Genomic DNA, 72,089 nt, shown 5'->3' with positions numbered 1-72,089 from the left:
TCTTTCCCCAACCTATTGTATCTCCCTGGGCTTGGAAAACTCATTCCTCCCCAACCCATTTCCTCATCCCTTGGGCTTCCCTCCTGTACATCTTTATATCTTTTCCAGGACACATCCCTCTGGGCCGTGAAGTGCTTGGTTTTTCAGCTCCCATCCACTGTTCTATTCCCCCCAGGGGTGTCTCACCTGCTTCCATCACCTGCCACCCTCACCTGGACCCTCATCCTGATGTGCTGACAATGCTCATTCATAGTGACTCTGCTTCCTGACTTCCTCTTTCCGGCGTCCATCTTGCCATCCTCTTATCCCTGGCCCCCTCTAGGCTCAGTCAACTCTGCCACACTTTGTTTCCCTTACTGCTTTCTTGCCACCAAGAAGTGGTGTCTCTCTTAGATACCTCATTCATTCAAATCCCTCATAAAATACTTCTGAAGTGCCTGTTAGGCCACAGGCATGGTGCACCCACTCTGCACCCAGGGAATTCAGGTTCTAAATCGCCTTTGTTGACTGGTCTCGGGAGAGAAGGGCTATTTCAGAAAGCTGCCAGGCAATGAGCTCGCCACCCCTCCAGTAAATGCACACTGAGTCTGACTGCTTGATAGGCTTGCAGGGTTTATTATTTTATTATTATTATTATTATTATTTTGAGATGGAGTCTTCCTCTGTCAACAGGCTGGAATGCAGGGGCGCAATCTCGGCTCACTGCAACATCCGCCTCCTGGGTTGAAGCGATTCTCTTACCTCAGTCTCCCTAGTAGTTGGGATTGCAGGCGTGCACCACCAGGCCCAGCTAATTTTTTTTTTCATTTTTTGGTAGAGACAGGGTTTCACCATGTTAGACAGGCTGGTCTCAAACTCCTGACCTTAGATGATCCTCCTGCTTTTGCCTCCCAAAGTGCTGGGATTACAGGAGTGAGCCACCGCGCCTGGCCGGCTTGCTGGTTTTGATTCCAGCAGGCGTATAGTGTGGGCAGTGTGTGTGTTATGGAGGGAGAGGAAGGTGCAGGGGGAAGGGATGTGCACACCATGAACCTATGACTTCAGTTCTCAGCTTAGATTCTACCTAGAGCTGAAGCACTGGGGACAGAGCAGAGCCCACTGCTCTGCTGCTCTGACTTTGCTACCTTTTAGTCCCAAAGTGGAATTCCAGCACGTTCTGCCATTGCATGTCATTCCTTTCTTTTCACTCCATTCATTTCCCATCTTGTGGGCTGTCTACAAACCCTTTGTGGCAAGTCAGCAAGTTCTTTGGCTGTGTTTGTGCCCCTTCACTACATCTAATTCCTCTTCACCCCAGGATGGGGGCGAGGGCCATGGAGGGAGAGCATGTCATAAATCATTTCAGTCACTGCCACTCTTAGCCCACTGCCAGTCCTGAGGCAAGTCAAATATCCTTTCTTAGACAATGGACTTTGCCTGGCAAACATCTTCCATCTATTTGGGATTGTGGGCCCGGGAGATGGGGAAGCTGGAGTTGTGCTACCACAGAGAGAGGGAGAGGTGGGGCAAAGTGCTAAGTAGAAAACAGTTGGGCTCTGATTGCACCCATTGCACCATGGCTCAGAGCCTGGGAGCAGCGGGGACTCCTCTGGAAATCTACTTTCATATCTCATGCGGCTGGAGCAGCCCCTGACAAAGACAGCAAATGTGAGATTTCCCTTCACCAGGGAATCTTGAGAATCAGCCTTGATTGCTCATTCCCTTCCCAATCAAGTCAGTCTTACTGGATGAGAGATGGAGGCTAGCCCTTATCATGAATGATTATGGTAATTGCAGCACATAAAAGCAGACTCGTGTGTCCTTGGACAAGTTACTAAGCTTCTCCATACCTCAGTGTTCTCATCTGTAGGTTGGGGAGAATAATCATATTTGCCCCACATGGTTGTTTTCAGGGATAAAATAATTTAATTACAATAACTACTTCAAGAAGTGCCTATAATTTGTCATCTGTTTAAATTACAAGATGTGAAATTCACAATGTCATTGGCAAGTATCTCGAAGATTGAGGTTCAGAGAAGTTAAATTACTCATGCAGGCTGGGCGCCATGGCTCATACCTGTAATCCTAGCACTTTGGGAGGCCGAGGCAGGGGAATCACCTCAGGTCAGGAGTTTGAGACCAGCCTGGCCAAGAAGGCAAAACCTCGTCTCTACTAAAAATACAAAAAATAGCTGGGCATGTGGCGCGTGCATGTGATTCCAACTACTTGGGAGGCTGAGGTAGGAGAATCGCTTGAACCCAGGAGGCGGAGGTTGCAGTGAGTCGAGACTGCGCCACTGCACTCTAGCCTGAGTGACAGAGAACCTGTCTCAAAATAAATAAATACATAAATAAATAAAAATAAATAAATTACTCATGCAGCTGTGAAGGAGTGCAGGTAGGGTGTGGACTGGGTTCTTCTAATATCTAAGCCTCTGCTCTTTCAACTTTGCTGCACATCTACACTGTCTGATTCTGGTGACTTCTGATGTGTTTCTTAGCCTCTGGGAAGCCTGAAACCGCCTTTCTGAAAGTTGTGGTCAGGCCAGCAGCAGGAATGTGTGAGAGGAGACTTAGCATGCTGGTTTTTCTTTCTTACCTTAACAATGTGGCTCTTTCTGGCAGCTTTCCTCTGCAGAGGAAGGGAGGTACCCGACAATTAGGTGTGAGTTTTCTGTAAGGCCAGGGCTCTTGGAAGCAACTACTGTTTTAGCCGCCACCACCACAGTAGCAAAAAAGAACAGTACATCAACTGTGCATGCAAGGAGGGCACAGCGCATGCAAAGCAGGTAGGACCCGGCGGAGATGCATAACCTTGAAAATACGTAGTTCCGTTTCCCTAGTCCTCACAGGCTAATGTGCTGTAATACTAGTTGAACGGCCACTAATTTGATTCATATAAGAGATTTGACCTTATTCCACCAAGCTTTCTCCAACCTGAATTTCTCTTATGTATAGAGAGTATACAGAGCCTTTTGCATTTTTTTTCTGCTCTTTGGGAACTCAGATTTCTCTATTCCACTTGGTCTCTGGTGATCAAGGTCCCAATGGCAAAGATTTTTCCTCCCACGGTGCTGCCTCATCTATTAGTGTGCTAGTGCCGGCAGGAGATGAGGGGGCAGGGGGTCGCTTATTTGATTGTCGTATCATTTATGTGGCTGTGACTTCCAATGCTATTATCTTTGTTTAGCACAAACGGAGAGCAGTTAGTGCTCCTGGTAATCTATCTCGGAATCAAAAAGCTATGGCGACAGAGACAGCCTCTTCTCCCAGCCTTTATCTCTTACCACCATCATTTTCTCAGCTGGGAGCAGGCGACGACCCTGCTTCCAATATGCTGCTCAATGATTTTAGATGATTGATCTTTCTAAAGTGCTTTTCCGTTTCTTGCCACACAGACATGGATAGATTAAGCAATTATGGATTATTTCAACATCAGATGGCCCAAGACAATTAGTCAGAGGAGAAGCAAAGAAGTGGCCCTGCTGGCTTTTGGTGAAGGGGAATTTTCAGGCGGAGGTAAAGGTGGAAGCAAGGATGGGTTTGCTCACTGGGATGGACAGGCAGGGGAGAAGTTCTAGTTGATCTGTGGGGTTGGGAGGGAATATACATATTTATACAGTGGGAACAGTTAGGATTTTTTTTTAATGGGACTATGGCATAAAGAACTCTCACTATCTTTGAATTAAGGTAGCACTTTCTAATAGCATTCTTTTAAGGGAGATGAGATTGATGATGCTTCTTGGAGGAAAAAAAAAGTTGCAAGAAGGAGAGAGAGAGACTGAGTAGTGCATATAATAAAAGACAATAGATTAGATAGTCTCAGAATGGATCCGGGGCCCTAAATCACTCCCAGGCCTGGCTGCCAGGGCACAGACTTCCCGAGCGGGCCCTTCATGTTTTATGGTGGCGGTGGCCCTCCGGGGAGTGAGTTACAACCTTGCCGTCAGTGGGCGGCTATCTGTTATCCTACATGTAAACAGGTATTCAAATCCTGACTCCGGAACCTTCGCCTTGGCGTTTAATCATCCTGGTAATCTAACCCCCGTCCCCCGCCAAGGTCGCTGTTTTGGATTGCGTGACTTTCAGACTCTTCTCTGGCACTGAAGGCAGGCGCAGCCGGGCTGACAGCCGCCCAACTCATCAACTGGGCTGACAGGCCCAAAAATTAACTTTGATATTTTGTGTGGAATAATTCAGTGGCAATTGGGCCAGATGATGTTCTGTAACCTAAATTGAATTTCCATCACAGGGAAGCATCAGAGAGCTAGTCACCCACTTGCCAAGAGCACCTAGCAATCTAAGGGGTATGCATGCATGTGCGTGCGTGCATGTGTTTGCGTGCGTGTGTGTGTGTGTGTGTGTGTAGATTTGTATATATATAGATATACACACACATTGTGCATCAATCATTTCTATTAATATGTGATAGATTAATATGTACTTGTGGATGCAGTCATCGATTATTTGGGGGACGATTATGCAGGGTCCTGTCCTTTCTTTCCTGCCTCACTGCCTGTGTTTAATTCTCTGCTTTTCTGTGGCGAGGGGCAGACAGGAGGGGAGGAGTGTTGGAGTGGGAGGGGAAGTGTAAAACACTCCATTATGCTTCTTAGCAGTTTCCCAAAACGCCTGGGGATGAAGGGAGGCTTTGCTCTAATGCTAAATCTGAGACCGGCTGATACTTCAGTGTGATGTGTGTCAGCTGTGTCTCTCGGGCAGGGTAGCTCAGTGGGCAGCCTGCCACCCACAGAGACGAGGAATTGAGAGTCAAATCCTGGCTGTGTCTCTTTCCAGATGTGTGGCCTCACTGCCTCACTTCATCTCTTGAAGCCTCAGTTTCTCTGTTTGTAAAATGGAGAAAACCATTCTCTTGGTGCCTGGTGCCCAGAGTAAGTGTTCAATAAATGGCAGCTATTGCTAGTCATGAGCAGCGAGAACATGTTGAATCCTGATTTCTTCCACACCTTGGCCCTTTGGAAAGCCTCTCCCTGTTGATATACCATTTGAGAGGCAGGGACCACCTCATTGCCAGAGCCCAGAGCTCAGAGCCTCTCCTAAAGGGGGACGTGGTGGCCTTGGAGAGGGACTTCTCCCAAATTAGTCACACATCCTGGATAGCAAGACTAATGGGAGCTTGGAGATCAGCCACTCTCATGGGGGCATTTACCAGAACAAGATGCTGAGGTCCAGACAGTGCAAGTGAACTGCTCAATATCTCAGAGTGGCAGACACCAAGCATTGATCACATATCCTCTTGCTCAGATTCTCAGCACAGAGCAACTGCCCCTACTCGCTTCCTGTGAGGGCGTTAGAGACTTGATGTTGGGGCCAGGCCACAGGACTGACCGTGGAATTGCTAACTCATGAGGTCCTCCTGGAGGAGGTCTAAGCAAGACACTTTCTGCCAAATTCTGCTCATGATAATGTGGTGCCCCCGTGGGCTTTTGTGGCAATACCCCCATCACCGTTGGCATAGGCAGCAAGGGTAGAGAATGTAATGTCTTGCTTTGGAGATGGGTGAGGTGGGGGAGAGAGGCGTGGTTCTAGAAGAAGAAAAGGAAAGAGAGAACAAATGTAAGAAACCGTTTGCCGTTATCAGCGCACACAGCGTCCCACACGACCTCATGTTGGCTCTTTGGTTGGTATCACTATCCTATTTGCATAAAAAACCTAAGACTCTGAGAAGAGTAAGTACTTGCTGGAAGCCACAGCTAAGAAATGGCAGAGGTGGGCTTTAAATGCAGTGCCTGAGTTCAGCTCAAGTGCTCTAGTCTGTGACATCTTGTGGCCACCAAAGGCAGACTTTGACCAGATTTATGTTCATGGTCCTAAGCCTGGGTCACCAATTAATGTCTTTTTCTGGTGAAGTCTAAAATCTCAATATTGTGAACCCCACAGGCCTTGGCAGTGCATGGAGGGGTGTTTGCCAAATGTCAGAGTCTTATTTGTTCCTTCAGGTCTCTCCAGGAAATGCTTTTGTTCATTTCCATACAGACATGGCTCCCTTCATTGGGGACTGTGTATTTTTTCTTTGACTAGAAACACCATGTGTGTAATGTTTTCTTTGAAAAGGAAAGCCCCAGGATCATCTGCATCAGGTTATAAAATGATCCCAAGGTCTATTTCTGGCTCTAGGCAAGTTGAGTATACATCACCTCGTTTAATTCAGCAATATCATCAATGTCAGTGTGTATCCACCGGCTGTTGGCTATTGGTCATCCGGACCTGACACAAACTCAATAAATACTCCATAACCCCTGACAGCCGCTAGCAGATTAGCCTGAAATGAGCGATGGCCCAGCCAACACCTGCTGAACCAAATCAGCCCCATGACGGATGGGCCTGTACTAAGCTCTGGCCATGAGTGAGATCAGTGAAAGAATGATTTTATACTTTAAGAAAAGAATTAGAGATGGTGGTGGCTGGAATGATTGGAAAGCTTTCAGAGGGGGCCGTTTTTCTTCTCTTTCTTCCTCTTCCCCAGACAGATTCCCTACTGCCACTCTCTTCCCACATCTGAGCCCATGACACATTCTGAGTTCCTGGGCCCACAGGGGGAACAAGGATCAGGGAGTGAGAGGCAGTTGAGGTCAATGCTGGGGGCCACTTTCAGGCACATATAGAGTGTAGAATGTGCCACGGCAGGGGAAGGCAGGATGCCACCCCAGAACCACGGGGCAGGGCTGTCTACCTGACTCCATGGTGAAGTGCAATCGTGGAACAGCAGTTCAGGGATGGGATTGGAGAGGGGATGGGGTGCACCACCTAACTAAAGGGTAGGCTGAGGTTAAGGTCCCAGGGAGGTGTTGGCTGGGTATAAACTTTTAGGCTTCTTGTGATCTTGTAGCAATCATCAACAAAGACTTCTAATCCCAATAAACTGCCTCCTACTGTATCGTCTAGATGAGAACACAGGCTTGGTGAAAAAAACCAAAGTACAGGCAAAAACCCCTTCATCTGCTTTCTTACTCTTTTCTTTATTGGGAGACACAGACATATGAACCATCTGGACAATGTTTTGAGCTTCAGTTTTCTAACATGTAAAACTAAGATCATCCAGTCCAGCCATTCTACTTTCTCCAAAATCTACTTTTTAATTAAGCCAGACTTTGGTACTTAGAACATTTGTGCTTGGCTCCTGTAGAATTTATTTTTTAATAATTGGCCAACAATTCGATATTATGACATCAGTCTACACTGAGAGATGTTTTTAAAAACAGACCTGTGAAACTCATTGCCATGTTTATAAAAAGGCTGCTTTGAGGATGTTATAGTCACTACATCATAGAGTCCCTTCCGCGGGAATCTAGGGGAGGCATTTCTGCCTGGTTTCAGTTCCAGGAACGGTTATGTTTATCTTGAATGACTGTTAGATTTAATGCTGTGGACACTGAATTGTGTACATGATCCCATTTCCTTATTTGCATTTGGTGATTAGAAAACACTGAACCAAATTTGTGCCCCATCCCTGAGGGTGTATTGAATTCCAAGAAGTGTCTATGTTTGGTACTAATCTCACTCACTGCTCATATTTTCTTTTTGCCTCAGTTTTCTTATTTTAAGTTAATTTTATCTTGTGGAATGAGGTGTAAGCCATTTGTTGATAGGAGATAGGAGTGAAAATAAATCAAGAAGACTGGGTGGGGCTACGAGACACCCTGGACTTGGATACCAGGGTGCTGGGGCAGGTAGGTCTGAGCACGGAGGCCGTCAGTTCCATCTAGGATGAGAGCAGAGCTTTCTGCTATATGAGCTTTTGAAAAAGTACCCTTATACCTACAAAGTCCCTGTTAAGTAAAAGGCAAATGATTCACACAAGGCCAGGCCTACCTGACACCAGTCACCTATCCAGTAACCAGAGGGAGCCCCTGGGAGTCTCAGCCCATCTCACTCACACCACTTGACCTGGCCTGGTCAACCTGATCCAGGTAACATAGATGGCAAGGTCTTACTTGGTGGTTTATACTGCTTCCTTCCCTTGCAGGGAAGGCATGACAAGTTCAGCTTCTGAGCCTACCAGCCTGGTGGTGTCCATGACGCCATGTCCTCCCGCTCATGTTTGCCTGGTTTTGCAAAGGCAGCTGCTCTTAGTGACTCTTGCTGAACCTTCTTCTCCCCAAACCCCACCTCCAAATAGTCTCTCTCTCTATTTTTTTTTTTTTTTTTTTTTTTTTTTTTTTTTTTTTAGTAGAGACAGGTTCTTGTTATGTTGGCCAGGCTGGTCTTGAACTCCTGGCCTCAAACAATCCTCCTCCTGGGCCTCCCATAGTACTAGGTTATAGGCGTGAGCCACTGTGCCAGGCCAATTCTTTTTTGATGGATCATTTATCTACAGGTTTCCCTTGCACTACGGTTCCTGCTTTCCAGAGCCTCAACTCCCCTTCCCATACACCAAGCCCACTTTTCTTCCCCTCTTTACCCTCTTCTTCTCAGTATCTAATTTTTTTTTTTTTGTAGAGTTGGGTTTTCACCATGTTGCCCAGACTGCTCTCGAACTCCTGGGCTCAAGTGATCTGCCCACCTGGGCCTCCAAAGTGCTAGCATCACAGGTGTGAGCCACTGTGCCCAGCCAGTATATGAATTTTAAAGGCCTTTATGTAGCTCAACAGAGCCAGCCTCCACCTCAGTTGCGGTCCCACGTGGCAGACACATCAGGGCATAGAGGCCTTTCTTGGAGGGCCCAGATCACATCTGTTCCTATCTGGCTCCAGTGTAGGCTGGTGGTTCTCAACCCTGGCTGCATGTTTGAATCATGGGGGAGCTTTTCAAAAAGACGAATGCTAGGGCCACCCCAAATCAACTGGAGCTGATTCTTGAGTAGCGGTGGTGGGTTGGGAAGCACTCTCCAGGTGGATCTGATATGTAAGCTAACATTGAGAACAACCACGATCATAAAGAGACCAGCCTAGGTCAGTGTCCTTAAAATAGCTCCTGGCCACCGCTGGAGCTTGAATGGGGGGCTGTGGCTCTATAAGGGGAGTGGTGTGAGCAGGGTGTGTTTGGGTTAAACCTCTGAGAATTTGGAGAACCGCTGCCTCATGAGTGAATGCTGAGGGTCTGCTGATGGTCGATAGCTGTCAGCAACATGGACACTCCAGCTTTGGGGGCACTGTGCTGAAGGAGGTGAAAGGCTGAAGAACAGAAGAGGAGAAGCAGAAGCCACATGCCCGGCAAGGTATCTCATGACATCTGTTCCCACGGGGCCTGGCACGTCTCTGTGCCAGGTAGGCATTAAAGGAGAGGCTCCTGCCTTACTCTTCAATGCACACACAGCAACTCCTCCAGCAGGGCACAGGCCAGCCTGCCGTTGGGAGGATATGGGGAAATTTCAGAACATTATGAGCTGCTGAAAAGGTTACAGGGGTCTATTTTACTTCCCCAGCCCATCGTGGCGGCCTTTGCAGGTACAGAGCTGCCTCATTTATCTTCCACTGTCAGGGGAGTACTGTGTTCCACTTAAGTGAATTTCCCTGAAATCCCAAGCTTGTTCTTTCTAAAGCCAAAATTTCATTTATTTTATCCATTCTGAACGGAAGACTTTCTAAAATGCATTCTACACCTCCTCACCTTCTTAGATACACACCAGAATTGAACTCTTTCTACACGACCTTGACTAATTTTTATGACCGCCCAGCACCCACAATGCCTCTCCTCACTTAACTTGTTTATTTCCTCTGCTATCGGGCTGTCAGCTGTCAATTCTCATTGCTGTTATTGAGCTTTATCTAAAGCTTTCCTCTTCCTCCTCCTGTAGGTCTTATACATGCAACATCCAATTTGCTGTGACTAGGAAATCAAATATGTGAGACTGTTAAACTTTTATGTTAAGCAAGAGTGAGGAGGCCTTGAATGAGTTTCTTGGTTCTTCTTCCAAGCAACGCAGTCCATGAATTTGGTGTAGGATCATGCAATAGTTATTTCAGGTGTCCAGGGCTTTCTTTGCTTGCACATCCTGGAAGTTATTAGAAGTCAAGTTTCAAAATCAGTGGGGCTGATGCTGTAGTGGGCTGGAAGAGCAGTATAAGTATTTTTCCAACTGTTCATTTTCAGGAATGTCATGTGTCTTATCCAACTAGCCGGGTGCCTGCAGAGGAAGTGTTACTGTCTTCACCTGCCAGACTACCTGTCACCAGGTTTTTTGTCTGCAGGTTTCATGAGTCTGGACTTTGTTTGACAAAGGACCCTCCCACATGGAAAGAAATGAAGATCAAAAGCCCCTTCAGGAATATGTCCAGGTCTTCAAACTCTGAGACATGGCCCTGGTTTGAAGACCTGTCAGATTCAGACAGATGCAGTGACATTTGGAAAGTAATTTGAATTACCAGAGGACCAGAGTTATCGGATGGCCAGCAAAAATGTCTCCTCACACCTGCTGTCAACACTGATCAACCACCAGTATAGCATTCTCCTGAGAGGAGCATTGCCCTCACCTACGTTTTGGTGTCTTGTGAAGTCACAGCATTTGGGCTGGCAGCCTGAGTATGTTGCTGGGAAGACTAATAGCCTGCAATTAAGATCATCTGCAGGGAAAATTCCAGGGTTTAGAGAATCCAGCTCTGGGATGTTTAGTTTCCCAGCAAAGCTTGGGGCATGAGTATCATCACCATCATGAGGAATTACCCATCGTCACACTATGTTGGCACTGTTCTACGAGGAGGGTATGATAAGTTCTGTTTTAAAGATTGAAAACTGAGCTTACAGATAAGGCATCTTTCCTGAGGTCAGGCAACTGGAAACTGATGGAGCTGAGATTAGAACTCAGGACTATGGACAAACTCATCAAATTTGCTTCCTCTCTGATCACGGCCTGGCTACAGCTCTCTGTATCCTCAGTCTACTCAAATGCTCTTGCCTCCTAAACTTTTCTCAGGAATCACAGGGAGACGGGAGTTTGGAGCTTGTTAGGATGATGGCAGGCCCTGGAGAACAGAGATCAAAGCCAGCTTTTTATATAGATGGGGCAGGCAGCCACCTCTGTGTTGTGCAGGGAGACTGACGTGTCACTCGTGCCCTGGAGGTACTACTGCTTATATCATCTGAGATGCCTGAAATCCTCAAATTAGAGTTGGAATCCTTTGGCTTTGAGGTTTTTTTTGAGGTAAAAAGATATAAATAACCCTGGAAAGGTGCTACTTTAAGCTATAATACTTCCTCTTATGTGCATCTTAGAGTAAACAAGTTTCAAATCTTTTCTTGAGAGCAGATTTTCCTGGAGCACAGGGAAAGTGTGAGTACTATGTGTTCACACTGTCCACTGTGGGACTAAAAGGGGCACAGAGCAGCAGGCCGGAGGCACCAAGTCCAAGTTTATTCCCTTGCAGCTTCATCTGGAATCTGTTTGGGGACAACGATGAAGTTAGAGATCAAAAGATACACTAGAAAGTGCGTACTTCATACGTCTCATCGGAAGCTAAGAAGACAGTGCAGTAGATGTGTGGTTGGGATCCAAGCACTGGATTGACACTTTGTGAGCCATAAACAGAAATCTTGCCCATGCCATCTTGCTTAGCCTCCTATTTCCTGGGCCAGTTACGATCTTTTTGAAACTTAAATAAATCTTCCAGTACTTGACAGCACCTGAGATAAAGTAAGGGCTCAATAAATGCTCATTCAGTATTAACCTTTCCATCCCAATACATGTTCACACGGGTGGATGAATGGAAACTCTTGAGGGACACGTGTGACCCTGTGTGCATTCAAGCAAATGCCCAGCACACAGGGCTGGGAGGAGGAAAATGCCCTATCTTGACACTCACATCCTTGTCAGCCAATGCAGAGTCAGAAGATAGAACCACCTGACCCCATAGGCAGAGCTAAGTAGACTTCTCTGGCATTCTTCCAGTTTCAAGTCAAGAAAGACCACCTCTACCCACCTGGTAAATAAGAAGAAACTGAATGACTGGAAGGCCTCAAGAAATCGTGTTCTCCAAAAATATAGACCTTCTGTGTTACCACCTTGCCATGCCATGACCCTATACCCACACTCCTCCTCCAGACATCTCAGCCCCTTTCCCAATCATGTCTCCACCCATCTTTCCAGCCTCATCCCCACTTCTCGGCACTGGGCCCCTCAGTACTAGCCACACTGGTCTCCTAATTAGCTCTGAACATACAGAAGAATTTGCACCTCTTCATCTTTGCCAAAGCAGTCCTTTCTGCCTGGGAAACCGTTTATCCTGGCTGAGCCACACCCTTGTATGGGTCTCAGCCTACAGTGGTGTTTACTTTCTGAAATCCTGTGGCACTCGTGGTCTGTACCAGTCACCTAATAAGGTAATGTGATGGATAATGATGTTTGACTCAGCAACCAGCTGCATATACTATGGTGATCCTATAAGATTATGATACTGTATTTTTATTGTGCTGTTTAAATGTTTAGATATGCTTAGATATACAAATACTTACCATGGGGTTACCATTGCCTACAGTACTCAGTACAATGACAACCCATACAGTGCTGTACAGGTTTGCAGGCTAGGAGCACTAGGCTATTCCACATAGTCTAGGTGTGTAGTAGGCTAGACCATCCAGGTTTGTGTAAGCCCACTCTGTGATGTTCCCACAATGATGAAATCACCTAATGAAGCATTTCCCAGAACATAGCCTGTTCTTACGCAACGCATGACTGTGCTTGAGATTTGCCACCTTGATTTGGTTACTTTGAGGAAAAGGTCTATATCTTACATGTCTCATCTGATGCACTTAGCATGTTTCCCACGCCCAGAAATTGCACTATAATGATATTATGATAATGTTTTCAAGTCAGTGAAACCTTAGTATTCCAGGAGGTTTTAATATGTGTTTTACGAAACACAGGTTCTCTGGCAAAATATGTTAGGAAAGCACTAATTTAGATTAAATATGTTTCTTTTCTGCAGGACTTCTCAGAGTCTACATAACATGCAGAATTTCCTACTTGTTCATTTGACCATGAGGTCCTTCCTGTGGCCCTGTTCACCTCTGTGCACACTGTCAGTGGTGGGTTGGAGACAGCTGGCGCCAGCTTGTGTGAGTCAAAATTTTCAGGAACTTTGCAAGCCAGTAGATGTCATGTTGGTACCTTGAAATTGGCCCATAGTGGAAGTATTTACACCAAATAAATTGCTAAATGCGTCACTTTCTTTGTTATTTTTACTGCTGGTGTCCCAAGGAAAGCAGACAAATCCTGGTTCTTCACCCCAAAAAGCCAGTCATTAAACATTTATCACTACGTTACTGACACTAGATTTCTGAGAAGCACAGCTTGTGAAATGATGGGAACTAAGGAGAAGGTGGCGAATGTGTGAGAGAAAAAGGAAGAGAAAGGAATAACTCCTCTGACAGCCAAAAGATCACAGGATCCTTCTAAGAGATTTCCCTAGGGAAGATGGGCACAGCGTGGCTGATGGCCTTGCAGGCGGTAATGAAGATGATCAGACCAAACAAATGCATGCTTCTTGCTCCAACTTAATTTGTCCCTTACCACCTTACAGAGCCTGTCGCCAATTAAGCAATTAGTAGCTAATTTAATTTCCTCATCAGGGTCGAAGTAGCAGGTTTTCTGATTTGAGTGTGAGGCATGCCAGAGCAGGTGCAGGCATGCTTATGTGTGTGTTAGTGACAACCTGGCCTCCCTGGGGGCCGCACATCTTCAGGAAGATAGAAGCCAGGCTGTTCACTACAAATCTGTCACCATCTGGCTGAGTGACCTTGGACAAGTTACTTATCTTCTCTGGGCTGAGTTCCTCATCTGCAAAATGACAACCCCATAGGTCCATTTCTGTTTCAGGGCTTTCCGAGTCATGCCCCTTCACTTTCTCTGTTATTCTTACTGCTGGAGTCTTAAGGGACAGAGGCCAGTCCCCAGCCTGGTTTCCTGAGATGTCAGCTTCCACTGGGCACACAAACAGCTCAGTTACAATAACCAGAGTTTCTCCTACAGGCAGGTGCCCACCCTGAGCACCACCTGCTTGTCCTACAGCAACTGAGAAAACACAACACTCAGTGCATCGCTTTCCCCCTCCGAAATGGGGGAAATACTGGGATCTCTTGGCTAAAGATAAGATTTCTTTTAAAGCAACCCTGATTGATAGATTAAAAACTAACTACACTGGGAATTGGTTATCTACTTTACAAACGGATCATCTATTCTGGAAAATGACGCTTGAAAAAGACATCTTCTTTAATGAAATTAAAGTATGAGGCAATTTGGAATTACCAGCAACCAGTCACCAATGGGGCCTGCATTCTTTCTCTTCTGACTCCTCCCCTCAGGCTGTGCCTTCATCACTGCGCTCCTGTGCCAGTCCTACTTTCCCACTGGTTGCTTCGCAGCCACCCCTCACACCCTGTTCACCTTCCCCAGGGCCTCCTGTTATGTTTATCTTCAGGAACACCCAGGTCACATCCCCCTGTGCCCTCATTCCTCTGCCAACCCCAGGAGCCTCTCTAGATCCCAATCTGAGTGTTGGAAAAGTTCTGGATCGGGAAATTGAACCATTCAACATGGAGCTCTTGTAGTACAGTGGGAGGACTTTCAGAAGAGGCAGAAGCAGTCGTCTGTGAATTAAGGTCTTGGGCTGGAGGACAGTGGCCTAACTGGTGTCCACCTGCACATAGGTATGCAAAGGTAGAGAACATTACTTTACTGTGAATGTTTTTGTAGAGTAGAAAAACTCTTTTTCATAGAAAAAAAATCACACCCTAATAAACTGCATTGGAAATCAGATTTTCTGAAAGCCTAGGCACCCAAGTTCCCTTTTCCCCTTATCAATTTATGGACCCTTTTTACATATTGTTTTGGTGGGCATTTATCTTATAACAGCTTTTTGATATGTACTTCACATTTCATAAAATTCACCCATTTAAAGTGTACACAGTGGTTTATAGTATATTCAGAGAGTTGTAAAATGATGACAGCAATCAAATTTAGAACATTTCATCACCCTGCAAAAGAAATCTACAACCCATAAGCAATTACTCCCTATTCCATCCCTACTCCATCAGCCCTAGACAGCCACTAATCTGTCTCTTCTCTATAGATGTGCCATTTCTGGACATTTTCTATAAATGGAACCAGAGAGTATGTGGTCTTTTGTGATTGGCTTCTTTCACTTAGCATAATATTTCCAAGATTCATCTATGTTGTAGAATGGATTATTCCTTTCTTTTTACTGTTGAATACATTATTCTGTTGTATCTATATACCACTCTTTGTTTATCCATTAATCAGTTGAGGGACATTGGGGAATAATGCTGCTTATAACATTTATGTAGAATCTTTGTGCAGACATATGTTCTCATTTCTCTTGGGTATATATGTAGAAGTAGAATTGCTGAGTCATATAGTAATTATGTTTAATGCATTCAGGAAGTGCCAAACTGTTTTCCAAGGTGTTGCATCACTTTATATACCCACTAGCAATGTATGGAGGTTCTGATTTCTCTACATCACCAACACTTGTTATTATCTGTCTTTTGATTATAGTGATTCTAGTGAGAGCGAAGTGGTATATCATTGTGCTTTTGATGTGCATCTCTCTAAACTAATAACGTTGAACATCTTTTTATGTGTTTATTGACTATTTGCATATCTTTGAGAAATGTTTATTCAAATCACTTGCTCATTTGAAATTGTGTTATTTATTTAATATGAAGTTGTGACAGTTCTTTATATATTCTGCATACAATTCCCTTATCAGATGTATGATTTACAAATATTTTCTCTCATTGTGTAGATTTTTTTTGTTACTTCCTTGATGGTTTCAATTCATAGAACAAAAAAATCTTTAATTTTTGTGAAATCCAACTTATCTACTTTTTCTCTTGTTGCTTGTGTTTTGCTGTCATATCCAAGAAACTATTGCCTGATTCAAGATCATCAAGATTTATTCCTATATTTTCTTTCAAGAGTTTTATACTTTCAAGTCTTACATTTAGATTCATAATCCATTTTGAGTTAATTTTTTTTTCAAGATGGTTTTGGCTATTTTGTGTCCATTGAAATTTTATATAAATATAAGGATCAGCTTGTCAATTTCCACAAAAAAGGCTGAGATTTTCATAGGGATTGCACTGAACCTACAGCTCAATATGCAGAATAATGCCATGTTAACAATAGTCTTTTTCCTACCCATAAAAATAGGATCTCTTTCCATTAACTTGGAGCTTCTTTAATTTATTTCAAATTTTTTGTAGTTTCAGTATATGTCTAGAAGTTCTTTTCTTAAATTCATTTCTAGGAATTTTATTTTTGAATGTCTAAACTATTGTCAGATGTAATTTTTCCTTCCTTCCTTCCTTCCTTCCTTCCTTCCTTCCTTCCTTCCTTCCTTCCTTCCTTCCTCTTTCTCTTTCTTTCTTTCTCTTTCTTTTCTTTCTTTCTTTCTTTCTTTCTTTCTTTCTTTCTTTCTTTCTTTCTTTCTTTCTTCTTTCTTTCTTTCTTTCTTTCTTTCTTTCTTTCTTTCTTTCTTTCTTTCTTTCTTTCTTTCTTTCTTTTTCTTCCCTTCCTTCCTTCCTTCTCTTTCTCTTTCTTTCCTTTGTGTGTGTGTGTGTGTTTTTTTTTTTTTTTTGAGACAGGGTTTTGCTGTCTCACCCAGGCTGGAGTACAGTGGAATTACAATAGTTTATAGCAGCCTTGATTTCCCCTGCTCAAAGGATTCTCCCACCACAGCCTCCTGAGTAGCTGGGACTACAGGCATGCTTAATTTCATTTTGTGATTGTTCATTGTGAGTATATAGAAATAAAATAATTTTTGTGTGTTGATCTTGTATTCTGCAATGTTGCTGAAGTCATTTACCAATTCTGATAGTTTTTTAGTGAATTCCAAAGAACTTTCTATATACAAGACTATGTGATATGCAAATAAAAATAATTTTATTTCTTTCTTTAAAAACTGAATGGCATTTATTTCATTTCCTTGCTAATTACCCTGGCTAGAGCCTCCAGAACAACGTTGAATAGAAATTGCAAGAGCTGACACAGTCATCTGATTTCTGTTCTTAGGGAGAAAGTATTCAGTTTTTTGTCATTAATATGATGTTAGCTGATGGTTTTTGGTAGATGCCCTTTTTCACATAGAGAATACGTTTATTCCTAGTTTGTTGAGTCCTTTTTATCATAAAAGGATATTGGAATTTGTCAAATAGTTTTTCTATTTATTGATGTGATAATGTGGTTTTTGTTCTTTATTCTATTAATATCGTGTTTTACATTGTTTGATTTTCAGATGCAAAACCAACCTTGTATTCCTGAAATAAATGACACTTGACTATGGTGTACAGTCTTTATTATATATTATTGTGTTTGACGAGAATTTTTTCTATTTATTTTCATAAGGAATACTGGCCTGTAATTTTCTTTTCTCATGACATCTTTGCCTGGTTTTGGTATCAGGGGTTAATACAATACAATACATATACTTAGGGTTAATACAAACTTAATTTCAACAGTATAGGGAAGGTTTGCTTCAATATAGCTTCATTGTTGCCCTCTTCCTTTGTGCTATTACTGTAATACAAATTACCATCATCAGCCAATCAATGTATTTTTGTAATTGTTGTGTTATGCCATGGTAGAGTGTTATAAAAATACATTTACACTTTATTTTTATATTTACCTATGAAGTTACATTTACTGGTGCTCTTTATGTTTTTATTTGGACTTGAGTTTCCATCTCAAGTGTCCTTCATTTTAGCTTGAGGGAATCCCTTTAATATTTCTCGTAGGGTAGATCTGCAGCTGACCAATTTTCTCATGTTTTATATGAGGATCTCTTAATTTTTCAATTTATTTTGAATAATAGTTTTGCTGGATATAGAATTCTTGGTTAATGGCTCTTTCTTTCAGCACTTTCAATATGTCCTCACTGGCTTTGACCTTTTGACTTCAACATCCACAGTGAGAACAAACTGTTAATGTAACTGAGGATTCCTTGTATATGAGGAGTCATTTTTCTCTTGGTGCTTTCAAGATCCTCTCTTTGTCTCTATCTCAGAACAGTTTGACTATCATATGCCTATGTGTGAATCTCTTCCAGCTTATCCAATTCAGACTTTATTGAGCTTCTCAGTGTGTAGATTGGTTTTCATTACATTTTGTAAGCTTTTAGGCATTATTTCTTCTGACTGTTTTTTGTTTGTTTGTTTGACTCTCTCTTTCCCTCCTCTGCTTCTGTGCTCCTGTTATGCACATACCCATGTGCTCTGCAGTATCCTACATGTCTCTGAGGTCCTGTTTACGGTTTTTCATTTTGTTTTTGTTTTATTCTTTTTTCTTAGCAGACTGAATAATTTTATTTTATCTCTCTTCAAGTTTGCTGCATATTTCTTCTGTGAGTTTAAAGTTACTGTTGAGCTCCTCTAGTGAATTTCGAATTTTACTTGTACTTTTCAACCATGGAATTTCTTTTTTTTTTTTTTTTTTTTTTTTTTTTTTTATTATACTTTAGGGTTTTAGGGTACATGTGCACAATGTGCAGGTTTGTTACATATGTATCCATGTGCCATGTTGATTTCCTGCACCCATTAATTCGTCATTTAGCATTAGGTGTATCTCCTAATGCTGTCCCTCCCCCTTCCCCCCACCCCACAACAGTCCCCGGAGCGTGATGTTCCCCTTCCTGTGTCCATGAGTTCTCATTTCAACCATGGAATTTCTATTTGGTTCTTTGTTTTTGGTCATCTAAATTTCTTTATTGATATATCCTCTCTGGTATGACAGTATTGTCAAACTTTACTTCCCTAAATGATTTCATTTATTCTTTTGAACATACGTATATTAGCTGATTTAGAGCCATTGTCGACTGCTGCTCACCCATCAGGGATAGTTTCTTTTTTTTTTTTTTTTTTTTGAGAAGGACTCTCGCTCTGTCGCCCAGGCTGGAGTGCAGTGGCCCAATCTCTGCCCACTGCAAGCTCCGCCTCCCGGGTTCATGCCATTCTCCTGCCTCAGCCTCCCTAGTAGCTGGGACTACAGGCGCCCGCCAACAAGCCCGGCTAATTTTTTGTATTTTTAGTAGAGAGGGGGTTTCACCGTGTTAGCCAGGATGGTCTCGATCTCCTGACCTCGTGATCCGCCCGCCTCGGCCTCCCAAAGTGCTGGGATTACAGGCTTGAGCCACCGCACCCGGCAGAGGTATAGTTTCTATTGACTGCTTTTTTTTTTTTTTTTTTTTAACTATCTATGGGTTTTTTGTTTCTTTGCATGTCTTATAATTTTCTTTTCTCATAAACTAGAAATTTTACATAATATAATGTGCCAATTCTGGAAATCAGATCTCACCCCATCGGTGTTTGTTTTTCTTACTGATTTTGTTTTTGTTGTTGCTGCTGTTTGTTAAATGACTTTTCTAGACTAATTATGTGAAGTATATATTCTGTATGGTATAAGGCCACTAAAATTTCTGTTAGCATATCTTAGTGGTCAACTAATGATTGGCCACAGATTTCCTTAAATGCTTTGAACCAATATGTCCCTTATCCTTGCTGAATATCTCTTTGTGTTTGGGACATGCCCTAAATACTCACGGAGCTTACAACTTTACCTTAACCTTAATTTCCTTCTTCCTATCTTTTCAGAGGGGAGATTGGAGACCTCGTATATCTTTTCTGGGCATATGCAAAACCCAGCACTTGGCATTGTAGATCCCCAAGAGTATGTCAGCACTTTTCAAAGAACACTGTGGACATCTCATTTCCAAAATATTCCTTTTAAATTTTGGGCCAGGCTCTTGTTTTCCCCAACTTGTATTGCACCCCAAAGCAGCTGCAAATGCTGAACAATTGCTTCTTTTTTTTCCCCCACAAACACTTTGGGGAAAGTGCTTTTCTGTAGCGTGAGTTCTGAGTCAGGGCAAATAAAAATGCATTGTGAATGGGACTTTTCCAGGGAGCTGATAGACAGGTAAAATAATGACAATGCTCTGGGAATGGGACTTGTTGAAGAGCTCCAAACCCAGTCTCCACCTCTGGGTGGTAACAGGGCAGCTAGTTTTCAAAACCAATATAGAGTGTGAAAGAGAGAGATAAAAGCAGGTCAAGTTACAATGCCCAAATTCCTACTCTTCTGATGGTCTTTCCGCCCATGTCATCCCATTTTATCCCTGATATTGTGCCTTTCAAGTGTTAAAATATGGATTAAATAAACTAAACAAGCAGAGGATTTACAATAAATACAAGCAAAAAGGTGTTTTGGTAGTGAGTGGTGAATAAGCTCTAGGCATTTTGCATCAGAGGCGTATTGTAATCAGAACCACTTTGGGCACGAGCTTTTTTTTATTGTTTACTCCTATATTTGTCAGTTCTCTAAGAATTACAGCTTTAAAAAGCTATATTATTTCTACAGTACTTTACATATGCTTTTATATCCATTACCTCGTCAAACCTACAGCAACCTGTGATCTGAGAGGAGGAAACGTCGCCATCTAGATGTTAGGGAGCATTCTTAAGGTTTTGCAACTAGACTCTGACACAGTCACAGTAGGAGCCAGCTCTGAGGCTTCTGATTCAGGCTCCTGACTCTTTCCACAACATGGCTGTCTTTGTTGAAAAAGGAATAAAATGCAAATGCATCATCTTATGCCATTAGGAGAGCTGCTAAACATGTTTGGTGTGGAAGAAGTTGAAATGAATGGGTTAAGCGAGGTTTTTCTTCACCATCTGTGGTTTCCTTAGCTTCATGATAAGAAACTCTCCTGGATCATCCACTACTCTTGGACGCCCCTGCTGGCTCCTCCTCTAGTCGATGTTTATGTGTGTTGCTCCTCAGCCCGTAGCTCCATCCTTTTCTGTCATTAACCTTCTTTCCCAGAGAATGAATCTCCCTCTGGATTCTCAGGGTTACCTGTAACACTTCCAATCACACGTCTAGTCTTAGGGTGTCTCTTGAGTTCAGTCCTGAAGGACTTCTTGGTTGCTGGGCATTTTCACTTGGAAACCCATTCTTACGGGGAGACGCTACAGTTCAGCTCTGTCCCTGAACCCAGTAATTCCAAGTCACTGAGTATGATTGTTCTCATCCAGAATTTGGTCCTCGCAGGAGCATGTCTTCTTATTCTCAGCAGGGGCTGTTCATATTCTTTCCACTCCAGTAAACTTCAACAATTGACAGCTTTATAGATTCTTGGCCTTCCAGAGTTCTGAATTACTTTACTTATTTTCTTTATACAGTTCTGGGTTGGCTGTCTCCTAGAGGATTTAGCAAAGCTCAATGGGTTGTTTGGGTTTCACCTGCCTGTTGAGGAGGGAGATGATTCCTCCCTGACTCTGCCGTGTCCACTGAGGTTCTCCATGTTCCCTTCATGTTGGCACCTGGAAATCTAGGAGCACAATGCAGAAATATCTTAAAGACTGGAAATTGGAAGCTGGATATTGATGATACCTCCGAAGACTTCCAGTAGTGAAGTTCCTTAGATGTAGCTTGTTAGTAGTTAAATCTATACAGGTATGAAATACACTTTGTGTGGAAAAACCTCATGAATATCGCTTATATAGTTTATTTTCTCATTTATGTTTGAACAACGTGTTCATGGTGCTGAATGCCTGTCAACATCATCAAAGATAACTGAAACTGGGTCTCCCTAGTACCCAGCATTTCTTGCCCCCGACCCTCCACGGGCTGTTATATTCTGCATCAAGCCTTAGAAGAGGAAACAAAGGCAGGTTCCGGGACCAAAAGTATTCATGATACTTGACAAACTAGATTGAAACATTATAAACATATATATGTGTGTGTGTGTGTAATTATGTATCTTTAAAATTATGAGATGAAACTTTTATATGACATGTATACTTACATATAAAATTACTATAAAATTTGAAAAAAAAATTTGACTCTTCACAAATCAAACCACCTAATGGACCTAACGGACTGACTGCCCATCCCCATCTAATAAAATGAATCCTCAGAACGAATGCTTTTTCGTTTTATTGCTGTGATGTTATTCACATTTAAGTCTCCAAGGATTTTGCCCAATTTGGGCTTCTTAGTCTGTGAGGTCCCAGGAGTCAGGGACAAAGGTAGCCAACAAATATTTGCTGAATTAATTAATTAATGCTCTAGGCTCATTTTGCACAGAAAAGTACATAGACACATGCCACCTGTCAATATCATTTAATAAATGATTTTCTGACTGTCACAGTGGTCAAGATAAACAGACTTTGGATGTAGGGGCCTATATGGAGAATTCACAGTGGTAGAGATAACATAAGATTTTGAAAAAGAAGACTTGTCCAAGTCCTGCCTCATTGGGTGTGGTTAGAATTCACTTTTCCGATATTCGTTTTCTCTAATGTAAAAACAGAAATTGACAAGAGGATCCCCAAACCCTGTGGTTCTCGTACTTTATATGAATAAAGAAAGATGGAAGAGGGAAGATAACTCTTCCACATGAAGCCACAACCTGGGGACGGAGAAAGACACTACACTGATCCAAGTTGGGACTGATTATCTGGCAGGGGCATAAAGTTTAAACAATGTTAGTTGAGAAAACTGCGAAGTCAGAAACATCTGTTTCCAGCCAGCCTCACATTTTCTTTCAGTGCCTTTTTCTTCTGCTGGCTGGCTCCACTCAAGTACTGGGTGCCAAGCATCATCCTTGCTATGAGGGCCTCAGGGTTCTGTGAAAAGATATGTTTTTTTCCCACTAATGCTCATGAATAAAGGCTCAACATGTTAACCCTTCTCAAGGAGTTATTTCATGTAAGAGGTAACCTCTTATAAATGAGAAGCCTCCTGGACCTGAAAGAATAGTCCACCAGAACTCAAATGCATTGATTGGACATGACGATTTTGAGAGGGAGAGCCCTCCCAACTCTTCTCCAATCAAGTCACCTAACAGACTGAATGCCCATCCAGCCTGTTCCCGAGGACCACCCTAGGTGAGCACAAGACATGTGAGTGAAGGAATGACATCATTACTTCTGGACTCCCGTCCTTGAAGTTAATCACATTCATTGTTCCGCAGCTCAGCACCCTGAGCCTCACTTGTCTTTCTTTTCCTCTTGCTTCTTGTCCAACTTTGCCCCCAAAACAGTCTGATGCTCATCCAGGGTGCAGAGAGCACTTGGTGCTGCTGCCACTGGTCCCTGTCACTCCTTGTCAACTCCAGTCACCCTCATTTTACTTCCTCTCCACAGTCCATTAACAGCAGCTCTCAGAATCCTGCGTGGTTACCTGCAGTCCCTGACCCTTGGCCTCAGGTGTCATGTAGCAAGAAAGTGACTCTTGATGGAAAAGAATGAGCAAACCTCAGCTTCTCTTCATGACCTTTCACCTTCTAAGGAGATGATTCTCGAAAGGGTGGAAAATCCTGAGAAATTTTATACATATATATTTTAAGTTAATTCTGCAGACTGCTGTGTTGGTGACATTTCCTTCAAACTGCAATAACTAACCTGTCACAGCCCTACAAATGCTGACAATACAGCACCATGTGGGGTTGACTTAATAAACCTCATTTACATTCATTTTGATTCACTCAGGCGTTGAAAAACATTTCACAGGAAAAACTAGGAACCTTTCCAAGACGACATGATGTTTGCTGATATGATATGAACAGACTTAATAGGCAGCATATATGAAAACATGCATTTCTTAGATTATTAGCAAACTCAGTACTTTATTTTTTTAAAGCATTTAAAAATTATTCCTTCAAATAATTTGGGCTTCTAAGCCGTGAAATGTGTCAACTTTTACAGAGTCTGTCTGTTGAGTAGGTAGAGAAGAACATACTCAACTCTATTCTTTGAGCTGTGAACTTGGGAAAATGTTTAAGCTCTCTGTATCTCAGTTGCTTCAGCTTAAAAATACCTGTTTACTTAAGTGTATCATCATTGCAATGGTGCTGCATGATAAACATTCCCCTAACAGTGGCTTACACTTAGAGGCATTTATTTATCATTTACACATACTTGTGGCTCTACTGGGCTTGGATACGATCAGCCACATGTAGTTCCAGGCTGTGAGTTTGATTTAAGTCTGTTCTACACATCTTCTCATTCTCCTTGGATCGGCAGCTACATGGAGCATGTTCCTCTGAAGGTGGATGGAGAAAGCAGGAGAGCCAAAACAAATCACAAACGCACATAGAGGTGCCTCTGCTCATGTCATGTTTGTTTACATTGCATTGATCAAAATAAGTCACATGGCTAAACCCAAAGTCAGTGGGCATGAGGATGAATTCTCCCTCTACTCTAATGGAAAGCACTTTGAGGTCACAAGAAAAAAGGAAGGAATAAAGAATTGGTAATACCTACCATACCACCTCACATATACATTTTTTAAAAAGGAGATGATGGCTGGGCATTACTGGCTCATGCCTGTAATCCCAGCACTTTGGGAGGCTCAAGTGGGTGGATCACCTGAGGTCAGGAGTTCAAGACCAGTCTGGTTAACATGGTGAAACCCTATCTCTACAAAAATTCAAGAATTAGCCGGGCATGATGGCGGGTGCCTATAATCCCAGCTACTCGGGAGGCTGAGGCAGGAGAATTGCTTGAACCCAGGAGGTGGAGATTGCAATGAGCCGAGATAGCACCATTGCACTCCAGCCTGGGTGACGGCGTGAGACTCTGTCTCAAAAAAAAAAAAAAAAAAAGGAGATGTATTTCAGAGCTCTGTAAATTGCAAAGCATTATGCAAATATTAGGTCTTGTGTGAAAGTTCTACATAGGAACGCTTTCTCCTAATGCGATTATTCTCTGGTTACCTGATGTCTGTCTGTATGCATGCCATCTTCCTAGCCACCCAGACTTGACACTGTGTCACCCTATTTCATCCTTCCTTTCCGTCATCTGCCATGTTATATCAAAACTGGGGAGTCTATCCAGAGATGATACCTTATCAGCCTTCTCCCCTTCATTTTTTCTGCTTCTTACCTCTCATCTCCTCTGTCTTCCCTTACCCCAAAGTCTCCTTGCTTTAATCAGTTCTCAATACCACTATTAGGGTCATTTCCTTATGTGGCTTTCATTGTGCCATGTCTCTGCCTCAGGTTGGGTTTCCTAGAGGCAGAAGTTGAGACAGCGATTCTTGTACAAGTGCTTTACTGAGGAAGTGCTCTCAGGAGAAGCCTCTCAGGGAATGAGGGAAGTAGGCGATCACAGGGGGAAGAAGGTAGGCACAGAAGTGGCTGCAGGAAGAGTCTAGCCTCAGCCTAATTGCATAGGGAGCTCTGGCGCATTAATTGCACCAAAGAGGTTGTTCCATCCAGAGGCAGGAAGACAGCCTATTTATTACTTCTTTCAATCCATCACTGTTCACAAGCCTTCCCTTCCAGAAGCACAGGAAGTCCTCTGCAGGAGATCCCGGTATAAGCCATCGGCAGTCATTATCTGCATCACCTCAGGGAAGGGTGCACTGGCCTGGTAAAGGGGCTTCCTGTGAGGCACCAACAGCATCTGCTACCCTCTCCTATTGAAAGTGTTTAACAATTCCTACTTGTCCTCAGATTAAAGTTTCAGTTCTTTGCTTTGTCATTTAAGTCCCTCTGTAATGTTACTTTTTTTTTTTTTTTTTTTTTTTTTTTTTTTTTGAGATGGAGTCTCACTCTGTCACCCAGGCTGGAGTGCAATGACGTGATCTTGGCTCACTGCAATCTCCACCTCCTGGGTTTAAGCAATTCTCCTGTCTCAACCTCCCATTTTAAAGCTACTTCTTTATCTTAACTTTTACTGCTGTATTCCATGGAGCTTCAGTTCTAGCTAAACCCAATCTCTCACTGTTCTGGCCTCTGAGCCTTTAATTATGCTATTTCCCCACCTGAAATGCACTTTCCACTCCTTCCTATACTTCCTCATTTTTGACATCTCACCAGGACTGCCACCTTCTGTAAGAAGTTCAGGAAGAGAAAATAAAAAATGAGGAGAGAGACATCATTAAAGAAATAATACAAGAGAAGTTCCCAGGAAGGAAGCATGTGCCATTCCAGAGTGTAAGGATCTACCAAGTGCTCAATTATATCTAATGTGGTAAAATGTTAGAACACTTGGAATGAAGAGAAGCTCCCAAGCTAGAGAGGTTGTACACAAAGATTTGGAAGTCAGAAAGTAGGAAACAGCAATAGCAAAATGTCTTAACAATTATGAAATTAAATACCCAACACAAATATCAACTCTGAGACATTCACATTCTAAAAAACAAATAAACAACAACCTCCAAATGAACAAATAAAAAATCCAGTTTCACAGAAGGCCACAAGAAGATGCAACCGACAAAAAACAAGGAAATAGAAGAAATAGCATCTAGTAAACTGGGAATCCAGCAGAGTATAGGAACAAATAGAATTCACAGACTGATGTCAAGGGGATGTCTGGCTTACTACTGGCCTACACATGTGAGGAATAAAACGATTCAATGCAGGGAGAACAGCCCTGATAGAGCAGGCAGAACAATTTCTGGAACCCACACAGGGCTAGAAATAACTTAAACCCCTCCAGCCATTTTCTATATTGTTGCATTTTGGTTCTACTTTCTGGGAAGTTTTCTCAAGTTTTGTTTCAATGCTTTGGTTAATTTTTAAAATTTCTACAATTATATTTTAAATGTATAAAATCTCTTTGTTGTTCTCTAAATATTCCCTTTCATGTCTTCTCTCTCTCTGTCTTAATTAATCTTGTCTAAGATTTCTATATTGTTTAATCTTTTCAAACAGTCATCTTTTGGTTTGTTAGTTTTCTCTTTTTCTTTATTACTTACTTTCCTTATCTGGCAGTTCAAGTTCAAACTTGAACACTTGGACAAAGCCCCCTTGGATGGCCTGCTTGTGATACTGGAGCGTTTCCTTCTTGCTGGCGGACACGACGGCAAGCTTTGTCAGTGGAGAGTGCCAAAGAGACACTGCAGGAGGAAGGGGCTTCTCTCCTGGTTCCAGGGTAAGTTTCTTCCCGCTGGCTTCTGCGTCACTCAGCTGTTGTACAGGACACTCAGTGAAGCTCACCCCCAGCAAGTTTTGGTGGCACTTCTGTAGGCACTTTACCTGTGAGTTGTATAGATACTCCTTTCTTCCTTCCTTCTATGTGATGAGTTCAGCAGCAGCCCCCACAGGTGGCTTTCAGGACACTATTGAGAACATTCCAGTGAGAAGACTCTCGCCTACCGTGCGTGGCCACTGGCACTCTGGTGTGAGTTTTCTTGCTTGCCACTTCTCTCCTGCACATCCCTGACCACCAATTTGCCCAATAACTCTGGACCCACTTCTGTCTCAGGGAAACCCAGCAAACTTTGCCACAGTCTAGTGGGTTGTACTCACAATCTCTTTAACAAGGTCTGAATTTCACATCTGAGATCTTGGGTGATAGCTAATTGATTGAGATGTTCTGAGGAATGAAATCAATGGGCAGCCGCCTAAAATATTTTTTTAATCTATATAGCAGAAAATTTTGGCTGAAATTTGACTCAAATCACCAGTTTCCAGACCTAAGTCAATGCACAGACCCAGGGCCTCTTGAGTGAAGGGCGCACTTGAGAAGGACCCTGCTGCATTTTCACAGGTAGGTGCTGTAAATCTTCTTCCAAGCCTAATCCAAAAGGACCTAGGGCCATTGGCTAGAGTGACTATGCATTGGGAAAAAGGCATTACACAAACTTTTAGAGGTTATTAGACACTGGCTATAAATGGAAACAAATTCTTGGGCACCCAAAATGTGACTGTAACCCACCAGTCAAAGTGGGGCCATGGTAATCAGGTAATAGATGGAGCTTTAGCTAAAGCTTGACTCACAGTGGGCCTAGTTCATCTACAGACCCACCTGGTGGGTTATTTCCCCAGGTGTTAAATGCATAACTGTAATACGTATATGACTATATATATATATATATATATATATATATATATATATGTAGTCATTGTTCAGTATCTATGAAGGACTTTTTCCAGGACCCCTTGGGGATACCAAAATCCACAGAAGCTCAAGTCCCTGATATAAACTGATGTAGCATTTGCAAGTAACCTATACAGATCCTCCCATATACTTTAAACCATCTCTAGATTACTTATAATACCTAATACTATGCAAAATCTATGTAAATAGTTGCTATACTGTATGTCTAGGGAATAATGACAAGAGGAAAAGTCTGTTTATGTTCAGCACAATTTTTTTTTTCTGAATATTTTTGATCTGTGGTTGGTTGAATACATGGATGCAGAACCCATGGATGGTGAGGACTGACTGTACTCAGAAACTGGAAGTATCCTCATGTTGGCTCTTGGACCCATCAGATGAGGGCCATCATGGTTGGAAGGGCTAAATGAAAAACCCATGGAACTTCTCCTCCATACCAAGGTAATAAATCAGAGGCAATATTGCATCTTTAGGGGACATTTCAGAGATTTATACCGTCATCCAGGCACTGAAAGAAACAGGAGTGGTGGTACCTATTGCATTCCTATTTAATTCACCTGTTTGGCCCATGCAGCAGTTGGATGGGTTTTGGAGAATGTGGACTGTCATAAACTGGTTCAGGTGGCCCAAATGCAGCTGTTGGCTCTGTTGTGTCTTTACTGGAGCAAATCAGCAAAACTGCTGGCATTTGGTATGTAGTAATTGATGTGGCTCATGCTATTTTTTCTCCATACCAATTTGAAGGGACCACCAGTCACAGTTTGCTTTTACCCAGCAGTGCCAATAGTATATCTTCACAGTGTGGCCTCAGAGCTGTGTCAATTCTCCTGCTCTCTGCCACAGATAGTCTGCAGAGTTCTTGATTATCTTGGCATTCCACAAAACGTCACATTATTCACTGATGGCAGTATGCTGACTAGATCTTGGGCAAGAAAGTAGAAAGTATTTTATTTTTAAAATTCATTTAGTATTTGTTTAAAATTCTTTTTAAAATATTAATTTTAATTTTAGATTCAGGGAGTACATGTGCATGTTTGTTTCAAGGGTATATTGTGTGGTGCTGAGGTTTGAGCCTCTGCTGATCTTGTCACCCAGATAGTGAACATAGTACTCAAGAGGAATTTTTTCAGCCCTTGCCGTCCACTCTCCCTCCCTCCATTTTGAGTCCCCACTGTCTGTTGTTTCCATCTTTATGTCTGTGTGTACCCAGGGTTTAGCTCCCACTTATAAGTGGGACTATTTATATCTGGTTTTTGTTGTTGTTGTTGTTGTTGTTACTGGATTAATTCACTTAGGTGAATTAATGAGAACCTAAGTGAAGAAGTGAGAACATTTGTATCTGCTTTTTGTTGTTGTTGTTGTTGTTACTGGATTAATTCACTTAGGATAGTGTTCTCCAGCTACTTCCATGTAGCCTCAAAGGACATGATTTCGTTCTCTTTTATGGCTGCATAGTATTCCATCACGTATATGTACCCCATTTTCTTTATTCAACCTACGGTTGGTGGGTACCAAGTATTTTAGATGCCTCAGCAAGTCACATGCAAACTATAGGCTGGTTTAGCAGCATGCTCACAGGCAGCATCTTTGCATGTTTTGTTGTTATCTCAGTGGCCAGTTTCCTGCCAGCCAGCCTCAGTTTTCTTGCCCCCTCATGAGGAATTTCCTGCTTTACAATCTGGACCCGTGATTCTGTGCCTGACAACTCTGGCCTGCCAGATTGGGACAAGCTCTGGTCTAGGGAAACCCAGAGAACTCTGGTGTCTAGTGGACTGCTATCTCCCCACTCTAAGGAGGTCTGAATCCCAGCCTTGTGGAGGAGCCCCTTCCATTTCTGTTGCTTCCTTGGGTACTCTCCCTCAGACCTGGAGCATTCTTTAGAGGTCTCCTTATCCCCACCACAATAGGTAATTCCTTGCAAAAAGCTAATAATTACTTTTAGTAAACATCTCTTGTTCGAACTACTCAGTTTTCTGTTTCTCCTGACTAGACCATGACTAATACACTTACTTTTATTACTTTCTTTCTTGTTTTTCTTTGGATTTAATCCACTCCTTATTTCTAATTAGTTTTTAATCCTTGGCTTATTTGTTTTTGATCCTTCTTGTTTCCTAATAAATGTATTCAAATTTATAAATTTCCTTCCCAAAACAATTAGTTTTGTATCATAAATTTGACATAGTTTTCTTATTATTTAGCTCTAAATAGATACCAATTTTTAACTCAATAATTATTTAGTAATATACTACTTCATTTCCAAGCATTTGAAAGTTTTAAGAAAGATTGCTTGGTCATTGATATCAAATTTTACTGCACGATGGTTTAAAAGCTTAGTTGATATAAGACTGATTTTACAAAATTGATTAGGTTTCTTTTATGACCCAGTATACGATTTAGATTTACAAATGTTTTGGGTGCACTTGCAGAGTTCTGTAAGTGCTGAAACACTGTTTTGTTGTTCAGATCTTTTACCATTCATTTATTTTGTCTCCTTGATCTATTTGTTTCTGGGAAGGATCTGTTGAAATCTTCAATTGGTATTTTTGATTTACCTTTTTCTCTCTCTAATTTATGTCAGTTGTTGCTTAGGTCAATATTTGGAGACTGTATTGTTAGGAGTGTTTATGTTCAAAATGGTTAGCATATGATATCTTACTTTAACCCTTAGGATTTTCTGTTTCAATATTAAATTCAACTTCTTCTGGTATTAACAGTGTTAACTCACTTTTTTGGGGGGGGCTTATATTTTTGGAGTTTTTTTTTCAGTTTTTACATTTTTAACCTTTCCATTCTTTTGGTTCTAAGTATATTTCTTGTAGACATTATGTTGCTAGATCTCTTTTAAAACACAATCTGAAATTTAATATTTAGACTGGTGAGTTTGATTAACCCATTTACACTTACAGTAGTGCCTATTATATTAGGATTTATCACATCTTATTTCATATTTCCCATTTGCTCTGCTGAACACTTCCACCACTTCTGCTTTCAATTCAATGTCTTTCATCTTTCTTTAATTTTAGAAAATGTATCTTTATTATTTTTAATTTTTTATTATAAAATATAGTATACATAGGTATGAGTTTATGAAAAACATTTACGCACAGTTTGAATACAATTTTTTTAAAAATCACCCAGAGACCCACTGCCAGGATCGCAAAATAGAATGTCACCAACTACTCAGAAGCACCCTGGCTGCATTTGCCTGTCACATCCCACTCGCTCTCCTCCTGCAAATGAGCATTGTCTTGAATTTTGTTTTTTAGTTTTAGTTTTTTACCACCTAATAGGTGTTCCTCAACAATACATTATTTAGTTTTGTTTGATTTTGATCTTGATATGAGTGGAATAGTCTTTTCTTCAAAATATCTGTGTATTTAGAGCACTATGTGTTTGAGGTCTATCCATGTCAATAATTAAATCTATAATTCATTTATTTTCATTGCTGTATATGCGAGTGTATGATTATACCACAATTTATTTATTCATTGTACTGTCTATAGATATTTGGTTCCTGGATTTTTCATGTGAAAGATAGTGCTGCCACAAGCATTCTTTTACATATCTTTTGGTGCATGTGTTTGAGAATTTTTCTAAGGTAAATGCCTAGTGGTGGAATTGCTAGGATGTAGATTATGTGTGCATTTAACTTTAGTTTGGCATGTTTAATGTCAAAGTATTTCCCCCAGGTTGAACCCGGTTATATCTCACCAGCAGTTTTTATTGCTTTGAGTTTCTATTGCTTTGCATTGTCGGTAAGACTTGACATTTTGAGAATACTAAATTTGGTTCACATCTTTATTATTGCTTCAAAAATGTATTTTCTAGCCGGGTGCGGTGGCTCATGCCTATAATCTCAGCACTTTGGAGGCCAAGGCAGGCAGATCACGAGGTCAGGAGTTTGAGACCAGCCTGGCCAACATGGTGAAATCCCATCTCTACTAAAAATACAAAATTACCTGGATGTGGTGGCACACACCTGTAGTCCCAGCTGCTTGGGAGGCTGAGGCAGGAGAATCACTTGTACCCGGGACATGGAGCTTGCAGTGAGCTGAGATCATGACATTGCACTACAGCCTGGGTGACAGAGTGAAACTCCGTCTCAAAAAAAAAAAAAGAAAAAAGAGAGAATTCTAAAATTTGTTTATCTATTTTCTTCCTGTGTTATCCCCTCATTCTTATTTACAGTTATTGACCCTTCTTTTAGACAAGTTTCTTAACTTTAAAAAATTGTTTTCCATCTCCTGCTCCTTTCAGGAAAAGCTCTTCTGTTACATCTTACAACTCCTTAATACTTTTTCTTTTTTTTTTTTTTGCTCTATCCATCATGCAAATTGCTGCATATATTTGATTCTTTATTTCCATTATCATCTATAATATTTCCACTTGGTTCTTTCTTTAAAATTTCTTGGTCTTGTTTCACAATGCTTATATCATCCCTTATATCTTTAAGTATATTTGGTAAGCCTATTTAAAATTATTGATCTGCTTACTCTAATCATTTGGCTTTAGATGGTAGACATTTTTTATTTAGTTGCCTTTCTTTTGAGTGGTCGTACTCCTTGAGTGGTTATTCTGGCATGTAGGCTCAAGTTCCTTTGGGGATATTTCCCTTTGGGGAAGAACTGATGTCATGTAGACTGTGTTTTACTCACAGGGCTTAAAGAGATGGTAGATGATGAACCCCAGGTGGTAAAGACAGTTAAACCCTACAGAATTATTGCTGGTCACTCAAAATTGCCCCCACTCTTATTAGGTACTTTCTCTGACCAGGGTTTTGCTTTAAATTCTCAGAACAAGGAATTCCTGGGCAGAGAGTAAATACCCAAAATAGTTGTTTGGTCAACCCCTATTTTCCTCACTCCTCACCCCAACAACATACCCCAACAACACTTTCGCACTTTCCTGATATTCTCCTGCTGATGGAGGGTGAGACCCAGCAACCTTTGCTTAACAAGCCTTCCAGGTAATTCCCACGCATGTGAAGTAAGGAGAACCACTGGGTTTTTCATTTCTCAGGTTGATATTGACGGGAGGAACCAACAGCCTGAGCTGGTTTGCTGTGTGGTCAAGATCTGAGGACTGATTTCAACATCCCTTTTTTGAAGAGTTCCCTGAACCTGTTTCATGAAGGCAACATCTTCTTTTATCCTTTTGAAATGATTAACCAGAGTTTAAATTTTCTTTTCAAATTTTCTCCTCTTGTCTACATTGCCTTCATTTATAACAAGTTTCTTGTTTCTGTTTTGCTTGCTTTTTTGTTTTAGTCTTGTTCTTTCATGTGTTAGGAGTTCCCCACAGGTCTAGTAATCATTGCATGTCAGTTTGTAATGAAGGCAGGGTTGCTTGGAAGCTTTGTTTCCCAGAAGGAGGCCTCTTGGTTTGGGGCTTTGCTTGTAGGCTGATTGGGCTAGGACCCAGTCATTTCATTTGGGGATCCCCTCCCCTCCCTTAATGTCACTAACCACAGATATTTTCTTTTAGGCCTATCAGTTTCCCAGGGGAGAATCCTTAAGTATCCTGCCTCAGGTATGTCAGCTTAGCTGTTGTCATAAATGTGTTTAATGTAGTTGCTGCTTCTGCACCCATTTCTAGGCTGACATACGTTATCTGAAACCCATTTCTACCCTGCCACCTTTGGCCTAGTTAAAGCTTCCCCTCCCTGTATGGTTGTTTGTGATATAATCCTCTTGTTCTTCATCTCATTGACCCCAAACCCAACACACCCTTCAGCTGCTGATCACAATAAAACCTAATGATCAACACCAGATCATGTAAATAAGTTTCTCCCCTCTGGAGTGTTTTCCATAAACTAGTCAATGGGCAGCCCCCTTAGGGAAGCCTGAAGGGTGATACCCACGGGCTTTGATGAAGGCGGCCCCTACAGGCTCACTGACTTACTCAATGGGTGATCTCCCTGCTGTCTCCAGACTTCACATTGGCCTGCCTTCGGCACCAAGTCTCTCTGACCTGTGAATAATACATTTCTTCTGTTTCATGCATTTTAGTTTCACCTCCTTATTGTGTCGTACCTGATACATACATAAACCTAACTTTCCCCTCTGTCAGCACTCTCCTGCAGAGTGGCTATCTTGGCTTATGGCCACTCTTAAGAGAGAGACACCTCAAGACAAATTAGAAGAAACCATAACCATAGAAATCACAACAGCCGTGAACATTTTGGGAGCTGAGAAGATGTGCACTGGAGGGCTTAGTGTTCTGTGTGTCAATTTCCCCTCTCTTTAATAATTGGTTCACCATGTTTTCAGCAACTGCTGTTGTCCTTGGTGTCAGACCCTGTCTGGCTCAATCTCTACTTACAGCAGTAGTTCCCAGACTTTAGCTTGCATCAGAATCATCTAGAAGGGCTTATTGAAACACAGATTGGTGAGCCCCACTTCAGAGTGTCTGATTCAGCAGGTCTGGGGTGAGGCCTGAAAATGTTCCTTTCTAGCCAATTCCCAGGTGATACTAATCCTGCTGGTCTCAGGTCCACACTTCGAAAACCACTGCTGTGGAGTAATCCTTTAAACTCCTGCTGGAGCAAAGAAGGGCCACTTGGCTACATGGGTAGAAGAGGGCGTCTGTGAGCCTGACTGCTTCTTTTGAAGACTTTTAACCGGTCCTTATATGGCTAGCCCTGCCCTGCACCCTTGCTGCAGAGGCATTTGGTACCTCCAATTCCTGAGACTTCTGGGACTATGCTGTGAAGTGGCTGGTTCTTGAGGCTCTCCCCTTGCTGCCAGTGTAGTTTAGCTTTTTCTTGTCTGCTATTTCTATTGTCATTTACCTGTTTACTAACTGCTTCCAAAATTTCATTGATATTTCTTGTTAGCTGTGACCTCTTCACCAGCTCTCTGTGGATCTGCTGAATTGTTTTGCCTTTTTTTGGCTGTTATTTTAGAGTCATTATTCAGAATCATGCATGTATTCAACTGGCTCTTCCTCTACCTTACTTTTAAGCCACCACCATCTCTCACCTGGCAGTAAATGTCTTTTGAAATGATGAATGAATGACCTTTGACACACAGAGCCATGAGGGAATGAGATGTGATGCTGCTCAATCTCATTGAAATGCATCTCCATCTTGTTCCTATAACATCTCTTAAAGTTTCAGACATAGATGCTGAATTATTGCTTTAAGCAACTTTCAGGGTGTAATTAAAGTACAAGGTCTGACTACCAGGACTTGAGATAAATTTCGGTGTCTCAGAGGCAGTGAGATGTGGCTTTGAATTAAGGGGCTGAAACGATTCTCCCAGAAGTAATATATGAGGTCACAAAAGAGCTCCATTCAGGAAGGAAAGGATGGACAAAGATGGAAGCTAAACTGTGGCATGTTGGTTATTCTTTGTGTGTGGGTATCTCCCATTTAAAAAGTTGAAAGGCTTTATAAGGACTTTGATCATGGGTAAGTGGCTGCTAAACTGATTTTTGTCATTTTGTTGACTATTTCATTACTTGAAAGAAGAATATTCAGTATCTAGAATTATCTATCATGCCTAGAACTAGGTAAACCAAAGAACGGTTAGAAAGTTTCATGCTGATGAACACTGGGCATTTTCATGAAAATCAATTATCTGTAAATGCAGTAATTTAATTTGAATTAAGTCAGTTCATGGTTGAAACTGATAGAATGAACAATCCTTTAATAATGTGAAAATACTAAAAACTCTGGGTCACAGAATGGACAAAAATAATAATTAATCTCTCTGCCATCTCTCCCCAGCCTCACATAAAATATTGCTTTAACACATTGAGATAGTTTGCTAGGGCTGCCATAAAATAATATCACAGACAGGTGGTTTCACCAAGATAAATTTATTTTCCCAAAGTTCTGGAGGCTAGAAGTCCAAGGTCAAGGTGTCAGTGGATTTGATTTCTTCTGAATCCCTTCTCCTTGGCTTGCCTATGGTCATCTTCTTGCTGTGTCCCTGTATTAGTCTGTTTTCACAGTGCTGATAACAATATACCCGAGACTGGGTAATTATAAAGAAAAAGAGGTTTAATGGACTCACAGTTTCATGTAGCTGGGGAGGCCTCACAATCATGGTGGAAGGTGAAAGGCACTTCTTACACGGTGGTGGCAACAGAGAACGAGAACCAATGGAAAGGGATTTCCCCTTATAAAACCATCAGATCTTGTGAGACTTATTCACTACCACGAGAATAGTATGGGGGAAACCACTCCCACGATGGTTCCCTCCCACAACACGTGGGAATTATGGGAGCTACAATTCAAGATGAGATTTGGGTGGGGATGCAGCCAAACCACAGCAGTCCCCACATGGTGTGTTCACTGCACACACATCCCTGGTGTCTCCTTGCATATCCAAATTTCCTCTTAAAGGACACTGGTCAGAGTGGATCACGGCCCATGCTAATGGCCTCATTTTAACTTTCATTTTAAAGGTCCTATTTTCTTCTTCTTTTTTTTAAATTATACTTTAAGTTTTAGGGTACATGTGCACAACGTGCAGGTTTGTTACATATGTATACATGTGCCATGCTGTTGTGCTGCACCCATTAACTCGTTATTTAACATTAGGTATATCTCCTAATGCTATCTTTCCCCCCTCCCCCCACCCCACAACAGGCCCTGGTGTGTGATGTTCCCCTTCCTGTGGCCATGTGTTCTCATTGTTCAATTCCCACCTATGAGTGTGAACATGTGGTGTTTGGTTTTTTGTCCTTGCAATAGTTTGCTGAGAATGATGGTTTCCAGCTTCATCCATGTCCCTACAAAGGACATGAACTCATCATTTTTTATGGCTGCATAGTATTCCATGGTGTATATGTGCCACATTTTCTTAATCCAGTCTATCATTGTTGGACATTTGGGTTGGTTCCAAGTCTTTGCTATTGTGAATAGTGCTGCAATAAACATATGTGTGCATGTGTCTTTATAACAGCATGATTTATAATCCTTTGGGTATATACCCAGCAGTGGGATGGCTGGGTCAAATGGTATTTCTAGTTCTAGATCCCTGAGGAATTGCCACACTGACTCCCACAATGGTTGAACTCAAAACCACAATGAGATACCATCTCACACCAGTTAGAATGACGATCATTAAAAAGTCAGGAAACAACAGGTGCTGGAGAGGATGTGGAGAAATAGGAACACTTTTACACTGTTGGTGGGACTGTAAAGGTCCTATTTTCAAAATCAGTCACATTCTGAGGTTATGGGGGCTTCTGTGTGAATTCAGCCCGTAACATGCATTTTGTTTTGTGATTAACTATTATAAGTTGCATTCTTTCAAAGGGGACCTACCTTCCCCCTCCACTTGAAATGAAGATAAGCCTGAGACACCAAACGACTTGTGGGTGAAGAACTGGATCCCTTTGGCTGAACGCTTGAAGCCAGCAAAGAGTTATCCAGCTGATTTGGGGAATTCTATAGAAATTTCTGGAGAAGACTCATTATCCTCACCCTCACCGTCTGAGCCCACCTCTTTCAGAAACATTGTCTCTTTTGGTCTTTCTCTTTGTTCTTTAGATGCAGACAGTGGCCTAAGGGACACTGTGTGGTTTATCGTGGCTGTTGATTTTTCATTCTCTGAATGTTTTCAGTCAAACACTTGAGTTGCTCACTAGCTTTCTCTCCCTCCCTCCCTGTCTCTCCTTGCTGGCTCCTCCCCCCTCAAGAAAACCAAGGGAAAGTGACAAGCAGCAGGACAAGGGAAATTAAGCTATATTATGTCTCCTTCGGGAACCTCGCTTTGCTGCCTTTATCTGAAAGCTATCATTTTCTACATCTCTTGGCAAGAGTTCTCATCGACCAGTGACCCCTAAATGCCTACGCTGATCAATAGTCCCGGTATCTGATTGACATGCCCATTGACAGCTCTTACAGAGCACAGGAATCAGGAATGGCAACCAATTGCAATCTGTTCAGGCTGCTTGAGAGGCAGGGAAGGCCCCACGTTGATATTGACACTGTAAATGGAGACGGTTTACTTAGCACTCAGAGAAGATGCATTTGTTAAGGAGACCGATAGATCTCATTACTATTTAAGGGCAGAGGCTTTTCTGGCAGCCCACAGGGCTTGCTTATATCAAGACTTTTCCACTTACGGAGCCTGGCAAAATAAACCCTGAGTGATCTGCCCTCCCTCTCTCCCCCCCTAAAAAAGAACCATCAGAGACGGAATTGAAAGTGAGCAAGGAGTGGACACAGAACTGAACAATGGGAGACCGTGGCCCCTGTCATTTTGGTCCTTGTTACTCAGATCTCAGCTCCCAGGCACCAATAATGGCAGTTTTTCTGTCTGAGTGGGTTTGGGCTCCTACACTCTTACTGAGCAAGTGCTAAGTCAAGATTCACAGAATCTCCAGGAAGGGAGGGATTTTGAGATTCATCTGCCCCAATTTTTTATTCAGTGCAGAAATTCTTATAGCAACATCCTCTGAATGTGCCTACCCAGCATTTCTTTGGTTACCTTCAGTGACGTGGAACTCACTATCCGAAGAAATGTCCCATTTTATTGTTTCGGAGCTGCAGTAGTTGGAAAGGCCTCCCTTCTATGGGGCTGAAATCTGCCTTCCTATAGCTTCTCCTTGTTCTAAGATTGATTCTCTGTAGCTGCATACATATACTAAAGATGCTGGCCTGGCATTTAGCATTCTTCATCCCTTAACCTGTTAACAGCTCCTCAAAGAGGATATCCTCTTTACCTCCACGTCTCTCCCCATTTTACAGATGGGAAAACTAAATATTTGAGAATTTAAGTAATTTCCTCAAAAATACAGAGCTGAGACCTGGGCATGCCTGAATTCCTTGTTCTTTCTCTAGCCTTGTCTTGTGTCCTGCTGCATAGTGGGTCTGGTCTGATCTTCTTTCCCTTATCATTTCCCTGAACAATAGAATTCATTTCCAAAGAGCCAAATACCTCTTTTGTATTGTGACCTCTCTGTTCTCTAAAGTACTCCTCCCCTCCCCTCCCTTCCCCTCCTCTCCCCTCCCCTCCTATTCTTTCCCTTCCACTCTCCTCTCCTCCCGTCCCCTCCCTTCCCCTTCTCTTTTTCTTTCCTTTCTGTTCTCTGCTGTTCTCTTCTTTGCTCTTCTTTTCTTTTCTTTTTTTCTTTTCTTTCTTTCTTTGACAGATTTTCACTCTGTCACCCAGGCTGGAGTGCAGTGGCACAGTCATAGCTCACTGTACCCTCCAATTCCTGTACTCAAGCAATCCTCCCATCTCCGCCTTCCAAGTAGCTAGGACTACAGGCACAAACCACCGTATCTCACTAATTTTTAAAATGTTTTTGTAGAGATGAGGTCTCACTATGTTGCAAGGCTGGTCTTGAACTCCTGGCCTCAAGTGATCCTCCTGCCTTGGCCTCCCAAAGTGCTGGGGTTACAGGTGTCTCCATGCCTGGCTATTTTTCCCTTGACTTGCCCCTGGATCACAGTTTTCTAACTCTCTCAACAGAGAAATCTTTGGAATGCCAGCCCTTCCATCTTCCCATACAGCACTGACACTCCCCATCAGGCCCATTCAAACTGTTCCCACACTCTCTCCATTCTCTCTCGCTTCTAATTCCTTGGCTGTAGGAGAAGGTTGGTGCAACCCGCTCACCCATCCTGTTTGTGAAGAGTACAGGGAGGCAGAGCATGCAGGAAGGATTGGGGTAGCTCATGGGGATACACCTCATCTGTACCCCTTCCTGTAGGCCAATCCTCTAAAGCAAAGGCAGAGTAGGGCCATGCCCAGGTCACTTAAGGCCTCTGCCAAGCTCTGGAAATCTAGGAAAGACTCTTGGGTCAGGGACAGAATAAGAATGTGGTTTGGGAGGTCTGCAGGGAAACTAAAGTGAGACCCATGTGTCAGGCTGCACCACTACACCAGATCCACTATATAGAAAGAGGGCTGGAGTCCTGCTGCTTGGCTGGAAATTCATGGTGACTCTTTTTTGAACACTTGTGCCTTTGAGGTCTGAGGAGGGTAGAAAAGCCCTAGATAGTTGTAGTCTCAAGACAGAAGAGGACCATGGAGAATCCTCACAACCCAAGTGATTTTGAAAGGAGCTGCTGACACCTCTATCCTTGGCCACGGAGAGGAAGTGGTTTTTATGAGCCCCACTGGAACAATAGAGAAGTAATGAGTGGGACCAGAGATAATGAATGAAAGTGGCAGAGAAGCAGATTTTCAGGTTAAATTATTCCTAGGTGAGGGCCTAGGAGATGCTGACTATGAATGCGTTATGGCATCACCATGGTCAAAGTTAGCTAACTGGGGCTTAAATGCTGGTTGTGAATGTGTGGCTATATTGACATACTGCCTTCCAAATCAGTGGTAAGTGAAGGGTGCCACTGACTGCAAATGTTTGGAGTGCATTTTGGAAAACTGTTGAGTGGGCTAGACAAGGGCAAAGACTGATGTTCATTGGTCAATGCCTTAGGCTAGACCATCACCACCATCCACCAGAATGATTCCAACGCCTAGCTAGTGAGTCTTGCTGCCTTTCAAACTTTCAGCTGACCTTCATCTGCCCTTCATATAATGTCAGAATTGGATTATGTCCCCCCTCCTTCATTCTCAATGCATTAATAGTAGGGCCAAAGTTCACCATGGCATGCATGATTCAGCATGGTTCAGCCTGTGATCCACCACATGACTCACACACCCTGTGATGAAGTCACATTAAACCAGTTGCTCGGCCCTGAACACACCAAGCACTTCCATGCCTTTGTGCTTTTTTTTTTCCCTGCTATTTTCTTTCCTTGACAAGCTCTTCTCTTTGCATTTTTGCCTGTTAAATTCCTAGTCATTAGCGAAGACTCTGCCCTGAAACCTTTTCTGATTTCTCTCATCAGAGTAAACTCTGCCTTTTGTGCTCCAATGCCAGAGCATTTAATTCACCTTGTTGAATATTAGCATTTAATTCATACTCCTAAAGCATTTAATTCACCCTGCTGAATATTGTAGTTAAATGTTTTTGCATATCTTTGCTACTTCACTGAAAATGAAGACAGTAACTCACTGGTCATTTTACCTCTGGGAATCTCAAGAGATTGTCTTGCACACAATATGTATCCACCATTAGGAATTGAGGGATAGTATTGGTGCTGGTTGATGGCCCATTGATTGTGGCCAGTCAATATCCCAGAGCTCTAATTGTAGTAAGAAAATCTAGCACCCATATTCTCCTCTTCCTTGGGGACACACAGATGTCCACTGTTTTTTGTTGTTGTTGTTTGTTTTTCATTTTTCTTTACCACTTTGGTAACAGGTTCCCTACTGGTTATGAACACGCCAATAGGACATGAGGGGAAGTGATGAACCCACTTCCAGGCCTACCCTCTGAAAACCTTACCTGTGTAAGCCAATCTTTCTTTTTCTATATTGAATGCAGAAAGCTCCAAGGCCCTAGAATTGCTGGTTCTGAAGAGAAAAGTGGAGCTTCCAGATAGAAGGAGGCTGGGCCTCTGAATCAGGGCTTTGAGTGGAAGGGCCTCCACCACCTCTCCAGTGACCTACGGGAGAAATAAACACTTATGCTATAACCTACAGAGAATTAGATGGGGTTTTTAGAAAGCAGCTAGCCTAGCCTGCTGCACTGACCAGTCACATTATCAATGGCTGTGTGTGGATAAGTGTGAGGAGCTGAAAGGCACAGGTCGGTGTGATCTGGCTTAGGGAAAGGGGCTGCAGTTAGCTCAGTACTGCGTTTGCACTCAGCTGAAGGACAACCCAAGCCTCGTCCACCCTAAGTGTCTCACCTCTTTCAACCTTCTTTTGCATACAAAAGGTTTTTAATTTTTCTTTACCACTTTGGTAACTCACCTCGGGAGGCACTTCAGTTTTCCAATGACTACCCGGAAAGGCAACCTCAGAGTAGGGGAATATGAAGCACCTGGGCACCCTAGTAGTTAGGAGCACCTGAGCATTAGGGACCTGGAACTGCATAGTGTAGGTTGAATTCCCGGCCTCATACATACTCGTTATGAGACCTTACTTCTACAATTTTCCTCCACTATAAAATGGGGACATAACAGCCCCCACTTCAAATTTTGAAGCTAAAATATGTAAAATTTAAACAGATAATACAAATTAAACATGCCATCATGCTTAAACACTCCACAATTTTCGCTAACAATATATTATTGTTATTGCTGTAGGAATAAAGACTTTTGGTATGGCCTGAGTACCTAGAGGAGACATTACCAATGAGTACGCAAGTAACATTTATCTTACCTGTTCTGTGTAAAAACATCTTAGCATGAGAATAAAGTTTATTTTGGGGATAGCCTATCCACCATGGAGTTGACATGTCTATCAAACCCCAAAAGGCATTTCATGAATGCTGCTGTTGAGGCATGTTTTTCTCTTCCCACTCTCACCCAGTTCTGCATCTGAGAGGTTGACATTTTGGACCCAACCATAAGACTTCACCTTTATCCCCCTTATATTTCACTTGATTGAGCTTAGTCCCTTGTTCCAGCCTGTCAAGGTTATTATGAATATTGGATCTCTCATCCAATATACTTATTATCCATATTAGTCTTTCCATCATTTAAAAATCCAATAAGATTTCCATCTATGTCTTGGTCAAAGTCATTGAAAAAGTACTAAAATGGACAGAACTGAGAGCAGGTCCCTATGATATGATATGTCCCTTTAAAAACTTTTAGAGGCCACTGGCAATATTGAGTAAAATCATTCCCACAATTATAAACCCATTCAATGTAGAATCTCATTCTAGATTGTTCATCTTTTCATTTATTCATTCACTTACTCATTCATCCATCTGTCAGCAAACTTTTTCTGTAAAGGGCCAGTTAGCAAATATCTTAGGCTTTGGAGCCATACGATCTCTATTGTGACTACTAAACTCTATCATATTATTGTAAGAAAGCAATCATAGACAATATGTAAACTAGTGAGTGTGACTGTGTTCTGTAGACAATATATAAACTAGTGAGTGTGGCTGCGTTCTGTTAAAACTTAATATGAAAACAGGCTATGAGCTGAATTTGGCCCACGAGCCATAGTTTGCTGATCCCTTATTGTTGTAGAGCTTTCTCCTTAGTTCAGCTAAAAATGGGGTCCTTGTCACACGACCATGAAAGATTAGGCTTGCAGACACTTTGATGGGTGAGAAGGATAGGGTTTATTGGTTGAACAGGAAAAAAAGGGAAACAGGGACTCTTAGGAAAGCTAGAGTCCTGTTAGCTGGCTTCTTGCCTCACAGATTGAATCCCAGGTACCACCCCAGAGCAGAAGAGGCCAGGCTCCTCTCCTCTGCAAATGGCTTAAACTTCCACAGACTCCACCCCAGTGCATATTCCTCCCAGTGCACAGGCCGTCAGAGGTTCTGCCAGGGAGACCTTTTCACTTGGCTGTCTCATTATCTAAGGTATTACTCTTTATATTTAAGCAGTATTTGAGTGTTGAGTAACCATCGTCTCTGGTTGAAGAGCCCTGGGGAAGAGGCATACATAAGAGCCAGATGCCCCATATAAATGGGAGTGTCTTGTCCTATCTACCCTATGGCTTTTCCTTGTCATCTATGAAGAAGTTTAATGCTGATGTCCATCCAAGAGGGAAAAAAGAACCAGGACCACCCAGAGTCACAATTCTCCTTTGTTAGCAGCCAAACTCCTGGCACGGAAGACAAGAACTCCGTATGTCCACGATGGCCTCCTGGACCCAGTTGCTGACCAGAGATCCCTGACCTTACCAAGAGCAGGGCTGCTGTTGTTGAGGGCTACGTGGGTGGCAGACATGTCTCTCAGGGGTGGCAAATGCCCGATTAAAATCACTTTGATTTTTTCTGACTCTCGCCTTTCTCGTCTATCTATGATGAAAGAATCTTGATCATTTTATTAGTGGCTCTTGAACTTCTTTTCTCATCTAATAACACTGTTAATCAGCCCACATCCCTCTCATAAACATTTATGTCCATAACCGGATTTCTGGCAATACTGAGGTTTACTCTTTTCTTTGCAAGTTCCTCTCTACTTTGCATGGATATCATTTTCTCTGTCCTGCGTCTTGCCTCAGAGGGACGTGGAGACCCTTGGATGCCGAACCAGCCTCCCCTGCCCTTCCAGTGACTCCCAATTTAGGTTATTTGAGGAAGGGGTGTGTGCATAAATGTTTGGATAGGGAGTAGGAAAAGGAAACGAATGCATGAAAGGGAATATTGAACTTCCAGTGCATTGTAATTGCCAAATGATCCTATCTTCCATGAGTTGATCCCGTTGGGATTTATTGCCATATTAACAGTGGTTTTCCCATTGCATTACCTAATGAATAATGTCTGAGCTAATAACCCACTAAAAAAATTCCAGCAACAACAACATAACTCCTTTCACTGTAATTATTATTTTTTCTTAATGCGGTGGTTTTTATATAAATACTGATGTCTTTTTATTAGGTTCTTGTATAACGACTTTCTTAAAAAATGGGCCCTATTAAATCGCCATCAGCCATAGCAGGCCATATGTTAGTGTTTTACTGATCGCTTCCCGCTGTATGGACTTGGGTATTTCAGGCTATAATAGGGCCCAGCAGGTGATGCTACCCTCTTCCTCCACCCTCCCCTTGCACCCTACCCACCCATCCTCTCACTGCCCCCCACCTCGCCTCCTACCTGGAATTGATGGCATTTAGAGAAGGAGGAAGGAGGCCTCAGCTGTGCAAACACAGTGCTTCTGTTTATTTTGGTAACCTCTGAAATATTTGTTGAGAGTTATTCGAGCAGAAAGGCTGAATGGAGATCATTGCAATGTGTCAAATTAAGGAGTGCTTAATGCCTGCCTAATCTCTTGGTAATTACTGTTGTGGCAGCGGAAGGCTTCAGAGCCTGGTAAGAAAGCTAATGATAGTGAGAGACATGAGGCTGCCCGGGCATCCCTGGCATCGCTCCTCAGCACAATTAGAGGCTCCACTTCGATCAGAGAGAGGGAACCTCTGCCACTCAACACTGGAGGATCGGCCTTTGGAGGGGAGGGGTCAGACAGGAGTGTCGGCCTGGGTCACTGGATAGGGGAATCCTTCAGCTGGGTGTCACTTTCCTAATGGTGTTCTAAAATTTGACAGCCTCGGGTGTGTGTGTGTGTGCGTGCGCATACGTGTGCGCGTGTGGATGTTGTGCAAGGAAGGCGTCTGACTTCAGGGTGTCTGGGGGAAGCCAGAGGAACGCAGAGCTTTCTTCTTACCAGTCTTTGTCTTTCCTTTTGTCATCCAGTCTCTCCTCTCTCCCTGATTTTCTCTCTTTAGCCTCATTTTCTTTCTTTCTGAATCTCATCTCCCCATCTTTGTAGATTTCATGTTCTTTGCCTGCCTTTTACAGCTCTCTTTCTCTCTCTCTCCTTCTCTCTCTCTCTCTCTCTCACACACACACATAATTTGAATGATCAATTTAACAAGCATCTACCTCAATCAATCATGAATTTTTATAGAAGCAGAAAATAGTGATGAAGCGGCAGGTAAGGAAGAGAAAATAAAACTCTTAACAATACCTCCAAACTCTGCCTGTAAAGGATGGAGGAAAATGGGAATTTTAAAAAGTCCAACAAGGAAATTCACATAGAAAGAAGTTGGAAAAAAAAATCTCCGGAATATGGATCTGTGGTGGAAAGATTGTGAGAAATCTGCTCTATCTTTTGGAGATCAGTAACTGGTCATACAATTTTTTAATACTATAAATTCCTAATAAAAAACTTGGTACCCAGCTCAAGTTCATCTGGGGCCTCAGGGACCTGAGAGTAGCCCTCCATAGGGAGTCAGACAACGTGAGTTCCAGTCCCCGATCTTCCACCCACTGGTCCTGTGGGTTTGAAGATGCCACTTTACCTAGTCACTTCATTTATAAAATAGGGAAATATTTATCTCACAGGGTTGGTGTAAGAATCCAAGGAAATGTTTAAGAGTGCTCTGGGCCAGTCGCTGTGGCTCACGCCTGTTATCCCAACACTTTGGGAGGTTGAGGCAGACGAATCACAAGGTCAGGAGTTCGAGACCAGCCTGGGCAACATGGTGAAACCCTGTCTCTACTAAAAATACAAAAATTAGCCGGGCATGGTGGCTCACGTCTATAGTCCCAGCTACTCAGGAGGCTGATGCAGAAGAATCACTTGAACACAGGAGGTGGAGGTGGCAGCGAGCTGAGTTCAAGCCACTGCACTCCAGCCTGGGTGACACAGTGAGACTCCGTCTACAAAAAAAAAATAGTGTTCTGAAAAAAATAAAACACTATAAATCAGTCAATCAAACAATTAAGCAAGCTATCAACAGAGACCTATGTACAATGTGCAGATAACTGGGGGGACTCACAACTCAGTGTAATTACTTAAATCATCGTTTGCTGATGGATTAATTAGGAGTTGCTGCTTGAGGGTTGCTCCAGTTTTGAACAGAGAGGCCTGGAGAGGATGGAGCTCTCTTCTTCCTTGTAATGTCTCCAGCCACCCTCTGGATCTCAGTGGACCCAGAGGTATGGCAAGCGCTTGCAGGGCCCCAGGCAGGGAAGCCCTTTGCAGGGAAGGCAAATGTGGCTTTTAATGGGAGCGTGGAAGAGCCAAGGATAGGGCACAGAGCATGAATCGCTTCTGAAAGGATCTTAAATGTCATGCCAGGGTAAAGCAGGAAGATATATTGTGGATTTCTATTTGGCCATTAAGCTCTGGAGTACCAGAAGAGAGGAAATACTGAGGTCAACCAGTTGTTCTTGAGAATCTCCACCCTGTGTCGAGAGGAGGAAGGTTATAAACTCAGTGTCCCTGGTGATGATAAATAATCTGAAATATGAACCACACTTCGTTAAGAAGTGCTGCAGCCTCCTTTTGGGACAAAATTCTGGACTGTGGCCTGCAGAAAAGCCCTTCGAGGAAATTTCATAGGTTCTCATTTTTGTAAGAGAAACTGAAGACCAGAGGACAGAAGGGCCTGGATCTGTTTTCTCCTAACATCTCCCTCTGAGGAATCTGGTATCAAAGGTCTCTCACTGGTGAGAGAGAGTAGCTGTGTATAAATTGGCAGCATCATTACATTTCCAAATAATCTGTTTGGAATATGTCACTTTCTCAAAGGACAGTTCTACTTGTAAATGACTTTGTCTGACCATAGGCCCCAAAACCTGATTAGAGGGAAAGATAATCAACCCTGCAACCTTGTAACTTCTGAGTCTCTGACTCTATGACAGGGCAGAGTTTAGCTTCTCCTATAGATAGGGTTGGAAGTTCAGTTTTCTAGAGAAGGTACCAGAAGTCAGGGCAGGGCCTCTGCTACTGCTACAGACAATTTTCACAGCAATGCATCCTGAAGGCCACGCAATAACTCAGTGTTCACTGAAAAGACAACCTCTCCACTGAGAATCCCTGTTTTCCCACTAACGGAGAAGGGGTGGTGTGAGGTGAGAGTGTAGAGAGGAACCACAGTTTCTAGAAGAGAGGGAAGGAAGGGCCTGGGGATTGTGCTGCCTTTGGGTGGAGGAAGAAGGAAGGGGCGGGTCTCTGATAGAAGCAGGGGCAAAGACAGCCCCAACTGGCTGGTTCTAGTTACAGAGTCCAGTCAGTGAGAGGTTCATCATTAACTGTCAAATGGTGGTTTTAATCAGCTCTGCTCCTCAGTGGAAGATAGATTCAATATCAAGGCATATTTTCAGAGCCATTAGTTTAATTATGACAGGTGTCTGCAAACTGGATGACTCTGCGTTCAGACCTGAGTGACAGCATTTAATTCTCTAGGTCCATGGGGATGCTGGGTTACTTTACCAAAACGAGCCTCCATTAAAAGTCTAAGTGTTTTCCATTCCCTTCTCCCCCCTTGCCTTCCTCCTCCTCCTCTCTTTTTATCCTACTGTACATGTCAAAAGGAGGAAATGGATAGAAAATTGTGCTTCAGCAGAAGAGAAAGTAATTTACCTTGCCCATTAGTCTTACTGGGGCTTCCAGCAGCTGAGATCCTGCTCAGGCAGAAGCCTGTATCACTTAGAACCCACCACGAACATCACCGTGTCCACAGTCATTGCTTGCAGGACACCCAGTGGATGACAAACATAATGGCACTCATGATATGGGCAGGAGGACTCACGGGGGTGTGGAGAGAGTGTGGGCCAGGTTGGGGGCTAAGGGTGGCCTGCTTCAAGGGAGCCCAGAAGCACCCATCTGTCAGCCTCTAACTTGGCTCTTTGCCCTTCTGGGGACTCCTAGGCTGCCATTCTGTTTGATTTTCGTCTCCTGGGTTCACTCCACCTGCCCCACTCCCCTCCACCTTGATGGACCAGGTGGCCAACACAGGCTGTGTGATAATGGGAAGGGCACTGAACTCCCTGAAACTTTTATACACATGGGAAATTGTTGAGCTAGGGCAGTGTTTTTCAATTTTTGCTTTGTTTTGTTTTGCATGAACAGAAGGAGGCTTAAAAAATGAAATCTTAGGAAACCCAAATTCACGTAAATCAATCTCTGGCAGAGACCTGGCCCACTCCCAGGGTTCTGTCTCTCCCACTTCGGAAGCTTCTGAGACCCAGGGCTTGGGGGCCCTCATGAATCCAGGGCTAAAACTACTGGGCAGGTGCTGGTCTCTGAGGACCCTCCCAGCCTTGTGGTGCATGACCTTGGGGGCTGGAACCCTCATCAAAGGGAATCCTTGCCTTAGAAGGAGCTGATTGGGCCAAAAGCAAACATTCGAGAAAGGATGTTCAGGACACGGCATGGGTTAAGATGCCACAGCAGGGGTCAGAGGGCACTTTGTGAGTGGTTGAGGGTGAGTTTTATTTATCTCTGGTTCGTTTACCTCTACGATCAGATGCGTGCTTAGGTTGCAGAGCGCTTTGTCTTACCTGTCCTCGCATGATGTCTACAGGATTATTTTTGCAGTCCCTTTTCTGCAAAGGTAATTACCTCTGGAGGCATAGGGAGACAGATAGCACCAGCACGATGGCCTGGCCTTGGCCTCCTGTCTGCAGGCAGGGCCAGAGCCAGGAGTTCATCCTGATGCTGGTCCTGCATGGAGCTGTGAGCTGGGCACCTCCCGCTGGTGCACAGTGACCCCTGCTGCTGCATGGCAGGGCTGAGAGAGAGAGAGAGAGAGAGAAAGAGAGAGAGGCTGGGGGGGGACAGGCAAGTGGGGGGAGGGGGAGAGAGAAGAAGAAAGAAGAGGGAGGGAGAGGAGGCAGGAGGGAAGAGAAGCAAGAGGGAGAAAGGGGATGGAGAGGGGGGTGAGCACTCCCCGGGGAGCTGTATTATGCCCTTTCTGTGGCCACCCCACCCACTGTTGTCCTCATACCCAGTGGAGGTCAGAACCCCTCTTGACCATCCCGAGGTTTTTAAAATGACTCCTTTCAAAGTGGAAATCAATCTCTGGAGACCAAAGGAGGCAAATATGCTTCGAGAAGAGCCTGGTCTGGTTTCTCAGGGCCACCCCTTCCAAAGGCTCTTTGTTTGGTGTGGCTGTGAAACCACATCTGGGGCTTCAGAATATGTGGGGTTCTTTGGTTTGGCTCCCCTAGGAAAAAGGGGTTTTGTGGGTTGGAGGCAGGAGAGGAAGAATCTTGGGGCGAAGGCTTAGTGAAATCACATGGGACGAAGCTTCCCTCTCTAAGGAAAGGACTGCCAAGTCCTACGCTCTCAGCAGAGAAAAGAGCTGTTTTGTTCCTTGGTTTATTCACTCAGTCATGAGATTAATTCTCAAACGTGGTAAGCAGAGGCTGGTTGGCCCTTCAAGGAAGGGGGGCTCTTCTGCATGTCATCAGATGGGAGGGAGGTGCCTGGGATAGGAGACAGCCTTTGCTAGTTTTCCTGTTCCTGGAACCCCCTCCCTAAGGGGCTGTGATACAGGTAAAACAACACTATAGAGATGAGTACAGGTGGAGACCACTGGGCCACCTGATGTCTCATTCCCCTGTGTTCTACAGGTGGCCCACAGGGGTCTTTTCTTAGGAGCCTGAAGAATACAGTCCTTCATGTCAACCTTTGCAGATAAAGTATGAGCTGCATGAGTGAGCGTTGACATGGTGTTTTGTGAGATTTTTGCCTACGGTGGGCATTACTGATAGAGTTCCAGAAGCAATCAATGGTAGGGGAGGGTTAAGTCATGCCCTTTCTTGTCTGTGAGTCTGTGCTCACTGGGAGATGCCCTCACCTCTCCTTTCTGCCAAGCCCTGCCCACCATCAACCCCCCCAGACCCCGTGTGCGTGGACCCCCTCCTCCTTCACTGAGCATTGGTCTACTCCACGCTCCTGAGCATTTGTGCTAAGCTCCAATTATTCCTCATGCTAAGTCCTGTTCCCTCCACTAGATTCTAAGTGCTGCAGCTACAGAGCCAATGTCTCACCCTCGCCTTCACCTTTTGCAGCCCCTACAAGCCCCTAGTACAGCTCCTAAGAAAGACTTGAGCACAAAGACACACTTGTTAGATTGAACTGAATCTCTTTAAAGCCTTTTCTTCATCAGAGTGTTATTTACAAATCAGTTGCAAATGTTCTTTTGCCACCTCATGGCCTGGAAGTTCAATTTAAGATTTTCTAGCCTCAGTCTTAAAAAAAGAGGCAAATGCTACTAGCATGCAATTTGCCAGACCGCACACACATCACTTAATAATCAAAGGAATAAACAGAATTTACATTTCCTTCTCTCCTGATCACATAGAACAGAGGCTTCCAGGAAACTTGAGCAGAGAACTTCCAGTTCCGTAAATCTTCTAGACATTGTGGAATGGGGATCGTGGTTCCAAGGCCTTTGATGAATATTAAAAAACCATCTCTGCATACCTCTCACGTCTTGTGTCAGGAAAACCAAGAAAGCAACTGCATTTCTCCCATTCATTGCAGGCCTCCCTTCTTTAGAGGAAACCATTGCATGTGTGTTTTTAACTTTAGACCCTATTGAGAGGAGGTGGTAGTGTGTTTTGTAAATGAGACAATAGATAGAATAGAATCCATAAGACAAATTATATGTGTAAGATTCAACCCTAGGATATAAAAATTTGGCATTTGTAGAGGGTATAAGTTGCCATAGGATAGAAGCTGTAACTCAAGAACTAACAAACTATGTAGGTTCAAAATGACCGTTTTTGACTTGATAGTAAAAATTTATAGCTTAGAAATTACAATATTATATCATAAGACTTTCAAGTCACCTTACCTCCTGATTAAAATAGATGCAACAATGCTCTGTAACTAACTGTACACTATTTTTTTCTCTCTAACAAAAGAGAGAAAAATAAGCAGGTTTTAAAAAATGCACAGAGTAATTAGCTTAATGACTAATTAGCTGAATTATTGTGACTAGTTTTCCCACTGAAGTAGCAGCAAGTTGCTTTGAAGAAATGCTGAGTATACACTACTCAAAGCATTTCAAGTTCTGAATTTGTACAGACCTAATCAGTGTGAAAACCATACTGTATTATGATTCATGTGAAAATGTTGAAGTATTTACCTAGGTTTTCTTGTCTTGTGTTTTCTAAGGGTTGTAGCTGAGAGTTTCATCATGTCTGGGTTGCTGGCACAACCAGGGCAAACATCTCTGAGTTTTTCTCTCTCTCATCTGCAAAAGCTGGGATCACAGCACGACCTGGAGACCATGGGGGCATATGTGGTCTATGAGCCCCAAGAGATGATCTGTAGATAAAATGGTTCAGTAGCCAAATAGTTTTGAAAAATACTGTGTTATTTACCTCTTGAATATTATCAGGGTACACAATTTATTAACAAGCTACAGTATTGGAAATCTGTTTTATTTTGTTTAAACCAGCATTTCTCAGTCCTGATTGAACAATAAACATTTTTTGGACATAATATTCACTAAAATAAACATAGCTAATTAACATCTTGACAGCCTTACAATTTTGTGGCTTATGGGTATACATTTTATGTTGTGAGCACTCTCCAAATCTATACCAGCTGCTTCTTCTTCTAATCTGTCATCTGCTCCTCTTCTCTTGAAATCCTAGGTCAGAGGCCTCATCTTCCTAGAAGTTCATTCTTCAGATTGTCAGCAATGTGAGCCTTTCCCTGTCTCCCAGCCCGTGGGTAAATTGATGATACCAGTAGATGCTTTACAGGGTCTTGGGCCTGAGAGTCAGGGATCAGGCTTGAGGATTTGGGTAAAAAGATTGTGGAACTTTCTTCCTAAAGTCTAATTAATATACTCAAATGATAACAGTGATGCTTTTGCAAACCAAATGGGAACCATTGATTAATAGCCTAATATTTTTAATTGCTTTTAATAATTGAGAATAGTTTGGAATAGTTGGAACAAACACGGACAGTTGATAAACTCTCTTGGGTTTGGTACTGGTCATGCCCAATGTTACCCATATAATTTTCTCCCAAACTTTTGATACCCAATGTCCTCATGCGTCTAATAATACATACCTCACAGGTTCATTTTGAGGCTCTAGAGATATAGTGCAGCGCGGAGGGTTAAAATTTCCACACTGTGATTCAGACATGCAAAAAGGGTGAATCTTTATTTTTGGTAACTGGATTAAAATTTGATCATGAGCCCCCAGTTAAGGTAAAGCATATAAAGAATTCTAGGCCAGGCGCTATGGCTCACACCTGTAATCCCAGCACTTTGGGAGGGCAAGGTGGGCGGATCATGAGGTCAGGAGTTTGAGACCAGCCTGTCCAATATGGTGAAATCCCGTCTCTACTAAAAAATTCAAAAATTAGCCGGGCGTGGTCCCAGCTACTCAGGAGGCTGAGGCAGGAGAATAGTTTGAACCTGGGAGGCAAAGGTTGCAGTGAGCCCAGATCGTGCTACTGCACCCCAGCCTGGGTGATAGAGTGAAACTACATCCAATTATTATTTTCAGCCTGATTCAGTTATAACATCTTATGGAACATGAAGCTCTTTTGCAGGGATGGAGGGAGGCTAAATTGTCTTTCTCCCATTCTTTCCAGAATGTCCATGAAAATGAGGTACACCACTTCCTTCAGGCCTGGAGGTGAGGCACTCCTTGTCCTTCTTTTTTTTCCCTTTACCTGTTGGTTGGCTGAATGCAGAGAGGTCTCAGCCAAGGACTTAGGGAGGCCCTATAAGATGATGGAACCACAAAACGGGTGGCATGGTGATATGGTTTGAATATATGTCCCTGTGAAATCTCATGTTGAATTGTAATCCCCAGTGTTGGAAGTGGGACGTAGTGGCAGGTGACTGGGTCATGGGGAGGATCCCTCATGGTTTGGTGTTTTCCTTGCATTAGTGAGTTCTCGTGAAATCTGGTTGTTTAAGAATGTGGTCCATGCCCTCCAGTCTCTCTCTTGCTCCTGCTCTGGCCATGTGAGGTGCCGGCTTCCCCTTTCACCTTCTGCCATGATTGAAAGCTCCCTGGGGCTTCACCAGAAGCCAAGCAGATGCCAGCACCATGCTTCCTGTAAAGCCTGCAGAATCATGACCAATTAAACCTATTTTCTTTATAAATTACCCAGCCTCAGGTATTTCTTTATAGCAATGCAAGAATGGCCTCATACACAGGGGGATCCCCAAATCACCACATAGAATAATTTCTACTGAATTCTTAAACTCTTGGATTGTAATGTGAATGAGAAATACAGATGTACTTGTTAAGCCATTGAAGTTTTTGAGTTGCCCATGACATCAACAACTGTAATTGCTATGAGTATACCGGTAGCACACATGGTCTATTGGCAATGAAAAGTTTTATCTGTACAACAGCTCTAAAGTTCTAACATAGTGCATGGTAAAAAGCAGACGCTCAATAAACATTAATTACCTTACACAAAACGTAAATCAATTACAAGAACTCGACACCAAAAGGGTGATGTGTTTCAGGTACCTAATTGGACACACTAGTTTGAAATTAGGGTGATCAGATAGGATCAAGAAGACAAAATGAACACTTGGACATTACCTCAATGCACAGTATTTCAGCTGTACCTACATCCCTATGAAGTAAGCACTGTTATACCTTATATTACCTCTAAGGAGACTGAGGTTCAGAGAACTTAAGCAAATTGCCCCAAATCACAAAGCAGACATTGATAAAACGGAGACTCCAGTCACTGAGCATGTTATTCCAAAGCCTGAGTGTTTAATCACCATATTTTATGTCACCAAGGATTCTAGCTTGGTTGGGCTTCCCACAATATTTTAACCCCCTGAGGGCAAATATGTATCTTTTTTTCCCAAGTGACTAGTACTGTCTTTAGTAGAGACCTCAAAAAACGTTTCTTGATTTACTGAATGCTTTGTGTTTACTGACTGTCTCAGATCTGAATCCAAGAAAACCTAGACAAGAATGTCTTTTCCCCACAAATATGCAGTTTGCCAAAGAAAAAACAAAGAAACAGAAGACGTATATATTAGATTATCTCAGAGTAAATAGGCAGACATTTTTGCCCCTGGATGTAAGTAGACGGTCACCCCCAAGCGCCTGATGTGGATTGTCTGTCAGGAGCAAGGAGCGCAGAACATCCTTTGCAAAACATTCTCTCCAGGAAGGACTTGGAGGGCTGGTTCACTTTCACTGATGTCTGCTGAAGCCATGGCTCTTTATTTCAAAGTCTGGTTCTGAATTCTCTTACTGAAACCATGTTTCCATAGTCCTTTCTATTTTTCGTATTAATTTTTTTGTGTCAAATATAAAATGTATTTTCATTTTAGAAAAGAATAAAGAATGGCTGGGCGTGGTGGCTCACGCTTGTAATCCTAGCATTTTGGGAGGCTGAGGGGGGTAGATCACCTGAGGTTAGGAGTTAGAGACCAGCCTGGCCAACATGGTGAAACGCTGTCTCTACTAAAAATACAAAAATTAGCTGGGCAAGGTGGCACACGCCTATAATCCCAGCTACTTGAGAGGCTGAGGCAGGAAAATTGCTTGAACCTGGGGGACAGAGGTTGCAGCAAGCCGAGATCACACCGCTTCACTCCAGCCTGGCCGAAAGAGAGAAATTCTGTTAAAAAAAAAAAAAGAAAAGAAGAGAATAAGGAAAACACATTTTTCTTCATACCAAAATAATTAACATTTTGATATATTTGTTCGTAGTTTTTCCCATGTATGTGTATTTAATGCAGTTATTCTTATGCAAAATATATATCATTTTCCTTTTACATATCATCAGTTTGGTGCAAAAGTAATTCCAGTTTTTGCCATTACTTGCAATGGCAAAAACTGCAATTACTTTTGCATCAACATAATACATCCTTTGTATTTCCCCATGTGGAATATTCTTGAAAAACATTATTATGCTGGAATAACCTGTCTTAAGTATGTAACATAATTTATTTAAACTCTTTCTTATTTTGGGAATTTAAGTAACTAACATATTTTGTTAATATAAATAATACTATAATGAACATCTTTGCCTATATATCACTGTGCTCTTAACAGATTTTAAGAGACTTTCTTAAAAAGTATTTATATCAAGAATAAATTATAGATTTTTTGAGGCTTTTAATACATATTATCAAAAGCTTTTCAAAAATATATAAATATATATTTCTACCAGCAGTATATAAAATGTCCATCTTTCTGCACCTCCGCTATCCATCAGTTAGCATGAAGTTATAGAAATTCTGAATCTAGGTTCCCCTGGATGTTGGCATGACATGTACAGGTCTAAGACCCTACAATGGTGTGCCAAATTTTATGTATATGTACATTTTTTGGAGATGAGGGTTCTTGACAGAATGTTTAAACATTGAATTATTCTTGTGTTTTTGTTTAATTTTTCATGTCTTAAATAACAAATGAAGTTGAACTTATCTTCATACATTTATTGTTCATTTGTCTTTCTATTTCTGAGAATCATCTCAAGTTCTTGCTTGAGTTCCACTGGAGTATTTGTCTCTGTCTTTTGGATTTGCAAGAGCCTCTTAGAAATAAAAGATGTTGATCCATTGTTTGCCATATTTGTGTGGCAATTATTTTCCTAGTTTGGTGGTTTTTGATAGAGAGAGATTTAAATTACCATAGAATCAGTGTTAGTGACTGTTTCTTTTGTTTTCTCATCCATCATTTCTACGTTTAGGAAGGCTTTTCCCAGTTAGAGATTGATACAATATATGTTTGTAATTTCTTCTAGTGCTTTATGGTTTGCCAAGTATTTAATCCATCTAGAACTTAATATATTATTCACTCATTTATTCATTTCTTCTTTTAACAAATATTTATTGTGCTCTTATTATCTGTCGGGCATTTAATGTGAAGTGGGAATTTAAATTGATATTTTCCTCCACTGCCTTAGGTATTTTTCTTCATTATCATTTGTTGCATTAGTGATTGATTCCTTTATTATATTTTATTAAATCATATTAAATTCATTAAATATTAAAATATACTACTAGTGTGCTTATCTCATTAATATATCTACTTACATATGTTTATTAAATATCAAATAAATTTTATTGTTACACAAAGTGGATATATTTGATAGTAAATAAATTTAAAAAGTATTACATATATGGTATTTTCAGTGAAGTTTCTTGTATTTCATTAATCTTTCTTTGATTCATCCACCAATTCCACACACTTTCAGTGATTGCAGCTTTAGGATTTATTTTAATATTTGTTTCTTCTCATTACTCTTTCAGAATTTTGTAGAATGTTTCTGTTTTTTGAAATAGGGTTTCACTCTCATCACCCTGGCTGGAGTGCAATGGCGTGATCTCAGCTCACTGCAACCTCCACTTCCCAGGCTCAAGCGATCCTCCTGCCTCAGTCTCCTGAGTAGCTGGCACTGATATGGAAGTGGGGCAGGGAAGTGCTGGGAGGAGAAGGGCGGGTCCCTGGCTAGGGCTCCATCCCCAGGCCTGTGCCCACGGACCTAGGCGAGGGCAGGCATTTTTGTTTTCGTACCCAAATGTTGCATTTCCCAAAACCACCCTGGCTTGCCACGCCCCCATCCTGTGCCTATAAAAACCCCCGAGATTCCAGCAGGCAGACATACAAGCGGCTGAACGTCGTGAGAAGCAGATCAGTGGAAGAAGACACAAGCACCTGGACACTGACAGGACATTGAGAGGAGCACGCCGGTGGAAGAACACACCAACAGGCACACCGGCAGGCCATTAACACAGTAGAACCACATGGAGTTTGGCTGGGGCAGTCGGAGGAGAGCCCAGGCCGCTGAGCCGGCGGACTCCAGGGGAAAACCATCTCCCTTCTAGTTCCCCCATCTGCTGAGAGCTACGTCCACTCAATAAAACCTTGCACTCATTCTCCAAGCCCAAGTGTGATCCGATTCCTCTGGTGCACCAAGGCAAGAACCCAGGGATACAGAAAACCTTCTGTCCTTGCTATAAGGCAAAGGTCTAACTGAGCTAACACAAGCCACCTATGGTCGGCTAAACCGAAAGAGTACCCTGTAACACACACCCACTGGGGCTTCAGCTGTAAACATGCCTGTCTGTATGCTCCCCTAGAGGTTTGAGCAGCCGGCACTGAAGAAGTGAGCCACACCCCCATCGCACGCCCTGTGGGGAGGACAAGGGAACCTTTCCTATTTCAGCACCACAGGTGCGCACCACTGTGTCCAGCTAATTTTTATATTTTTTGTAGAGACGGAGTCTTGCTATATTGCCCAGGCTGGGCAACTCCTGATCTCGAATGATCCACCTGCCTTGGTCTCCAAAACTGCTAGGATTACAGATGTCAGCCACCATGCCTAGCAGAATTTTGCAGAAATTTTAAATTGTTTCTTTTTGTTCAGCTGAACTTCAGAATCATTTTGTCAGTAAAATTGGTATGATACTTAGAAATTCTACTTTTAAAATTCTTTTTGTGCTTATTTATATCTTATCTTCTTTGTTCATCATAGGATGATATATACATGGTAATGTCTTAACAGCTCACATCCGTATTGGATTTCCATTCATTTCTGCTGATATTTCTAACAGATTTTGTTGATGTTGTTGCTTTAATTTGTGTAGTTTGCTTTTTCGTTTGGAAACAAAATTTCCTGACTGTTTATTAATTCATTATGTATTGTAAATTAGATCTCTAGATCTCAGATTTCTGTTCCAGATGATACACGGTTACTGGCCTGTTTTTTCCTGAAATCTGGAATCATTAGCATCCGGAGTAACTCTGTAGCAGATGAGGCAACATCACATTCCTGTATGTCTTTGAAATAGACCCTCTATCACTGAAGAGAACTGCTTTGTTAAAAGCATTTTCTTTGCGATCTCAAAGAACTCAATGAGTGATGCAAAAGTATGTAGATTTTGTCACTCAAACAAATTTGAGAGTCTTTTCCTTTAAAACGGATAACTGTTCTTTTCATTTTTATAATCACGGCTTTTCCTCATTGTATTATCTAGTTTTATGTTCTTTGGGTTTGTGTTGTTTTGCTTTTCATTTTTAGATGTTTTTTTTCTTATTCTATTATTATTATTTTTTATTTTTTTGACACAGGGTTTCACTCTATTACCCAGACTGGAGTGCAGTGACACGATCTTGGCTCACTACAACTCCTCCTCCCGGGTTCAACCTGACTCAGCGTCCCGAGTAGCTGGGATTACAGATGCACGTCATCTCGCCCAGCTAATTTTGTATTTTTAGTAGAGACAGGCTTCTGACAAGCTGGTCTCGAACTCCTGACCTCAAGTGATCCGCCTGCCTCGGCCTCCCAAAGTGCTGGGATTACAGGCGTGAGCCACTGTGCCTGACCTCTATTATGTAGTTTTATGCATTTTGCTTTGTGCAGCTTTTCTAGTTTCTCTGTTTGTTCTCTTTTGTTATGTAAACCGTGTTTTAGGGTTTTTTGTTTTTGTTTCTGTTTTTTGTTTTTTCTTAGTAATTTGGAAGCCTGTCTCAGTGGAAGGTAAAATCACTTTCTGATACCCAATAGGTTTGCTATGGATCTTGGTTCCAGAATAGCAGAGTGAGAGGTGTGCTTGAGAGAAGTCGGATGGTGGTGTGTACCTCCACTTTTTCACAAATTTCTTTAAACTGTTTTTAGAGCCTAAAATTAGATTGGGGAGAGGGGAAAGGTGGGGGTTTATTCAATAATAAGATTCCTTAACTGTGATCTGCTTCACAAGGGTGTAGCATTCTCACCGGCGTAGCTGCTTGTATTTTGGTGGGAAACTCACCCAGCAGAAAGGAGGGGAACAGCAGAAAAGGGTCGTTCCTGTGGTGGTGCCCAGAGAGCACAGAGAAGACCTTGACTTCTTGGGGATGGGGCAAACTTGTAGTGAGAAGTAGAGCTTTCCTCAAGGGAGTCAAGTTGTCCAGTTGAATGGGAAACAGTTGGTAGAAATTCACATACAGCATGCCCCTGTAATCTAATTCTTAAGAAGTTGATTTGGGGAGTTTTCATAGGACAGCCTTTGAAATAGATTGCTATAGATAGAAGATTCCACACTTCACTGTTCGCAAAATTCTCTGGGCAAATAATTCTGTTAAATTGCCTACTTTCTCTTTATGTAGCTCTCTGTGAATTCTGTGGTCACACAAACTTTTGCGTGTACATTATTTTTTCACATTCTGTACACTGATTGTTATTTTGTTAACACGATCTCTGATATTGATTGTTTTTAATTTAATCCATTAACACTTAAGCTTGTAGCTCTCTAATTATCAAAGTTAAAAATATCTTTGGACTCTTTCTAGTATAAAAAGAAATTTAGTGCTTTATGTCCCTCATCCTCTTTCCATTTTCCCATATTTGTAAATTGATTATCAGTATATAAATCTATATCAATAATAGTTGTTGTATTTTCAGTTAACTTTGAATCCAAATTTGCAAGTCATTTTTATGCTATATAATTGACTTTAAGATTTATCTCTAAGTCTCTCAGTCTATGAGTTTTCTATTCAGAAGTGCTTTGTTTTGAGTCATCTCAGTTTAGTTTTCAAGTTAGATTTCTCAAACTTTATAACTGATACATATTCTCTGAGCAGGGGCATCTCTTTTCCCATTTTATAACAGCTTAATTGAATATAGAATTCTTGATCTACAGACTGCTTTCCACTAAATTGTGCAAATACAACTCCTTTACTTTTTATTTCATAACTGGAAGGAAAAGTCTGAAGTCAACCTATTGTCCTTCCTGGATTCCTATTGGAATTTTTCTTCTTGAAATTCAACGTATCTATGGGACTCTTCTCTTTATACGTCAATGAGCTCTTCTTCTATGAAGATGTTGATTTAAAGATCCACTTTACTTTGGTTGTTGTCTCTATTCCTGTTATTCAGGCTTTCTTCTTTTCCCCCAGATCAGTTCAGGCTGGATCTCTGTTCTCTTTCTTCCTTAGTTGTCAGTTTCTCTCTCCTCTTTCTCTTTTCTCTCTGTATTGAGGATGTATGTCTTTAGTTTCTTCTCAGTTTCATTGATTCCATTTTCTGCAATGCTCATTCTGCTCATCACTGGCTCTATTGTGCATCTGAAATGTGTTTTACTTCTTTACATTTTTCCCTCTATTTTTATCATTATATTTTTCTATCTTTATTTTATCTTTTCTGTTTTGCACCCATATCTTTATTTTTCCTTTTCTGTTTTACATAGCTCTCAGATTACCATGCTAATGTCTTCTAAGTTTTAAATTTATTTAGTCTTGTGAAAAATCATTTTTAGTCATATTGAAACTGGCCCAACTGTCCCATAGAACTGATGTTTACTGTTCTTTTGGATAAACATAGAAAATGACCCTCATGTTCTTAAAGCTTGAAACTTACTTTTGCTTTATCTGAGTTCGTTCCTCAGGAAACTCATGCTCAGGCCTCCCAGGTGGTATCCAGAGACTGAAACTCACCAGATCATGTGTACAGTCAATGGCATGACAGACCCCTTACTTATCATGATTCCTGTTTACCAACTCCTCTTCCTTACCCCTTCCTAATTTCTGTTTTCCCATACATAATTACATCTCTTCCCTGGTATACAAATTCCAGTTTTAGTTGGTCAAAGAAATGGATTTGGGAGTGATCTCTCATTCTCCTCAGCTGCAGCACCCGATTAAAAACTTCTTGGTATTCTGTGCTACGGGCAGCAGGACCTAGGTCGAACTTCTGTTATTTTGCTAACAATATGTTCTCCATTTTCATATTCCAAATACTGCTTCTTTTCACTCATGTTCCACTGTCTTTGCATTCGCTGATTATTTAATTCTTTATTTTTACTTGAATCATTAGCTAACGGAGAGTAGAATCCTTTTGGGTTAATTGCTTACCAGCAGACATGGTGGATGGAGGGTACTTGACCTCTGTCTAGGCTCCTCATTTTCAGAGGTGCATTTGCCTGATAGTTAAGAGGAGGGATTCTGGAGCTATATGGTTTGGGTTTAAACCTACTAGTTCTGGAAGCGCATTTGCCTCCAGAATCCTGCCTCTAGGAGGAAATCCCTACTAGAGGAGGGATTCTGGAGCCATATGTTTTGGGTTTAAACCTTAACTCTGTCACTTACTTTGTGATCTTGGCCATGCCATTAAAACAAACAAATTCTGGGTTACCATTACTGCATTTATAAAATAGAGATCATATACAGTACCTAACTCAAAGATTTGATACAGATTAACTGTGCTATTATATGAAAAACTCAGAAAAACTCATGACACATAACAAATGCTGTGCAAGCGTTCACTATTTTTTTTTAACAATCTAACCTGAAAATTTATTTGCTGTAATCCAGGGTTGTTGAATGGTCAATTCTTAACCTCTCCAGGGTGGTGGTCAGTTTCTTGAGGAAGTTCTTTTTCTTCTCTACAGGTTTCTCTAATTGAACCGGAGATTCATATGCTACTTGCAGCTCTTCTTTTGTAAGTACATAAAACAAACGCCACCCACATCCATCCCTCCAGCACTCTTCTAGTTCTGCTCCTTTCAGCCTTCCACTTTAGCAAAGAAAGCATCTTTGCTTCCTGTTGTGTTGTGAGCTGCAAGTTGTGGTCTGTAAAAGGATGAGGGAAAGGAGAGTTAGCAGAGAAAAATAAAGGTGTGGATCTGCAGGTATCATCTGTGGTGTTTGGGGATGGCCCCCTGCTATGCTTATTGGCACAGTGTTTGCATTCTGAAATCTGGCAGAGACAGTTAAGGAGTATTTAAGTCCTACTCTACCATGTGGAAATGTGTTTCTAACTCAGCTTAGAGTCTGCAGCATAAAACTACATGACCGATAATACATTTCTCAATCAGTCCATGTTGACAAGGCAGCCTGTGCCAATGTTGCCTGGCCTCGCACAGAGGGTCTTCTCTTACATTGAGTCCATTGTGCTGATTTCAACTTCTTTTTTTGTGTGTGTATCTTTAGTTGGGAAAATACATTGTAGCTATATCTTTATTTCACTTATTCACCCAACAATGTTTATTTATTACACTTTCCATGATGTCAGTCCTAAAACCTCCCTCATAACAATATGTAATATAGTGTCTTCATGTTCATGCCTTCTACCAGATCCAAACACATGCCATCTGGAAAGAAAGATAGATTTTAAGTGCCATTTTATTTTATTTTTATTATTATTTTTTTATTAGAAACGAGGTTTCACCATGTTGGTCAGACCGGTTTTGAACTCCTAACTTCAAGTGATCCGCCCGCCTCAGCCTCCCAAAGTGTTGGAATTATAGGCATGAGCCACTTCGCCAAACCTTAAGTGCCATTTTAAAACAATAGTTTGCAACTTGTGTCTTCCCTGTCAACATGGGGTGCCACTCTGTCTACAGGACCCTGTACGCTCTTCTGTTTTCAAGGTGCCTCAGTGGAGAAGTTTGGGAAACCCTGGTTTCACAGTTGATGGGAAGACACCAATGGCTTTTCAAGCAGAGACATTACATGAGAAGGAAAGAAGGATACCCCCAGAAGCAGGGAGGCCAGTAGAAAACACCCGCAATAGCTCAGGAGTGGAGTTAGTACACTTGAAACAGACTGGCAACACTGGGAAGAAGAGAAAGGGAAGTACTTAAGAACGATTTAGGAGGTAGAATGGCTTGGTTGAAGAAATGAAGGAAATTGGAGACAAATAATGACTCCCTGGCTTTAGGCTTGTGTAAATGGGAGTATGTTGGTACCATTTTTTGAGACAGGATTCAAGAGAAAGAGACTTTGAATTGCAGGACAGGGGCCACATGGGCCAGGTCTCTAACAAAGAGTCTGAGGCCTGACTTGGATCACTTCCTGAGTTCCTTTTATTCATATTAATAAAGGAGACATAGGGAAACATATTGCTCTTATTATGATAATTACCATGAGAATTACTGATCACATGAAAAAAATGTCTCTGAGTAAGCTACTTCCAGCAACATTTATTTGTTCTGAAAACACAGGGTCCTTGTCATATTTGCAAAACCTCTCTCTTCTGCTATCGTGTTAACCTTCCTATCCCTACCTGGGAATGTCATCCTTCAGATATGGTATCTTGTGACTTTTATCAATTTCCATGACCTTTACATAATGCACCAAGAAAACAAGGGAACAAGACAGGGGCAACAGAGAAATGTTGTTGAGATTAACGAAGGGATCTTGAGACCATCTTAACAAGAGTCAGGATTGCTGAAAATGAGGACATCAGGGAGTATGGAAGACTCAAAAGAGGAAGACCTTTCATTCCATAGGGGGAATGTGCCCTTCACTGCCTAAAGCCTCTGGCATTATCAAGAAGTGAGTAGACACAGGATTTACTTCATGAATTTGTTTCTGGTGAGACCTCATGGTGGAAGAGCACTGGACTGAGAGTCAGCAACACTGGCTCTGGCCAGAGCTCTGTGCCAACTGCAGGCTCCCTACATACCCCTGTGTTTTGGGCTTCAGGGTCCTTATCTGTCACGTGATTGGATTCTTGAAGTTCCAGAGCCCAGAGACTCTCTGTTTCTTCCTTGTCTCCATGGCGAACCCAATGCAAACAACAAAGAAATTGTACTGATGACACATGAAGCATTACTGCTATTCAAATCAGCCACCTGTAAATTATTTCTCTGCTGTCAGATCACATAAGAGAAGTTACTAGACCCAGGCTCAGAGTGAAGGTGTTCTGATGTCCATCCATCCAGAATCTGATCAGCTTCTCATCACCCAGACATCACCTGAGAACAATGAGGATCTCCATGTGTTCTATCACTGAGAGGCAGGCCCCTGTCTGCTCCCCAAAACAGAGACTTGGTCAATCGCTATCAGTCCTTGTTGGCATGGTGCCACTTTGATTCCAATCACCACCATCGCTCCTCCCTGACAGTCACATCTGGGATAAAAGGAGTTGAAGATCCTCAGTCCAGCTATGAAAGAAGGGAATTCATGCACACTCAGTCAGCAAAGGGTGGCTCTCAAAAAATAAATAATAATTTAGGTGAACTTTCCTCATCCAGGGTATCAGCTATATCCCAACAGGAGAGTGGGGACAATTTTCTGATGACTCAATGCCCAGTGAAACATATTCTTCAGCCTGGTAATGAGTGACTCATTACTAAAACCAGAAAAATATATGCCAGGATCCTCACACGGTAGACATTGTAATACAATGTCCTCAGCAACAACCCTACAATGGATGTGGCGATGAAGGCCATAGAGAGTTTCCTCAAAATATTCATCAAGGTAAGTGTATGGTGTCATCCCAAGGTATAATACAATTCCATGCAAGAGTTTTATAGCTGATGTCACAAGATGCTCCAGAGAGGAGGAGCTCTGCTGATTTGTCTTGCAAGGGTGACCAGGGGTCTGCTTTGCTTTCTGGTACTTGCCCGCACTGGATTCATCATGAAAAGAATCAATCCTAAGAGCATTTTTTTAAAAGTTGAGGTGAACTCTCTTTGGCAACAGTACCAATCCTGTGATCTAGTGTATCAGTTTGGAGTGCTTTTGGCCTCAAGTAACATGAATCCTATTAAATAGTGATTTCATGATATAAAAACCTAAATTGTTTACATAGCAAAAAATTCTAAAGGCAGCTACCTCACAGTTAATTCAACAGCTTAAATTTGTCATTAAAAATCTAGCCTCTTTCCATCTTTCTACTCTGCCCTCTTGAGAATATTGGCTGTTTGTGTTTGTGTTTGTTGCCTCATGGCTGCAAAATGGCTGCTGTGGTGTCAAGCGTCTCAACCATATTCAAAAGCCTGTCGCCCTGATCCATCCAAATTAGTATGGATCAGGGCAACAGGCGTTCTCCTCAAAAGTCTCTGTTAGGAAAACCCTGCCTTTCCTAGAATTCACCATCAGATATCTCCTTCCATCTCATTGGTCAGAGCTGGGACATGGTCCACCCCTGTCTACAAGAGATGCTGTGAGAGGGCAAAGGAAAAGATTAGGGCTTCTAGATAGTCAAACAATAGTCTCTGCCACATCCAGGGAAGTGCCTTGAGGCAGAGGAAGGCTTCACCTTCCTTGAAGGATGTTTCTTTTATTTTCCAGGGCCACAAAGACCTTTACAGGAGGAGCAACAAAGTATAGCTGCCTGAGACAAAAATCTATTCAAGCTTAAAATGCAAGAGCATTAGCTGCTCAGAGCCGTCACCAAGGAGAGATAAAATACGTCTGCTCTCTCAAGACCTGGGAGATGCTAGCAGTGTGATTGTTTTTTTGGCTGGGAAAGCTGCTTAGCCGACAGAAAAAGGAAAGTACCTGAACATTTATGAGTTGGCTTTTCAAAGACAGCGACCCGTCTTCCTTTCACCACCCCCCCTCCCCTTCCCTGTAAAGGAACACTTAGCAAAAGTAAATAAATTATCAACCCCGGCCATGCAGAAATGCCTCTCACAGGGTAATGCAGGGATGTCTGAAGCCATAAAGGGAATTTTCAGAGCTGAAGTCATCAACATGGAAGAGGCAAGCAGGGGAGAGGCTGGAAGGAACATGGAGCTGCCCTCTTCTCCTTGCTGGTCTAGGCTATAATGGAGAAGACCTGGAGCTGCTTTGTGCTGACCCAAAAAACAGTCTGGGCAGAGGGTGATCATCCCAGGCCGCTCAGGATCCTGCGGTTGTTGAGCTCAAACAAAGCACTGTGGTGTAGATAGCCGAGCACTGGGTTTGGAGCCAGGAACCCTGATTCTCAGGCCCTCCTCTGCCATCCTCTTGCTGGCTGATCTCCAGTCAGTGAGCTATTCTGAACTTTGCCTTATCTGGGAAATAGAAATGATAACATTTATGTTTGCAATGGACTGAATAGTGTCCCTCTTCACAAATTCAGACATTGAAACACTAACCCCTTGAGGGGCTGTATTCAGAGATGAGGCTTTCAGGAAGTAATAATGGTTCAGTGAGGTCAGAAGGGTAGGGCCCAATTCTGATGGTACTGGTGGCCTTATAAGAAGAGAAAGAGGGAAAGATCTTTTGCTCTCTCTCCATGAACTCAGAAGAAAGGCCATGTGATGACACAATGAGAAGGCGGCCTTCTAAGAGCCAGGAAGAGAGTCCTCACCAGGAGACAAATTGGCCAGCACCTTGATCTTGGATTTCAAACCTGCAGAACTGGGAGAAAATCAGCTTCTGCTGTTGAAGCCACCAGTCTGTGGTGCTCTGTTACGGCAGCTCAGGCAGATCATACAATCTCCTAACGTGCTCGAAAAAAACAGTCAGAGGAGGTAGGTGAGGGTCACTGTGAAGTCCTTGCTCTTCACCAAAGTGAGACACCACGATGCCATGCAGCCCGGCCTTCTCACTTAGCGCGTGAGGATCTGAGGCCAAGAGGTGTTAGGGACTGATATGGTTTGGCCGTGTCCCCACCCAAATCTCATCCTGTAACTCCCCTGATTCCCACGCGTCACAGGAGGAACCCAGTGGGAGGTGATTGAATTATGGGGGCAGGTCTTTCCTGCACTGTTCTCGTGATAATGAATGAGTCTCATGAGATCTGATGGTCTTAGAAATGGAGTTTCTCTGCACAAGCTCTCTCTTTGTCTGCTGCCATCCACATAAGATGTTCCTCCTTGTCTTCCACCATGATTGTGAGGCCTCCCCAGCCATGTGGAACTGTAAGTCCAATAAACCTCTTTCTTTTGTAAATTGCCCAGTCTCAGGTATGTCTTTATCAGCAGCATGAAAACGGACTAATACAGGGACTACCTAAAGTGGACCAACTCTGCCCTGGCAGGTGAGACACTGCTCCATTCTCCTGGTTTGGAGGGTGAGCTCTTTCCATGGAGAGGCAACTTGTGGCCACCCCGAGGGAGGAGACAGGCTTCTCCTACCTCACATTCATACTGTGCTGGAACCGAAGCTCAGCTCCTCTCCTTCTTTGCAAAAAGCAATGAGGTTCAGACACTTTCTGTGCTAAGCAGCCACCCTCTCCTCTGGAGATTTGAGTGTCCAGGAGTTTCAGTGAATAAACAATCTGAACATGACTTTTACTCATCAAACTCGTGATTCAAAACCTGCTGAACTGCTAGGACAATCTAGTCTATGTGCTGAAAATGAACATGTTTCTGTGAAGATGGTGTTTTACTTCCATTTAGTTAATACAAGGTGTGTTTATGCTCTGGAATATGCATATTTCATCCCCTTTTGACTGGGGAAAAACTAATCAAAAATATTTTCTAACTCTCCAATGCTCACTCCCAAAATGAACCCGGCCAGATGCTGAGGCCTCGGGTTGCTTGGTGGCCTTGGGCAGTTTAGGGGGACTGAGGTGGGCAGTGCTGAGGACTCCTGTGGAACCCTCCGGCCTCTTGCAGAAGCTCTGGTGGCCTCCTCTGGTCTTGAGGTTTGCTCAGGCTTGGGGTAGAACTTCCTCTCTAATGCAAGATTGGGTACAATTTCCAGTCCCCTTGGGCAAGCCAAGGCCACCAAGCAATGTGAGGTCTCAGCATCTGGCCCACTTTATTTTGGAAGTGGGCGCTGAAGAGTTAGAAAACATTTTTCATTAGTTTTTTTTTTTTTTCCCAGTCAAAAGGGGATGGAATATGCATATACTAGGGCATAAACGTACATTTTATTAACTAAATAGAAGTAACATTTCTCAAAGATGCCACCTTCACACAGCAGCATAGAGGATTTGGGGGTCAGCTTCCTGGGTGTGGCTTTGTCCTGGCTTGGACAGAGTGGGGGTAACAGCTGTGTTTACACTGAGCACTCCTCGTTGCTTCTGACATGGTATTTTTTTTTAACATCAACTTTTCCATTTATCTTTGCTTGTCAGGGAAACGCACACACACACAGCCCCTAAATCTCCTTGTACAAAGAAAAGCTAGGTAGGTTATAATTTCCTTCTTGGAAAAAAAAAGCCCTACAGGCTCCTCACAGTATGATTTCATAGGCCATGCTAATTATTTTTTAGGGCAAGCATAATAATACCCAGGTGACTTGCCTTCAGCAGTTTCTCCTTATCTTCACACAGCTCTGGATCATTTACCGGCATGGCAAGCAATTACCATGAGCCCTGCAGTTTTTACCAGACATTCTTTGTCGGAACCCTGCTAGAGTCCACAAAGGTCAATATGCTTTTGCACTACAAAATCTGGGCATTATCTTGTGTATTGTAAGACATGCCTGTGACACGTTGAATTCAGACGATTTACAAGATCAGCAAAACAGAAGGGGTTCCCATTGGGAGCGTTTTCTGCTAACGATTTCCTCATCAGAATGCGACTCCGGGAGGCGTGGCGGTTTGCACAGGACTTCTGCAGGGGACAGGGCTTTTGGTCCTGTTTCTCCAGGGGTGCTGAAGAGTTTGGAATGTGACCTGCTCACGTGGGCATGTGTGGATGCCCAGAGATATGCTTCTCCTGGAAATAGTATTTTTTGTTTCTCATAATTATTGTATATCATTTATTTGAGTTAAGATTCTAATGTTAAATGCATCATCCATCATCCACATACAGAAATAACTGCACTGAGCATTTTTTTTTAAGAGACAGGGTCTTTCTCTGTTGCCTAGGCTGGAATGCAGCGGTGCAATGATAGTTGATGGCAGCCCTGAAGTCCTGGGCTCAAGTGATCCTCCCACCTCAGCCTCTGGAGTAGCTGGTGCTATAGACATGTGCTACCATGCCTGGCTAATTTTTAAAACATTTTGTAGAATCAGTTTCACTTTGTTGCCCAGACTGGAAAGCAAGTGTTTGGAGTGACTTTCTGGAAAAGAAGATTTGGACCTAAATATTGATGGAATTGGGAGGTAGAGTATCTGATCCCCATTAAGACCTCAACTCAGATGTGACCTCCTTCATGGGGAGTTCCCTGGCTGCCTGTCCTACATTGTCCTGCATTCCTGTTACCACTCCCATCCCCCAAATTAGGGCTTGTCTTCCTCACTCTCTGAAATGGTTGCATTTGTGTGTTAAACTGATTCAGTTGCTGTCACCCCTCTGGGATGTGCCCGTTTTTATTCACTGTTTTATCCTCCAGCCCAGACAGTTTCTGGCTCAGAGTAGGCCCCAATAAATATTTGTTGAGTTTTCACATATTTTGTTTCCATATCTGTATAGCAAGCAGAGGTGCTGGGTATGGAATAGTGTTGGCTGTCTTATTCAGAATCCACTCTGTTTAAGGATCCATCCTGAATTTTTCTTATTCACACATTCATTTATTGGTTCACTAAAAATTTAACACATGTATTTACACTTTCTTATAGTCTTGATGTCACTGTGAACCTTGCAGTGCACGTGGATGTTATTTTGAGAGTGGCCTCTGGGGACAGTCAGGGAGAATCTGGGACGTGGGCTTTCTGGCTCCTCAAGCTAAATTACAGGGTGACTGAGGTCTGTGAACCTACCTGCACTGCCACTGGTGATGAATAAACTGGTCATAGTGGATAAGGGCGCCCCCCGGGAGATAACCAGCCCTCGTAACTGCAGGCACTTTCATTCATTAATTGCTTCATCATTTTACAAAGTGGATATGGCGGTTCTGGGGCAGCTTAAACAAAGGCTCAGTTAGTAGGCAGTGGAGAAATCTCAATGAAGAAGAACTTTCTCTGACTCAATATGGATAGATTTGGATAGCAGATCCCATCGCAGCCTATGGTCCCACCACCAAAGAAGCGGGCTCTGCTCTCTTTGGCCTGTTATTTAGGAACAGAGCAAGGCAAAGTGGCTGCAGCAATTGGAACAGTTCAAGTTGAATATGACTTCCCAGATCATCCAGCCTCTAGCGGAGTCCCCTAGATCAGCACTGTAATTTGCTCCATGTCATATAACCAATCAGTGTCAGCGTCAAGGCTAAACCCTAGATCTTGGTGTTCCCAGGCCAGTGCTTTGGGGCAAGCGACACTCCATGGTCTAATTTGATGTCACTGCATGGCCTCCCAGAGGTTAAGGGCTGGGGAACAGGCAGCATCACCTTCTCTCCTACTCCTCTTTCTCTGTTGCCTCCCCAGTGTTGTGATCTGGTCCCTCTCACAGGCTTTTCCAGCAAGAGCCCTTTCCATTTCAACCTTAGCCTCTTGTTGGCCTAGATGCAATTCTTGGCCAAGGCTGGTATAACTGGTGCCATGGCCAGTGGCCAGAATGTTGGTAGAAATTCACATAAACATTGATTTCTTTGCTTTTTCTTGCTAGAGAAAACCCTATTTCCTTGGGTCTACAGGATCTGCCTGGAGTTCAAGGCATCCCTGCACCCCACCCCACCTTGCTGGCTTCAGTGGCTCCCTTCTCCTTCCCCTCTGTATCCCTCAACACCCTGTAGCCATTCACTTCTCACTGCTTCTTTCTTTCCTCTGAAACTTCTCCATAAGCTGTAGAACAGTCCATCCAATAAGCACAGGCTTGGGTAGCTCCTATTCCATGAATACTTCTGTTCCCTCTGATAGATATCCCTCTCCAAGTTCCTGCAGCGTTATGACTTATACTGTCAAATCCTCACTGTGTTTCACCGCCTCTTTGACTGTTTTCTGCTATTTGCAGTGAGGTTATCTGGTCTCCCCAGCTCCAATTATGAGCCCAGGTCATGTGAGTGACATACTAGTCCCCAATACTTACATATCCATGGACTGGCTAAAGCAAAGCTTTTTACTTTTTGATTTTTTTTAAAAAAGTAACAGATTACAACATAGTAATATGGTCTTTAGCAGTTGACATAAGATAAATTAATAGGTCACAGGTTAGCTTCGTGTTCTGGTATCCTCTGGCTTGTGACGCTTCCCATGGTTAGATTGGGGCACATAAATTCAGACTTCTTTTCCCCCCACGACCCTGCCTCTGACCTTTCTATGAAATTCTGTGAATTATTCATCAGCCACGCCCATGTCTGGCATGACGTCGATTCCTTTTAGCCTCTGCTCTTCTTGAAGGGAAGCCGGCTGTAAGTTCCCGACATCACTTTGATTCCTGTGGCACTAGTCCCTGATGTCACCAGCCCCGGATTATCATTTTGTTGCTGGGACTGGACGATGAGAAAAACCATGCAGACAGTTGGAAAGCAGCCTTAAATTGTTTCCCCAAACAAAATCAAACCTGCTTGGACATCAAAGGAGGGACTGTGGAGCATCAGTCTGAGAGATTTCCGTTTTTATCAACACTCTCTCCAAACTTCCTCCATTTCCAGCAGTCTGACAATTCCCTTTAAAACACAGACCTGACCCTGTAAGGCCTTGGGAAGATGGTTGAACAGGAATACCATAAAAGCAAGGGATTTAACTTCACAAAAATAACAGCTGGAGAGAATGGAATGGAATAGGCTTCGGAAGCCAGGAAAAAGCACACGTTCGTGGACATGCACACGCACCCCGCAAAACACTGTTTGGCCCACATCCATCATCATTTCATTAAAAATGTACAAACCTGAAAACGTTTTTTAAAACGAAAAGTTCGAGGCCGTCGTAACAGAGTCTGAAAGGGAGAGAAATCCCAGGCTATTCCTGTGTTCCCCTTTGCCAGGCATCTTTTCCCTTCTAGCCCCAACTCAACTGCTCTTCCTTCCCCTCCCTGCCCCTCATTTGCCCCTGAACAAGTCATTCACAAGAGATGGCTGTCATGGAGCATAAAGAAATAATTTAAAATATCTTCAAAAGGCTGGCAGCATAAAAATCCCTGGCTCTGTCGTTTCTCTGTTTCTGCAAGCAGCAAAAGATCTATAATTCTCACACTTAATGTAATTCCAAGGCATCTAAAGTGATTTACAGTCGGTTTACTCAATACTTTCAGCTTTATTTAATGTAACAGTTATGGCACATAAAAAGTTTATTGAAAATCCTTTGGGAGTGCGATTGAGTAAGAAAGAGTCGTTGCTAATACCATTACAGAAACAGAAGGAAAGGATCTCAGCCTGGTATTTTTTTCTGTGACCTTTATGCTTCCACGAACAAGGGTTTTGTGGGAAAAGGCTCCTCTCCTATCCCTCGGCCATCACGTAGATGTGCCTGCTGCCAGCCACAGGGCTGAAATCCTGGCTGTTTCTGGACAGCTCTTCTTCAAGCCTGGCCGGCAAAGTGACTTGGAGGATGGCCCTTGGCTTAGATTATTCTGAAGTCTCTATTATTATACAAGGCCTAGGTTCAGCAAAATCTGCAA

This window comes from Symphalangus syndactylus, chromosome 10 (assembly GCF_028878055.3).
Source record: "Symphalangus syndactylus isolate Jambi chromosome 10, NHGRI_mSymSyn1-v2.1_pri, whole genome shotgun sequence".
Lineage (NCBI taxonomy): Eukaryota > Metazoa > Chordata > Mammalia > Primates > Hylobatidae > Symphalangus > Symphalangus syndactylus.
This window is presented reverse-complemented; position numbering follows the sequence as displayed.